This window comes from Scomber scombrus, chromosome 7, assembly GCF_963691925.1.
Source record: "Scomber scombrus chromosome 7, fScoSco1.1, whole genome shotgun sequence".
Taxonomy (NCBI): domain Eukaryota; kingdom Metazoa; phylum Chordata; class Actinopteri; order Scombriformes; family Scombridae; genus Scomber; species Scomber scombrus.
The window spans coordinates 7714566-7786654 of NC_084976.1; the positions used below are offsets into that span (position 1 = coordinate 7714566).

Consider the following 72089-nt stretch of genomic DNA (forward strand, 5'->3'; position numbering starts at 1 on the left):
TGCTTTAAGGGCCCAGAAATCAAAAAGCATGAGCAACACTGGGCTAAATTTTTATTTTTATGCTTTTTTTTTTTTTTTTTCTTCATGCTACACTGAGCAATTTTAATGGGAATGATGAGGCCTTCATCTTTCAGTCTGGTATCCAGTTCTCCTCAGTACATCCATAATGCTAACCTTTGGGGGAACAGAGTAAAAATTGTAGCAAGCCATGTAAAGTATAAAATAAATGTAGCAGCTTATAAACTGTGTTGCTCCATCTATTTTAAAATCTCTACACAAAATAAAGAACTGTTTCAAGAAAATATCCAGGGCAACTTTTAAACTTCAATACATCTACACATAGTTATGCTATGCTAATACTAGCCCAAAACATGAGAAAAACTTAGGCCTACTGGGCAGTTTACCTCAACTCAATATTATCGTGACACATTATCATGGATTGTGCAGTTGTTGACATAGCTTTTAACTGAACGGTGCTGAAAATGTCTTATTGTCTTCTTAGCTCAGACATTAATAGTAAGTTAGCAAGCTGATTAACTCAGTGAGCACTCCAGGGACCAAAATGGTTGAGAAGAGTTTAAATGGCACATTGCAGAATAAACAGAAAGGAGCTTGGGGATATTATGACTACTGTTAGCATGTTCACAGCTGGCTAGTATATTAGCAGTAGGCTCCCCAGCCACAGTAGTTCAACAACAAGCCTGGCAAGTCACCAAGCTATCTTTTTTTTTTTTTTAAAGTAGCATGACTATATTCATGACATGAATATGGCCATAATAATAACAACATGGTACTTGTAATGAATAATTAATGTAATCAGTTGTGATGCCTGCACCACTGATAATCCCAGATGCATGGGTGGCAACATATCATAATGCATTCATAAATAGACTAGCTCAATAGCTTTTCTTTTACTTGATATAATTACATGTAAGTAATTTATTTTAATGAGACATTGTTTTGTAAATAATTAAATCATGTAATGAGGTTATATGTAATTATGTGGACATTTAATCAGTGTGACTGGCCTGCTTACAAAGCAGAACTGCTCAGTTTCACCATCATTGAGGCTGAAAGCTACATTATAAAACAGTAAGCTATTTTGCTTCAGATGTGAATGATCAGGCTGAATATCTAATGAATTTACAGTGGTATTACGGAAGGAAACCTTATCTAGAAACCTTATCTAGAACGTTGCATATTAAGGCTTTTGAAGTGAGGAGCTTTGAAAGTCGGATCTCTGTTAATTGATTTTCTGTCTGCCATATCTACAAAGTCCTTGCTCTGCCTCTCACTCTCTCTACCTCTGTCCCTAATTTCTATCTCTCTTTTATTCCGTGTCTTTGCCTACTTATCCGTCCCTGCTCACCACCTCACTCAACCATCCAGCAGGCCTGTCCTCATTAATCAGGTGTGTAGGCAGCATGAAGAACAAGAGTATGTTAATGTTCTCTGTCAGGAGCCTGCTGTACCACACTCATGCTTGCTTGCGTGCTTACACGTCTTTCTACATTCTAGCCTCCCTGCTTGGCTGTCCGCCTCCCCTCCTGTCTCCTGGTCAGACTGTAGGTGGCCATGCACCAGCAGGGTTTAATGAGCCTTAAAGGACAGGGGTTTTGAGATGGAGCTTTGTCGTCAGTCCTGTGAACACAAATGCAGCCCTTCTCTGGGCTCCTGGCTTGGTTGCTCACACTGTCTGCACAAGATGAGTATGATCTTAACCTTGCTCTTGTTATTTTGCTAATCAGAAGTGACAGGCAAATCAAACTGCCAATCTATAATCTGTCACATGCAATCAATAGAATGATGAGGTGATGACTGCTGTTTATGAGATGCTTAAGCGCAGTAGGATGGAAACGGTTAAGCATCCTTCTGACGATCCATGTATACAATCAGACAACCAGTCTCACTCCTCTAATAAAAGCCTATATGAACCCAAAATAACTCACCTCACCCCTCAGGCACCTCTAGAGCCACTGAGGGGAACGGATGGGTGAGGTAAGTACAAGCTGCTCTGGGCATGAAGACTCAGGTGGAGCGCAGACAGGAAACCACAGACCTGAGAGTTTCCCCCCCCCCCCCCCCCAACTGGGTTGTCAAGACAGATCACACCTTTACATGTTGGTCTCCATAATAAAAGAGAATGGCATCAGCCCGGAGGTACATTTGTCTTGTGTTTGCCACAGAAAACAAAATGGTCGGAAAAACCTTGCATTTTCTGGTAACTAGCTGTTGATCGTACCTACACAGAATCTAAACCGAGGTACAATAACAACATTTTTGAAAATTTGTTGTTTTTTGGGGTTTTTTGACGCAACAGGAAATATTGAATCTAAGAGGTCTAAGCCACAGGTATCTGTTAAGTAAGTGGTTTTCATAAGGGATTTTTCAAGCTCTCATGCTGATACACAATATTAAGCATACAAGCCCAAAATGGGGTCTCTTAATGAGCAAGCTCCGGCTATCCTGCTATCCTATGAATATATATTAAAACTATAAGATAAAACTAAGTTGCAAGAAATAAATGGAGATTTTTTGCATATGCACATTTTGCGTAATTTGTATATCTATGACATCATGGTGTAATTACATACAAGATTTTTTAAATTTGAAGAACATTATGTTACATTACACTAAACTAAATAGCTATTTTCAGCTCCTCCATGAGCATCTAAATCTACCTCTAATAATAAAATTCATTCTGGCTGTTGTATCAACTCTAACTTTAGTATCATGTGTAGAAAGATGATCATGCCCTGGAATAAATTCACTTCATTGTCTATTTTAACAAAACGTTAAATTAGTTAAATTAAATTAAAGTTAAATATATCAAATATAAGAAATATCAATAACACAAAATCAAAAGATAGTTAAGTTAAATAATTTAGAATAAAAACAATCAACGATTGGCCAATGACTGGCTGGGGACTGTTCTCCCCCCCCCCCCCCCCCCCCCCCCCGAATAGTCAATCCAGAGAACCACAGGGCCCAGATAATTTAGGGTCTGAAAAGTCGTTAAATGTAGCAACACAGCTGCTAAATTGGCAACACTGGTTTCAATGAGTACTTGATTGTGTGTGTGTGTGTGTGTTGATGTTGATGATAATTACACTTATGTTACTGGAAGTCCAGTAAAAGCTTTGCAAGTGTAAAGTCAATAAGAGTAATGTATTTATCCACGCAAAAGAACACACCTGTAATTACTACTTATCGCCATATGGTGCCACCAAAGAGAACAAAACAGAGATATTTGAGGTTGCCAATTTAACCTATAGAGAAATGGCACACCGTGCTCTTATTTAAGATACTTCAGGTGACATAATTCTGAGAACTGCATATAGCACACGCAGCTTTTTGCATACTACTAGCCTTATCTTCAGGTCAGTATCTAGTATCTTGTTTACACAAATTCACGAGGCCCAGCTCTTAAGCAAGCTCAAGCACACGTTTTGCAATAAGATACATGACAGCAAAGAATATGAGAACACAATATCAATGATAAACCTACAACTGTACTCATGTTCATTTGCAATTTTACTTTCTCATTCCACCCTTTTTATCATTTTTGTCATCACAACTAAGATCTTTGTGAAATCAATAGCTTACTAGCCTGTGTCCTATGAGCTTTGCACAACCCAATCAAGCAGTCAGGTTCAAAAGCTCCATCACTAACAGGTGAGGACTCCTTGCAGAGCACTCTATCTATTTAGAATACATAAAATAAGATAAATCAATGTGAGTTATACAAATGTGAACATGATAACAATAGATCAAGTAAATAATATTGATCGAAACCTCACTTAACTATAATCAGTTTGGCCAATTAGTCACAGTACTGAATTTACAATCTTGTGGCCACAGCAGTGTCACACATTACAACAAAGGGACAATACCTGCTGATTAACAGACTTAGTATTGACATTCTACAGCACGTAGTCAACTAAGAAACACAAGATGAAAATAGCAAACTTCATCACAATCTCTGTCATAAGCATAATCCAGACAACCTCTTTGTTTTCTTCTAGTTGATTTTGTGGAGGTGAAACAAGGATGACAATGTTGATAGATGCTGTAAATCCAGATACTTCTAGACTTTTCCAGTCTGGCAGCAACAGGTCCAACTGCAGAAAAAATGTTCTTCCTCACTCAGTGGAGAAGAGCAGTGACTGCAGGAACACCAGCAGTTTATCTGAGGTAAACGTTCCTGTACATTGACGTCCTATTCCTGACGGTCCTATTATCCTTTATGTTCCTTTAGCTATGGACTGCACTTATCGACCACTTAAAGTGCTCTACAATACATGCCGACATTCACCCACTCACACACACATTCATACCTACTCATCAGGAGAGAGAAGTAGCAAAATGTTTCTATGCTCAGCCATTCACACACACACTTACACACCTGAGGACACAGCCATCTGGAGCAATTTGTGGTTCAATATCTTGATCCTGATGCACATCCACCACAGTTGCTCCTTTTGTTTTGAATATATATTGCCTGGTGAGAAGCTGGCAATTGGCTCTGGTACTCTTTTCCAACAGTGGGCATACTCTGCCACTGTCCCTGCTGTAGCTGTTATGAGGAGGTTCTAGTGTGGTCCCAAACATGTAGGTTTGTTACAACTCTTTTTCCTGAGGTCCTTCACCAGTATCCAGTCTCCTGGCATGACGTTGTGCAGGTTTCCTGGTTTCCCCCTTAGGCAGAGCTGTTGTGCCACCTGTGTGTATATGACTAAGGACTGGAGACATATTTGCACATTATGTCATTATATTATCACAGCACTCTTCTGTCTTTGGGAGTCTTTTTGTATATGTCAGTGAAACAAAATGTTCTCAGTTATTATTATTAGCATTTCTGATCTTTTGATCTTCATAGTATGAATAAAACAGTCTTTCCAACACAGTTAATTCACACACACACAAACAAATTGTTTTTTGACCCTCAGGTACTGTTCTGCATACTGTGAGGAAAAGTTAATGTTTAGATTAGCTTCTGCATCTCCCCTTGCTCTTGCCCTGTGGGGACTGGATCAATCATCAATCCGTGGTGTGTGACTGAATGCTCTCCTGCATGCTCTCCATCTGCTGCATTAGGTAGGGAAACACGCAATGTTGAGTTTTTGATGAACCAAATCCCTCGTTGCTATGATGGCTTTTTCTGCAGCTGCTTCTCTTGGACAGTTGGTTACACCTTTATCTACTGTATCCAGCACTGATGAAAGATATGCAACTGATCTTAATTAATCTATGCTCTTGTAGTAGCATGGAGGACATGTTCTTTTTTTCTTGTCAACAATCTGCGTGGTTTCGTCATGTCTGGTATACCTAATGTCAGTGTGTTTTGTAGAACATGCTTCTTGGGTCGATGAGGACTTGTTTTGCCTGCTCAGTCAATGTCACCTTTGTGCAGTCAGTCCTCTGGTTAGCACCTTGTGGTTCTGCATAATTTGGGATCTGCTGTCTACAGCATGACATCATTCCTAGAAATAACATATCTGGCTCGCTACAAATGACCCAAAAAGATCAATTGCTGTTTTAGCCTTCCCATTGTAATTTGCTTATACTAGCTTTTGTGACAAATGCCAAATGTTGTAACAGTTGTCTTCTTATATCTTTTTCACAGGCCTCTTTGGTTGGTGAACAGATTAAATTATCAACACTTTGTAGTGAGCACTCCCTCTGGTAGCAATAACCCTTCCAGGTTTTCATTTAGTGCTTTAGAAAACATCGCCAGACTTTCACAATACACTTGGGCCATATAGGTTTGTACAAATCTGTTAACTCCAGAGAATCAGCTGTTAGTTGCAAAATTACTGTTGTTTTTTCATGCATGCTTTTGAGTTGAAGGTGTACACCCGTTTTTTCCTAATGATGTCAAACTGCTCGCTGTTCTTAATATGTTTAGATGTTCATTGTACTACATCAAAGGCCTGTCTGTGTTTTCCCACTGCTGTATTTCAGTACTATGTCTCAACCGTTGTCCTGGTTTTTCCACTGCTTCGTTTCGCTCTCTCCTTTTCCCCCCCTTCTATAGATACATGTGTGGCGTTGAGTCATACATTTTGAAAAAATTCTGACAAAGTTCTTCTGACACTTCTGCTCCTTTTGCTCACTACTTATCAGTCCAACACAACCTTGTATGCAATTTGTCACTTTCTTTGTCTTTTCCTGAGTCACTCTTGCTCAAATGTCTCATCATCCACATAGGAAATGTGTGTAGTACAGTGTAGGCCTTCTTGCTTCATGCACTACACTTCTTGTTTCTGTATGTGTGTTTGAATTGGAATATCATTTTCAGAAGTACGTTTTAATTAGCGTATAATCACCTGAACAAAATAAGAAGAGCTGTGTTTTTGTTACCTTAGAATGAGCCATTTATATCTAAATAGGGAATGGGTCCTCTTCCATGGAGATGCCATGTTGCACCGCAATGTTTCTACAGTAGCCCAGAACGGACAAACCAAACACTGGCTCTAGAGAGGGCCTTTCACATTTTTTGTGAGTTTTTTGGAAAGGGATATTGGAAAGGGGTATTGACTTGGTTGCAATCTCCAAACTCACCGCTAGATGCCACTAAATACAACACACTGGTCCTTTACGTTTACTTTTTTTAAAAGTTAGGAAACAAATTACCTTGGGAAAGTTTAAGAACTGAACTGTGTCAAGTTGTGTGAAATGATTTTGTGTTTAGAAAAACATTATTTGAGTAAGCTATACTTTTTAATACTCTTCATACAAAAAGAACTCTCAATAAAAACAAACACGCTGTTAAGTGTGAATCTCGTTAGCTCAATTCACATTCCTTTAGGTTCAGTCTATAAAGGGACCACCAGGGTTGAAGAGTGTAACTGAACAATATGAACAATATATTCATGTAATTTGAATAATAGAACTTGACGATGTAGCAACTTTTTTTATTATTGCGATTCATTGTTCAGCCTTAGTCCAGACTGTTCTGTTAGCAGAGAACCAGGTATGGATGTGAGAAAACAAGGAGGGATACATGATGGTGACTAAAGCTGCAGTGGCTTTGAAAATGGCTCTGACCAGTTAGAGACTGATCCTTCCTTTGTAGTTTGCTGATTGGTTCAGATTCCTGCTGAGTTAGGCCTTTCTCCAAACTATTCTCTTGGCCCTTAATATTATGTGTGAGATTGAGTGTGTGTGCGTGTGTGAGAGAGAGCGAGAGAGAGTGACTAAGTGTTTGTCAGTAAGTGTATGAGTGGGAATCAGTGAGTATGAGTGAGAACTGAGTGTGTGTGACTGAGGCGTGCTGATTGGTCCAGGTGTAAGCTAACAGGAGACTCTGGATTCTCAGTGGAAACTTACCGGAATAACATCTAACAGCAACTAACGGACCTGCCAACATTTATTCTAGCTGTAAAAGTTTAAAACCTGATTGAAACTTGGGAAGATAGTCTAAATCATAATAGAACAGTACTTGTAACTAAACCCTCAAAGTAGCTAAATGTAAGTCAGCTCTTGTAATTTATCAGCTTTGATATAGACTCAACACAAACACATGCTATATACTAATACTAAACATCACATACTGTATATTCAAACTATACTGTTTTGCCAATTCGTTTTGGTAGTAATCCAGCATATACTACACTGGTTTTTATTAAATGGAAATTACTCAACACTTCCACTGATGGTGGTCTCATGTTTAGAAATAGACCACCAAGGGTCAAGACTGTGGCTGAGTGATATGGTGGAAACTATGAATAAAAATAAATACAATAAAAAGTGAGCTATTCCACTGTGCAGTATGTTTTCTTACATCTCTGTAGCACCACAATACACCACAGAGAACTGACGATTTCCTAAAATGTGATTATTACAGTATTACTTACTGTGAAGCTGAGAAATAACTCATGGGAAACATCTCCAAGATACACATATAAGTTTTTATAATTTGCATTAAACTGACATTTGCGACTGGCAAAGAAAATCAGATGAATTAAACAACCTCACAACGTCATGAATTCAAATATTGGCCTATTTATCAATGCTTTAAATGTATTTGAACTCTGCTAACTTCCCATGGCCATTTGCCATTACTTTAGACACTAAAGACTAAATAAATAATCAATTAATCATTACAACAATCTAATGAAACAACAGAGTAATTTACAATGAACATAATGATTACTTGTGGTTTGGTTCAATATAGTGCATACCTGACTTTCTGTGAACAGCGCAGGCCAGTGATCCATCACCCTTTTGAATGGAGGCTGTTGTTCCACGATCTATTTGCGTCACAAAGAAAATATCTGGTCCATCATTCTCTTCACATCAGCTGAGTCTGGAAGCTGTTTCTTTGCTTCATTTTCAAACCATCTTCTGTTTCAAGGGTATCTGCATTTTCATTATCAGGAAGAAGTAGCCGCTTTGATGAGAGATGAAACATCTTCAAGTATCTTTATCTGAGTCCAGTTGCCGTCAATTCAGTAAAATAAATTTAAAATAAATCTTCGTTTTAACAAATGAATTTGAATGAAGGAGCCAAAATGCAACGTACAAGGACCCTAAAAAACAAATGTTACTTTGGCCTCTTCACTTGTCTGTGGATATTTGTGTTTGCATGTGTCTGCATTATACTAATCTGTGAAAAGAGCATGCTTCAGTGTGTCAGAGAGGGCAAACATGAAAAGAATCTCAGCTCGCACTCATTTGCTATGAACAAATAGAACAGAGGCTGTAAAAACACAGTCAGTAATGAGGGAACACAGCTTACCCTTTACCTCTGTTTGAAAACACTAAAGTGCTTTTCTACCACATTGTAGTTCTACTAATCCAGACGAAGTCTGAGTCTTTTTATGCTTGCCTTTTTAATTTTATGAACAAATATGTTAATGGAGTACAATTTTAATGTGCATGTGTTTTTATGTAACTACAATTGTAGTATGACATTTCATCACCACCACAAACTGTTTTTTTTTTCCAAATGCGCAATGGCCAAAAACCATGTGTATTCATGATATGTGAAATGCTGTTTTACCTGTGTCAAACTACATGTTTTATCCCCTGTTACATATTCATTATATTTTGTATGTTTTTGTATCAATATGATGTCGATCATCTGAAAAATACATCTGCCTTAATAACATGATGAAATGGTTTTCCACATGTAGTTAACATTTGAAATGTGCTTTATGTGCTTTTTTTTACATTATGATAAGAAGAGAAAACTCAAAATGGGTTTACAGAAAAGCAGGTGAGGGGAAATAAAAGTTCATTTTGTTGCCCAACATTCAAGTTAATGATAAAGCAATAAGCAGACCAAGACTCATCCAGGGTTACTTCAATGTGGCCTTCATGATCTTCACAATACTTCTAAAAACCCTGATTAGAACGGCATCAAGTAACTGTCATGTTGTGAATGCCAATTAGCTTCAGTGCTGCCTCCCAGTACTCCGCCTGATGCTGAAAAAGAGGCAGTGCAGAGCAGTTGACAGGCAACTCCTTTGGGAAGCTGGATCGGGAGGGAGAGAAGCACTGATGCAGTGGCTGAACCCTTAAATTGAAAGGATTGCGTTTTGCTACCTTGAAAAGCTCTTAATCATTTTGAATGAAGTTTGGTTAAAAGGCTTTAATGCTCCATTTATCAGAAAACTTCCTGCAGTAAAACATTAACATGAAATCTTAGATGGTAAATCACAAACCAAGGACGATTACAAGACAAGGACATGAACTGACATCATCGTTCTTAGCCTTTATTTCATCTTAGAAGATCATTCAGGAAAAATCCATATTCCCAAAGATGCAAAGGAATAAAATATACAAGGAAATGATGGATAGACACAACATTGCAAAAACAATCACCTAGATTTTAAACATATATTCATTTTAAAAGCTGAAATAAACATATAACATGCATAAAAACAGTAAAAATCAATAGCAAGCTCTAAAAATCAAGCTGTTTAGCTGATTAAGACACAAAAGTTAAATTAAAATTTTAAGTTTGTAGTTTCTTCCATGTTTGGCCATGCTCTCAGTTCTTTTCTGGGTAGAATACTTCATAACATGTTCATTAAATTAAAGATGTTTAATATTTAAGTTTGCTATTTTTCACAAAGACATACTCAGTGGTGGTGAATTAAATGTGGTCCACACCAGGCGTTTCCTTGGTGATGAGTATCATTAAATAAATTACCTTTTGAATTAGCAGAATGATTAAAAAAAACACACAAAAGTTGCTTGCAGAAAAGCATTGTCACCAGGAAATCAACACCGAAGCCTCACACTCACATGCCCTTTCTCCTTCTGCAGGCTCCTCCTTTGGTAATTATCACTTTGATGTAACTGGAAAAAAGGTCATTTGCACAGAATGAAATGGTGGGAAGTGGGTTTTTATAAACCAATGCAGAACATGATGCTGTGCCCATCATGAATACATAAGACCATTCAAAGAATCAACTGCAATTACTTTAATGTCAAGAAGAAATGTTGCAAAAACATGTTATGATATTATTTAGCAAATTATCTGTAAAGCATCTTTCATCAGAATAGATGTTACCATGTTAGATATTATGTCTGCTGTTTACAACATTATTAGACCAGATGAAGCTGCCAACCCCAAGATTGTATGTACAAATCCTCCAATTTTATCACCAAATATTTATGATCTCATCCCCTCCCACACTAATTGAGATATCATTTAAAAACTTAGTTTCCCGAATAAAAGTTTGGATAAGTTAACTTACAGGAAGTGATCAATTTCAACAAACTGAAATACTTCCAAGGGAGATTCATCGCTTGAACTCTTCACCTCCACAACCAGGGCACAAAATTAGCACCAGCCACCAGCCAAACATTGATAAAATGTGCAAAAAGCTGGTCGACTTGCTTCATTCATTAGCCAAAAAAACAAACAAAAAAACATGGTAATCTATTGTGTGGTTGAATTTGAACATTGACTGGCCATTTGGTTGGTGGACAAAAAAGTTAATTTTGAACCCTGCCAAGAACACAAATAAGTTAAAAATTGCGCCACTCTCTTTTTTGGCTACTTGGTCAAAACTCCACCAGCTGCATCAGACAGTTGGCATATTATGACCTTACAAAGCTGGTATGGCTAACCTGTTACCAAACAGTTACCCATTTACACATCCAGCAGATATATAAAAAGCAACATCACCTGATGAATTTAAGTCGAAGATTCACTCTTCTTTTACTTTCGTTTTGTTTTTCACCAACTCCTGAAAACATTTAACACTGTTTTTAACAGCTGTTTGGTTCTGGGCTGGTGGCGTATCAAGTCTTTTACTGAAAACAGCTGCACATGAGGCTGACTTTAGAAATAAAAGTGAACTAAAACAGTAAAGTTGCACAACGTAAAAACCAAAATAATATGCTTAAAGATGCTAAAATACTCTGTGGAGTCATGGGGAACTGCATAGTCAGTTGGTAATGTTCCTTTAAGGTGAAAGAGGTCTCTTACACATAAATGTGTGTATTCGTTTAAATATATAATATAAATATTTATTACTGCAGCTTTTAAGATTCATGTCTGATATTTAAAACTTTAAAGAGCTCAAATAGTTATTGCTTGTTGTCGGTTGGAACAGCCAAACGTATAATGTTGAAGTTGCCTGGCAGAGATTACACAGCATATAGTAACATTATCTGCAATAACACAAAATACAAAATATACTTAGTGATTTATGAGCAAAGCCAGTTAGACAGGCCAGCTCTCCACTCAACTGTAATTACAATCCATGGCAATTACAGGAGCTGTTGGCTGAGTGTGGTGGGTTATCTGTAACATAGCTCACAAATCAACCACCATTTCATTTTAGTTCCACTTTTACTGCAGCCTAAGATGACGAGCGGGGAATCCCTCTACGGCCTACTGGACTGGCATTTTATAAGATAATCAATCTTAGTCAAGGCAAGAAGCCTGAAATGGCATTTTCTGAACAGACACTGCAATAAATTATTCAAAGATTAGAAGGTCATGTTGAGAAGAGTAGTTTCTGACTTCCCCTTAGTTTCAGTGAAGCTCACACTATGTCTAATATTAGTGTTTAATAAGTTTGGTCTTACTCAAGGCTCAGTGTGTGTTTTCCTTACATTAACTTTTATCAGTCTGCTCCTTAATCTTTCTTTGGTGAGATAACTACTATGATCACAACAGCAGTGTGATCTAGTCTGGCATATGTAATCTTATATACTTCACATACTATGATGAACACTGCAGGAACAAAGACTAGCAGTGCTGGCTCATGTGAACTGTATGGCAGTTCCTTGAGGTAATACAGTCAATGATTTGATTTCAAGTGGGCCAGACAAACAAATTTGTCAATAGTATTTCTTGTACTGTGGATGAGTTGCCCCCTGCCTGACTCCCACACATCCACGCAATTACCTGTCAATTCAGTGTATGATTGGAAAGTATCTCGAGGAATTCTGTCAGGTTTAGTCTTTGATGGAGAGGATTAATCATGTCTAGGCCTGAGCCTGGCTCTTCTCTCTGACCTTTTTGATTTGTCCTTTTGATAAAGATATGACTAACCTGCAGGCTAGAGGAGATTCCTGAGACAACGTGCCTTGTTTTTGTGCGGACAAAGTCATTTTGACAGATGAGTGTTAGGGTTAGTGTTGTGGTCATGTGGTCAAAGATGCTATAGTCTTGTGAAAGTACTGTTATACTCTAAACGATAACCATAAAGGTTGCTGCACTCTTAAACGTTTTTAGCCACACCAGTAACTGAACTAACCTGCACGCTAAAGTTTGCACTCAGTGCAATCCATCACAAAGTTTGGTACAGATTTACCTTTAAATTGTTATATTCCCAACTTGTACTTTACTAGTTTCATACTTGCTTGGATGGAAAATTAGATGCTTATAAGAAAGATGTTAATGGTTTAAAATGGTCATTGATTTTGCTTGTAGGAGCCAAGTCAATGAAGTCTTACACAATTGATTAGTACTTTAAATTTCTCTGTCTCTTTTTTTCTGTCAGAAACAATGTGCACATAATACACTTGACCAAGTTTTCACAAAAGAAATAAAAGAAGAAAACTAATAATGACACATATTCTAGATAGGTATCAGGACAACACACAGTGGCAGTGCTTGTCATATTGTCAATAGAAAGTTTTTGTGTACTTTGTTTAAATACTGTTTCATAGACCTTTGAAGCTTTTATTTTATTTTTTGTCAAAATTTCAAAGACACTGTCAGCCTTACTTGCTTTATTCCAACAATGACATCGGTATCTGCCTTCATAAAACTGTCAAGCGCTACTTTAAAACCTGAACCAGCAATGGCAGTTTGCTGATGAGCAAAAAAGTAGTAAAGTATTTACTTTTATGATAAGAAAATGAATGAAGGCCTACATGACACCATACCATTTCTAGGGAAAAAAATACCAATGCAAGGTCAGAAGTAAGTGTCATCTGTTTTTGAGCCTTAGCTTCATCCCCCATTGTGCCAGATGCTTTCCAAATAACCTCACTTTAGGCTGAGTTGTATTGATGCCCTGGAGTGAGTAAGTACATGACAAATGAAGCTTTTTCTCAGAGTCCTTGAATATTGTTGTCAGATGTTTTGGCAGCATGCACAAATGACGTTTATTGAACCTGCTACATGGCCTTGTATGTAATAGAGAGAGACTGCAGAGGTCTGACCAAGGTAACGTTCATCTAGCTGTTATTGGTTGACTAAATGAAAGAGGCTCTCCACTGCTCACATGCTCTTTTTTTTTTCATCAGCTGAGTGCTAATGTGTGAAACCCGCTCTTCTGTGAAGACGAGTCTTTAAATAGTAAATACTCTGCTGTTGGTACCTCTATTCAGACATCAACAATGAATTGCCCAACAACTACAATGATTTGTCATTTTAGGGTTTAATGAAGAGTGGGTGTTGTTTTTAACTGGCTTCATTAGATGAGTGATTATTAAAAAAAATGTTTATTACGTGGGTTATTTCATTGTGTCAGATCAACAGTTCCTGCTCCAGCTGCACCCCTGGTGTGCAAGCCTGGTGTTGTCAGTGTTTGTATACAACTGTGTACACTGATTGCAAGAGAAAAGGAGAGAGAGTGAGCCGGGGAGAGGAAAGGTTGGCAGAGATTTGATTGGGAGTGGATAGTTGGCTTGATCTTTGGTGAAACGCCTGAGGGGTCATCCGTCACTTACTGTTAGCTCCTAAATACGGTAAACTATTTTGAAAGAGAAATCGATTAACCTTTACAATAGGCGGACATTTCATAAAGAAATAAAACTAGATACATTTCTTGTTATTTTGTATAAAAACACCTGATGTGATCTATCAAAAGTTATTAAGCCAAATTCAAAATGAATGCCATTATGAATATGGGCTCAGGGACATAATTAAAAAGTTTAATAAATGCTCATTTATATCAGGAAATGAGCGGTTTGAAGCCAGATGTTCTAGCTGGAAGGGACAGGTAGCTGTTGTTGCTCAGCAACATTTCCTTCATCTGTCAGAGGAGAAAGGCAGGGCCAAGGTCAGTGAAGCTCCTGGCTGCTCAGCCCAGCAGCAGTATGATGGAAGCGTGAGCTGGAGATTAAATGTGCTGTACACACACACACACACACATGCACGCACACACCTGACACTGCTCCTATCAAGTCAATAGGACATGTACTGTATACAGCTACCCTCTCTCTTTTGTTAGAGCTGTTTTCTGTGTGTGCTTCTATTCTGCTGCAAATATTTGAATGATCTGATAGTGTCTCACTTGTGATTTTATGCTAGTGTGATTATGCTGCTTTATCATTTATAATAGTGGCTGCACTACTGTTAAATGACATTAATATGGAATGCTCATATGTTCCCGTAGTTTCTTCATATCTACAAGAGGATGAAAATGTTCAATCCAAAATGATTGACCCAGCTAATACACACAGCAAGCAACAGTGTCACGCAGATACCCACAAATCATTATGTTTCCAGGGCACAAGGCTGTAGTGTTTGAACTGTACAACCCCAGAGCATCTAGCAGATAGGGGTTAAATGACCTGAAGCTCTATATGCATCCATATGACACTTTTCACATGTAGGGAACGGAATCTAAAGCACCAGCTGAGGAAACACACAGGCCCCTTTCTTTGCTTTGAAATAACTCTTGTGTGAGAAAGAAAGCACTGTTAAAAACAGTCTGTTGCTGCTGCTGTGGTATTAAACTACTGTTTTTACACTTCACTCGGTGTCTTGACTAATGTGGTCGACTTGCTGTTTTTTTTTAGCACTCTGAATGATCGTAGTGGTGCGTAATTATCCTGTTGATAGTTGACTAATGTTCGCTAATTTGACTGCAGCACTTATTTGAAATTACTTGAGATAAAATTGCTACATTCCTAAATTGCAACGTCTCGCTGGTTTCAATCTTTAATTATTTTGTCTCACTGAAAAACTGCACGGTGATTTGTCTCGAGGGGAACTTAAGTCTACACTTTTAAATGTGCTGAATAACACAGAAGACTAATTCAATTTTCTTGCACAGAAAACAGTCAGTGAAGAAGGGGAGAATGGTTTTCTGCCATAGAAACCACTCTGATGCAGATGGGTGCATGCATTTGCTGCCTGATAGCTGTATCTAGAAACAATACTGATAAGAATAAACCATAACAGTAAAAGAGCAGATGGTACGACCAAAACCTGAAGGATGGTGAAACATTTTGTAGAGCTGAGGAGAACAGCAGAGTCAAGGGATGACAAAGAGTCATCTGATCCATTGTTTGTATAACAATATAGATTATAACAAATTGTTTTAGTTCCATGACTATTAAGGAATTGGTTGTTCTTAAATGATTGAATTCCCTGCACTCGCTTACCGATGTAGTACTTTGAGTTTATTCTATTCAATATTCCTTCCTTATTATGTTATTCTCTCATCTTAGAGAGGGGTTTAAATTAAATATCTGTCTTGAAAAATATTACAGAAGTATCCCAGACAATTTTCTAAGCTGTAATTGTGAAACCTCTAGATTTAATTTTCATTCATTAGTCGGTTTAAATGTATTGCAAATGATGGAGAAGTGAGCCTAAAATAACTGCAGAGGATGTTATTGGTTTAAAGTTTGACTCGGAAGAGAAAAATGTTGTGATGAGAGAAGCAGAAAGTGCATTACTGTAATGTGGTTAGTGGAGCTTCTACTCAAATGGAGAAGTTTTAAAGCTTTGATATTACTGCTGCGATGCAACTTTGCAAAACAAAAAAGTGATTACCAGACTTCTTAGACTGAATTATGAGCTGCTTCCACAATTGTTTTAATATGCTGTTTGGATTTAATATTAGTTAATTTGATGTTTGGCACAACTGATTGATCCTCACATGCCTGTAAAAGTGTAAATAATAAAAAGGATAATACATGTTAAAAAATGAGCATTCTCCCTCAAACTAGTCCTGTTAAAAATAGTTGCAATAGCTTCTCTCTGCGAAAATGATGAAAAAGTGATGTGTGCCCAGTTTGTAATATATGCCGCTGTCACATCGTCAATTTGTAATAATTTCAGATGCCTGTGTTTCAGTGCTAATTACACACATCGGTGCAAGGCTGTTCCATAAATGACACAATATCCTTTATCTGCAAAGCCTAACTCATAAGTGACTGTCTCATCTGCCACAAATTGTTTTCAGCCTCCTTCCCCTCCGGTCTTATCGACCACTGACATGTTCCATAAAGGCTGCACTCCTGTGAGAGATTTCCTGGGGCACCTGAGAAACAAGCTGTGATTAAATGGCTTTTTTTCCATGCTACGGTCTTTCTCTCTTTGTTCACAATTTGATTGGTGGAAGTGATGGAAACATTAGCCCACGTGGTCTTATTTCCCCCTCTTCAGTCAGAGTTATTCATGCTTCGATTGGTGCTTGTATGCTCCATCAGGGTTTTGTAGCTTTTTTTGTCTTAGAGCTGTTTTGCAAAAGCCGCTTTATTGATGCAGGATTGAGCCTTTTAACCACACGAGCAAGTTCTACAGGAACTCAAGTGTCACACAGCACAGAGAAAAGTTGCGGTGGTGATGAGGCTGACTGTATTCAGTTCTAAATTAAAAGCTTTTTCCTCTTCTTCGGTGCACAGAATAATGGCTCTCTGAAAACGTCTTCATCAGAGAAGTGTATGCCTTGATTTAAGTAACAGCACTTTAAAAGAAAGTGTGCATAAAGATAAAGGGACATGTAATTGAAGTCGCTGTCTCAAATCATCAGCCATTATGATTTATATTGTTTTGTCATTTTTGGAAAGGAGCGATAACCTTAGATTGTTTTTTAAGGTTTTATCATGCTTTTCTAGATATATGAAGTGAAGCAGCAACAGATTGGTGAGTAAGGTCATGTTCCAAGGCTGTATTTTTTTGTTCATTTTGGTTATAACAAATGTCACTGGGATGTTAAATGAAGTGTGCTTCCTTCTTGAACAGAACCCAGATGTTCAGGTGCCATTTTGGCTTTGTATGATATTTAAATATGCCCAATGTGATTTGGAAACTTGAAAATAGTTCACTTATTCATGAGTATTCCATCCATCCATCCATCTATCCATCCATCCATCCATTTTCTATACCATGTATCCTCTGGAGGGTCATAGGGGAGCTGGAGCCAATCTCAGCTGACATTGGCAGAGAGCTAATTTACACCCCATTCAGTGCGGGTTAGCAAATGATTGTATTTATAATTCTTGAAAAAAGGAAAGCTCATATTTCTGAAATGATTATGTCAGTGTATGACTGTAATTATCCCTCTTGATTAATACAGTGAGTTCCTGTAATGTTTTCCCGCGCGTCACTTAATCTTGCACTGACAAAGCAATCATTTAGACCTGTTTTCTATCAGTAATATTTGAAGCAAAAACTATACAATGCAAATACTGATTAGTGATTTCATTAAAGGAATAGTTCCACATTTTGGGAAATAATTTTTTGCTGCAAGATAGATTAAAAAGATCAATACCAGGCAAACAGTGGAGATATCAGGAAGTTACTTATCCCAAGAAATAATCCAGCCACTGTAAACTGTTCTTCTTGCACTTGGCACAAATGAGAAATAACGTGATCATTGGTGAGCTTTGACTTGTGAGTGAACCTTATAATTTGAAGTTTATTAGTAGGCTACACTAAGACCGAAGCACGCCTTAAGGGGCAGGGTGCAGGACAGAAGGGGAGATGATGAACAGGCAACATTTTCTTGAAAGCTGATCAATCACACTGCTGTTTCCTTTTTTTTTACACCTGCATTCAGGAGCTCAGTAGCTCATCCTAAAGTAATGATTGTGTGATCCGGGTGAAGTCGAGCGTGAATGGTTTTTCCTCAACCGGGGATCGTTGTTAGAGTGCACGATTGTTTCTTGCAGAGCTCGTCGGTCTCAGCAACGTTATTAAAACAACAAAGCAACATTTCCGCCTTAATTGGTTTTGGTTATGTCAATGAATGCCCTCAAGTATGAAACAATTATAACTTCGACAGACAGACGTTGAGGGAAATGTCAGATGTGAGCTCCCCACAGTTCCCCTCATATTTATGCACATGACGAACTGACCTTGTCGACATACAAACCAATTTGACAAGTTTCAAATGAAAAAAAAAGGAGCTTGAAAATTGTTAGATTCACTGTGCACTTCATGATAAAAGCTGCAGTTTGTCAGCTGTGAGGTCCCTACATCATCTACTTTCTAAAACAGAGATTTACAGGATGAAAAATACACTCAACGTGCATCACATGTTCTCAAGCCAAGACTAATTATATAGGGAATGGCTGAATAAATTGACAAACATGCAAATGGAGTGGAGAGAAGTAGGAAGGGCCGTGATTCACCGTCTATACTGGCAAACGACTTGAATCCCGAATGAGTGGAAAATCACAGCTGTATTCTTTGCTCATGCAAATTTGTTGGCGTACAGCTGATGGCAAAGCATCGTTTTCACTTCTTGTTCCTCATTGTCAAAATGAACATACAACACTCCAAGTGTAAAAGGGCTGGAGGGCAGATGCAGGCGAATAAATCAGGCTCGTGGAGCCGTGGTCATTTCACTGGCGCAGCTGCCCACTGCTGAGGCTTTTATTCTGATGTCTCATCCTCTTCCACTTCAACCATGCTCAGTGTCTCATTTTCAGCCATTTAGATCTCAGACTCTTTGTCAACTCAGCGTGGCTCTCCAAGCCTGTAAATTTTTGTCAGAATCACTGTTTTTCAAAGAATAACTGGATAAATTTGTCCAGCTTAGTGGGTGAATATGCATGTTTCAATAATTAAAAAGAAACACTTATATTAACTGGTAGCACAGTGTGGCTTTACACTGTTTAGTGAAGTCTTAATTAGTACAAATCCCCGCCTGCGTTTCTGCAGCCTTGAATGCAGTACTCACAAATAAATGAATGTTGTTAGTACTTCATGTACAAATTCTGACTGGCAGGTCTTGCTCAGCTGTTTCTCTAATGGGTCAATCATGTTTCAGTGCAGAGTGCAAGACAAAACACATCTGATGGATGTTTGACTAAAAGCAAAGTGGAGATTTTAATCACCTCTGAACTCTTTAAAGGTGAAGGCAGACATTTTTTGCAGCAAGGTTGGAGTTCAAATCTAACCTCAGTCAGTATATTGTCTTTGATTTTTTTGATGTGTGAGAGGAGAGAAAAGCTGTTCATTGTGTTGGTGATGGTTTAGGTGATCATTATGTATTTTGTGTTTCTCTCCCTGTTTCCTTCTGTCAGTGTTCAGTACAATATTGACACTCTATGATTTGACCAAGAGACATGGCAGACAACACATTGCACCTCCACTAAAAAGCTTGCTGTCTTTCAGTGTGATTTACAAACATGTCTTCATGGCTCCAACTGACAACACCAAGGACAAAATCTTTATTTATGTAATCACAGATTTATGAATGAAAGGGACCCCAGAGCCCTTCGTCGTCACTCGGCAGTGAAGGCAGGCTCTTTCTCTTTCCTTATAAGTCAGTAGAGAGAATATGAGGTTGTGCAGAGGTGTTCACAGGTTTGCTGAGACGTAATGAAACATCATTTTTCTTTCACTTCGCCTTGTTTACAGTTGTGCAAAATGATGCCAGTCTGTTTCTTGGTACATCATGAGGTCTCTCAGATGCAGATGTGTGTTTGTTGTTCATTCACAACAGCCACATCTGTTGAGTTAAGCTGATACTGAGTAGTCTCTGTGTTTCCACATGCACACACGTGTTGACATTTGAATGTGTGCATTAGAAAAAAAAATCCTTGCTGACCTTTTTTTAAAATGCCTTGCAGAAAAAATAGGATTGCCATTTCATATGAAACAGTAATCTTTGCACACATGAACTGAACAGCCAAAGCATCACATTTAAATTCAAGTCATTCATTCACCTTTAATAAAAGCCACCTTATAATGCAACTATGTATTCATTGGTGTGTTGAGTGTCCGTGGGCATGTGAATGCATACATAATGTAACGTGATTAAAGCAGTCATTAATAGAATGAACAGAATAAACTATGTGAGTAACATAAGTGCATATAAAGGTTCTGCTCTGAAACTGAAGTATGCATTAAAATTTACTGCTGGCGTTCACACAGCTGATGAAGTTTTACAGCACCAGCCAATTAGTGCTTCTGTTTTTCAAGGACACCGAGCACATTAAGCTCTTTTCAGCTCCAAAACACTGCATGGGTAATTACTGTAATATATCTGTTAGAATGATCACTTAACTAAGCTGAGGGAGGTTTGATGAGTCAGACATTTAGAGTGACATTACCTATAGCAGGTGAGCATAAATTGCACGGGGTGTCATATTGTTTGTGTTGAAGGTCCAGTTGGGCTCAGATTCAGCTTCAGCGAGATTAATTTGTGTCAAAGCAGGCCACCACATCCAATCGACCCCCCTGATTGATGCCCCCAATGCGGTCGTGGATCATACTGAAGCTATCTGAGTCTGATTCATGGCGGCGTCTCGGATGAGGCTGTTTCTTCAATGGCTGCTGGTAATAGATCAGAAGAAAAGAGCTTGTCTTAAGAGACATTAAGATGTAGCAATAATGCACCATCCACAAGCTACTGCAATTACCGTCTCTGTTTATTATAGACAAAGAACAATACAAAATACAAAACAATCCATCAAACAGCAAGAGCAGAAAACCTGGAGACAGAAAATGTGCACAAAGCGTCGCCTCAGATGGAAACACATGTACACAGGTATCAGATTGTGTTGTCTTTTCCGTCCACATCACGAAAGCTCATGTGCTCATGCTGCAGACCGGGCACCGTGCATTACAGAAAGCATCTCCACCACAACTGTTTGGTAGCCCCCCCCCCCCCCCAAAAAAAAAAAAAAAAATTAAACACACTTCAACTGAGAAAAGAGGAAGAAATTAATCAAAGTGCACGAATGAGAGGCATACTTCACACTAGCAAGCTACTACAGAATTCACACCTTTTTTGTGTTTTGTTTTTAGTCTCACCTTTTCCACTGTGGTGCTTGTTAGCTTCCACTAACTGGTTTGAAATGATGGAACAATGAATCAAAAACAGGCTATTATTTTTTTAAATGCACTCTGTGGCACACACTTGTAAAACACAATATTGAATTAATTTCACATTGCACTGCACAATCAATTCCAAGAAACTTTACAGTATAGACAAAAAACCAAAAACAAGCAGGTCACTTTCATTTAGAAACTTTCAGTATTCATTTCCACTTGAGTGCTCTTCAATTTACATATATGCGCATCTAAAAAAAAAAAAAGAAGAAGAAGATAGCAGAAATTTCTTCTTTTAATAGCAAGGTGAGCTATATACATACTATAGACTGCACCAACTCACTTAAGTATGGCACTTTGTTGCGATCTATTTACACATTCCATCATTGCTCTGTGGGTTTTGCAGAGCAGATAAATCACAGAAAAGAGCTGCACTCTGCAGTCTCAGCCAATATCAGTGAATTACTGCCACCACAGTTATCTGACCCTGTGACTAACAGACTCTCTGTCTGCACATCAGGGTTATACATTTCTCCCCCATTAATATACACTGACCACTGAACTTCACATGCTCCGCACAGGGAGTCCACAGTGATGCTCTTCACAGTGACCAAAGCAACATAGAGCTTTTTAATGTGTCTTATTCCATTAAAACTAAAGTCCCTGCAGAAAGCGTTAAGATTTAAGAGCTCAGGCAATTTTGAATCAACACAGCGGGTTCCAGTGAGTGTCATTTCTGTAATATCCGTCCCTTTCTTTACTTGGACCTTTCTACAAAATGTCATGTGCTATGCTAAAATCCCAAATATGTGCTTTCTCTCCAGTGACGAGATTAAAATGTCACGGTGTTGTGCATTTGGACATTTAGATTACATGCCTCCTGGTGGGAAGGTGCAGGAACGGCGAGGAAGGAATTTTGCTTCAAGTCATCTGTGAAAATTGGAAGATTGTATGATGACGTACACTACTGCACATTCCCACTGTTGAGGGTGATATATTGTGTTAGGTTTAACATAGTTGGCTTGAGATGAGAAGGTGGAGGATGTGAATGGAAGTAGTCTGCTTCAATTAAACGAATAATGCAACTTTAGGATTGCATCTTTTTCCTGTGGAAGTTTAAAGGATAGGTTCACAATTTTTTAAGTCTGTCTTAAAAAAACAATCAGGTGCCCAAGTGAATAGTGAAAGAGGTTTTCCTCACTGTAATCATTCCTCCTGTTCAGACATCTCCTTCAAATGTGCTTTCAATGTGAGTGATGGGGGACAAAATCCACAGTGTCAACACAGTGCAAAAACTGTATTTAAAAATCTGTCTGAAGCTTATATGATATGCAGATATGAGATATCTGCCACATTTGAAGTCTTTCTCAGTGGACTTCCCTCTTTGTGTTTCCTCAGACAGTGTTTCCCTGTTGAGCTGAGGTGGAAGTATAGTAACAAAAAGAGGGACCTTGGTACTAAAAAGACATTGAAATATATCTGATTGATTTGACTCATTTGGACGGCTGAAGCTTCATATTAGCTTGGGCACCTGCCTCTTGTTATAAGACAGACTTGAAAAATTGTGAAATCATCCATCAAGTTTATGTTAATACAAAAGAGTGTCTGCATTATATCATAAGAGTTAGCTAATTCACATTCTTAATAACATTTCCTATTTTTCTAGATACATTAGACACAAGCAGGATTTATTTAAAATAGAGACGACTGCTGCACAGATGTATCAACATACTGTATTTTCACAGCTCATGATGATTCACTTGTTTTCTGCAAAATGCTACTAGATCTTTCTGGCAGCTCCTCTCACCAAACTTTTCACAAAAAAAAAAAAGACAAACCTTGGAGAAATCATTTTGGAAGTGTTTGGTGTAAGTTTTAATTAAAATGTCTCTCTAAAATCTCCCAAGAGTGACTGAATCCATACTGAAGCTGCCAGTATCTCTGCTACCCTCTTTAGCTGTGAAGTTTGTATTAAGTCAGGCACTGACATCGCTCCCCAAAAGGGAAGGCTCCTCGAATGGCATCTTCTTGGCAGTCGGCATGAGGCTGGCGGGTAGAAACTGATTGGTCGGTGTGGTGAGCTCATCCATTTCTGTAGTGAAGTGGTCGGGACTTTCCCCGTTGGACGTCTCCTTGATCACGGTGTAGGTGAGCGCAACGCTGTACGAAGCAGGCTTCTCCATGCGCTGAGGGCCGCAGTGACACAGCTTTTTGAAAGCGGCGCGGAACTTCTGGGACATGGCGTTGTAGATGACCGGGTTGATGGCGCTGTTCAAGTAGATGCAGAGGCGGCAGAAGAGCAGGAACCAGGTGTCCAGGTAGGCCTTCTCCAGGAAGGAGTTGACCACCACCAAGGTCCGGTAGGGCATCCAAAGTAAGGCGAAGAGAATCACCACCACAGCCAGCATCTTGGTCACCTAATAAAATTCAATCAATGAGTTAAAAGTGCTATTACGTCAGTCTTTACAGCCACATTTTAAAAAGTTACTTTTCATTTAATTGAAGCTTTTTGTTATATTTCAGTACAGTTAAAGGGGTTCTTGACAATATCAGAGGGTGTGGGAATAATTTGTTTTTGCATCTTGTATGTGAACAGCTGTATCTCCATCTGAACATACTTGAGCCAACTTGAGTATGTTTAATGAGATCAACAGTGCTTCCACACTTGTGCTCAAATATTGATGGCGTGACTGGAATTTTTCATGGGGCCAAATTACCAGAGTAACAAGTTCTGAATTGGTGCGCTACTCCTGCACTACAATTCAGCAAGGTGATCTGCCTCAAAGCTACTTAGGTAAATAGTAGCACTAACATAACAATTTCACAACAACCTGATGGCATATTTCAGCATGAAGTCCTCATCACAGCCTCTGTGATTTTTCTTTTTAAAGAACACTTCACAGAGATCAGCTCACAGCAGGAAAGTGTCCTCACAGCAAGGTTCATTCAAGATCAACAGAGTGCTCAGATCAGGTCATAGAGATCCACCAAACCAAGACAATCTGATTAAAACACAAATACAGTATTAAATAACTAACTAACTAAAAATCAAGTTCCCCACTGTCACCTTTGGACATTTTTAAGAAAATTAAATGAAAATGAGATTGGATAGAAGCTAGTTAACCTTGATTAAAATGGACCTAACTTCATCCATCATAATTTGATCATTTACCAGTTGAGAATAGTCTTTATTCCACTTAAAGATCTTCGAAGATGAAAATAAGGTAAACAAATGATGCTTAATAAATGTAATTATCTACCTCAAGACCAACAAAATAAATAAATAAACTGTTCTATACTTTTGTTCTACAGTAACAAGACAAAGATGCTTGTTTATTTGGGTTATCCTTAACATTGTACTGACCTGGCATATTTGAGGTCAAGCAAAAACAAAAAAAGCTAATTAATCTCACATGTATTTTGGAGCACACTTTAGCCATTCCTCAAAAAAAGAAAATTAGAAGCACTGAACAGTCTATGGCTAAAAGGTATATAGAAACACACCATGAGTGACTCTATTTGTTACAGTTTGTTGCTCTTCACAGTTTCCTTTGGTGTGTCTCAAAGAGAACTGTTGAAGATGGAATACACAAGACTCATTTAACCTCTTTAGAGGCTTGTATTCATTTTATTGTTACATTACATTTCTCTCGGTTAGATTGACCTGAGTTGAGCACTTTGATGAACACATCATGTCCTCACAGGTGTAATCGTTCTCCTGCTGACTTGTGATTTGCCCTTTAAAGAAAACTCATCAGGTTTCCGATTAACGCTGGAACATGACCGCAGATCTGTTAAGTTCTTTGTTGCAGATGAAATTAGCACAACACAATCAAGACACTGATTGACTTTTAGTTAATGCTGAAATGTGCAGTCTGATTGGACAGTGCGTATTTATATGTCAAGTCTTTCCCTGTGCAATTCAGCAATGTTTCTCAACAGAGCTGCATTAAAACTGGACGATTAATATAAATACAAACACTTGTGAAAAAGACAAATGCAAGGGTTTCATAGGTCACATTTACCCAGCTTGTAAATCAGCTTGCCACCCAACAAAACTGACACCATCTGTGTGGGTCTGTAAACAAACCAAGCTGTTCCTTTGATAAAAAGAACCTTTGCAATGCAACTTTAAAACCATCCCTTTATAAGATCTCATAAGCCATTCATTATTTATTCAGATGCTGCTGATTAATTTCCATCTCAGAAGACTGATTGAAATCTGTATGCACAACTTAACCAAGCCTGGATTTGTTAATATAACTACCAGGTGATAATGTTGATTTGAAACTTGTATGTAATTAACTCTTATCCATATTTATGTTGTGTCATCTCAGCTGCAGCGAGATGAGTCTAATTGCATCAGATCGGGGCACTGCCAGCGTCATCCGTGAATGACTCACCCAACCCTAGATCCTCATTACTTCTTGACCTTTAGGTAATTCAGTAAGGTACATGGTAAGAATTGATTCTTGTGTCCACAACGGTCTGGTCATGCTGATCACCATCAATGTGGTGACGTGTGATTGTGTGTTCATGGGTGTGCATTTGTCAAAGATTAAAACGTAAACCACATTGATGGAGAAAAAAAAGCCTATTTGAGTTGGGGTTAACTGATAAAGACTGTTCAATAGAGCGTGGAGCCCCCACCCCCAGGGAACCACACCCCTGTCATTCCAAGAAGGCATCTTCCCTTGATCTGATAAACAAACATCTAGCTCTGCTATCCAGCTGCACATCTAGCGCAGTGCGCCTGTGGTTGTGCCTTTAGAGGTTTCTGTTTTATTTTTTACAAAGTTGTAGTAATTCTTTGGAGCAAAGAGGATGACTTCAGAGAAAGAGGGAACACAGATCTGGATAGTTTGAGATTACTACATGTTTGATGATGTCTTCACTCTCTTGAGCATGTACATGAGAAAAACAAATTTGATAAAAAAAAAAAAAAAGAAGCTTCACAGCTTTAAAGACGTGGATCAATACTGTTCCACAAAAGAAAGAAATGTGGTAAACTGAGTTTTTAGTGGGTTTGGGCTTCACTTGACTCAGTATAAAAGGAAATGAGGTCTGGCAGCACTTTGATGTACTGTGCATCAAAAAGTGAATAAGTACACTAGGGGAGTTCAGGCCAGTCGAAACTTCTGGACATATTCAAAATGTTGAAAATTCTAGAAGAAAAGTGCAAATTTTCTTTGAGCCCCTATTGAGACTTTAGCAGTTCAAAATAAGTTTCTACATACTGGGTTTTAATTAAGTCAGTAGAAAGGGTATTTAATTTGTTATATTTGCACATGGACCTACAGGAGTGTGGGTTTGTGAGACCCCAAAACATAGAGGAAGTAAAACCAATGTCATCAAAAAGCAAAGCTTAAAGCTGAATGTTCCGGCATGGGGTCAACTGTAGTAGGACCTGCTGTACGTTTCTTGATTATCACAATAATTGACACATTATCACATTTTGTAGTCAAATAATGTGTCTTTCACAGAAAAAACTAACACTTAAGCAAAGAATTTTGCCATGTTTCTTAAAAAATGTCAGACATTGCAGCTGACCCAGCTGAATGACATCACTCAAACTCAAGCACAAGCAGAGGTGGGGGGCTGAGGGTGCCTGAGCACCTGCCCCTTGTGGCCATTGCTGTCAAAGTGCCCTTCTGTCAAGTCATATTTTATGTTCAGCTGTACGCTGACTGTCCATCACTTTACAGCTGTTAGCTCAGACTGGCTTCCCACCACAGTTTCTGTTGCAGCTTGTGGAAGGGAGCTCATTGTGTTTGAACCCTGTTCCCGTATGATACAAGAAGACAGCTGTTACTGTTAACAAGGAGCGACCACCAAACACACCACCCACTCCTGCTACACGAGTGTTTAAAACAAATGCTAGCAGGTCAACTGGAGCCGCTTTCACAGCACAGACACATGAATCATAGTTCATACGATGACATGTCGCATTAACTGACATGTGCACCATCCAATAATAATCTGTTAGACAAAGACAACAAAGTAAGTAGCCGACAAAAACTCTTCAGAGAAGAAGTTTTGTTGTTGTTGTTTTTTTGTTAAACTGACATTAGCATTGTTGTAACCATCCAGTTTGTCTAACTTGGTGCTGCTGCTTGACTTTACATTAATGTTAATGTGGCTTAATAGTTTGACTGCTGATGCATTCCCACTGTGTGCTGTTTGTCATCAATTACTGTAATTAACACCAAACAAATTAAAGTTCCACTTCATGCTCTGTCAGATTTTTAAAAGGAGCTTTTTACATTTTCAGAGTCAATGAAGGAATTAGAACAGAGGAGACAGAAGCGAGGAAGATCTGCAGGATGTAACGTTAATGACATTGAAAGAAAAACAATGAGGAAGTAAAGAACTGATTCAAGATTGAAAGAGGGACTTTCAGGTGGAAAGAAAAAAAGATAGAGGCAGTCTGGTGCCAGGTGATGGGGAGACATGAACAAATTCAAAGCAGGAAACCTGGTAAGAAACTTACAGGTGTATCTTTAGGAATTACTGCTCTGGTTAATACATTAATGGCTGTTATCCAGACATAAAAGACATGCTACCAAACCAAATACACAAGCACAAGATTAAAATCTGCTCTAAAAGGATTTACTTTTAATACAGGCACACTACATAACAACCCCATTAACATGATTTCATCAGCTGTTAATGGTTGTTGAGCTTACTTATTGTACCATAATGAAATAGGTGAGACACCAGCAAAATCTCTGTGTCAATATTTAAATGCTTGGGAGACTATTTCTTCCATTCCTGACAAAAATATGTTTGGAAACAACTGAAAATGACACATCCCAGCTCAGTGGGTGTTTAATGTTTTAAACCTTGAATATGTGCTGACTAGAAGCAGAAGCAGCAGAAAAGTATCCTATATATATATAAATATATCAGAAACACTCGGTGGAAAAAATCATAATTCTTTTTGTTCTTATTTTGGTGGGGAAAATGTATACTAAAGAATCTTACAAAGCTGAGTCTTTATTCAAAGATATCTCCATTTTAGAACAATTCAAAATGCAACATCCCATAAGGTGTTTCAGTCAGAACATGTTCTGAATAGCTACAGCAGAGGGTGTCCACAGATTTATAAATATTTTCTCATTGTGTCGTTTGAAGCCATTAAATATAGATCTCATATCTCAGTTTTCTTACATTTGCAGAAACAAGGATCTAAATTAAAATAAATTATAAAACGGCAGCCATGTGTTGCTTGTGCCTAAGGTGTGTGGTTTCTTTGTAAACAAGACTGTATAGCTGTGTGGTTTAGTCTGACTGTGTCTTGCACGACTACTCTCTGCCTCTCCATTATTTATAGTTGTATTTTATAGTCTTTAGAGATTTTCTCCATTATTTTCCTGTTGTTTTATGCCTTGTAGTTTAAAATATATATATATATTTGGAATTGTGAGATTTGAAGAGCGACATGTTACACTCTGAATCGGAGAGATTGTCACCATATCAAAAGCCTAATCTTTGTTTAGAAACAATAAATGTATGGTAAATGTCTCTAAAGGAGCCGCTTTTTCACCATATTGACATTAATATTTATATTCAGACATTCAAACATTATGAACCGAGTCCTTCACACAAAAAAACTTGATGCCTTGGGCTAACCCTACCCGGCCTTACGATGACATAACTTGGTCTTCACAGTTTATGATACTGTGGTTATTATGGTTCTCAGCTCTCAGTGTGTGTCACCTGCCTGTAGCAGTTTGATATTTAATAGGCGCCAACAGAACACAAACACAGGTGGGGGACTGTGATATTGTTTGATATTCTGTTTGAATATGGGTTGCTATAATTCAACAGGTTATGCTGTAAATCATAAATCATAGGTCTCTGCATGGCCCTGCTCAAACCTGTTTCTAAATTAAGGTAATTTAGGCTGACCTGTGGTGAACCTGGACCCATCAATCTCCCCTATGTACACACACGCACACGCACGCACACACACACACACACACACACACAGAGAGAGAGAGAGAGAGAGAGAGAGAGAGAGAGAGAGAGAGAGAGAGAGAGAGAGAGAGAGAGAGAGAGAGAGAGAGAGAGAGAGATCATTACACAGTGATAATGTTAATGATCAGACATGTCTCCCACCTGTCTGCGGGAGGCAGCCGTGGTGCTGCTGGAGGAGTTGGTGCTGATCATCTTCCCTAACTGCCTCATCTCCTTCTTCCACTTCTTGGTGCTCTCCTTCGGGTCTGAAGGCAGCGGGTTTAGGAAAAGTATCCTGGCGATCAGTCCGTACAGAACCGTTGCCAGCATGAGGGGCAGCACGTAAAACACCGCGAAATCTGTGAAGTAAATGGGCAGGTAGTGACTCCTGGACACTTTGTAGGCGCAGCTGAGCAGCACCACGTTGTCATACACCAACTTTTTAGTGTCTGACAGAAAGAGCCACATAACGGAGTAGACAGAGGTGAGCGCCCAGACCAGCATGATGATTTTCTTTGCCCTGGATAAAGTGCACAGGAATTGCGCTTTAATGGGGTGGCAGATGGCGATGTAGCGCTCCACAGTAAAGGCGGTGATGGAGCAGGAGGATGCGTTTATCCCCAGGTACTGGAAATAAGTGATACCCAGGCAGCCCGCGTAACCGTACACCCACTGTCCGTGCAGGGCGTCGGTGATGTTGGGCAGCCCGGCGGCAGTAAGGACCATCAGGTCAGCCGCGGCCAGACTCACCAGGTAACAGTTAGTTGGAGTCCGCATGTGTTTGGTGGTCAGGACCACTAGGATGACCATCATATTCCCCACGATGCCCAACCCGCATATGAGGGACACTAAAAACACACTGACCACTTTGTACTCTATAGTATAGTCAGTCCACACACCCAGGGTCTGATTGTTCTGCACCGACGTGTCGTTCTCCATAGTCATGTTATCCATGGTGAGGTTTTCCATGACAGGAGGAAGCTGGAGCTCTGTGCGCTTTTAAGAAAATCACATCAGGCAAAAATTACAAAAAAATCATTGCAATAAACTGCAAGGGCCCAGCCATCAAAAGTCCAACAAAGAGCCCGACTATAAATCCTCCAAAAACTTCATTTCTTCCAGATATAGGCTAATCCAGTCAAACTGCAGTTTCCTCTCCATGAAATCCAATTTCTGATGAGTGCAATACCCTCAAATGAAACTCCAATACATTTTCCATATAAACACGATAAATAAAAGTGGACTCAACCTCGGTTCTTGGTTGAAGTTTGCAGAGAGGAGGTGTTGGCAGCTCTGCTCCTGTCTCACTGCTCACACAGTCATGACTGAGAGCCTCCTGCAGAGCCCCTCTGCTCCTCAGAGCCTCACGGTGAAGTCACATGCGGACACTGGAACCACAAACTTTTCTTACAATATGCCCTGGATTACCATACAGATCAAACTATGCACTCGTTTGATAGATGAGGTAATGTTTTGAGAGGGGTTTTGTTTCTGGTACATAAACTTGATTTTACACACGCCTATTAAGCATTTATAAGCGGCACATGAACAATAAATGGTTTATAACACACTATAATGTAATTGTAAGAAAATGCGAGGATATATTTGAGGTTGGATTATTTTCTTGCATATATTTTCAAGTGTTGATGAATGCATTAAAAACTGTTATTGCATAAACACTTGAATGCTGAGTTGTATGATGACACTCATAAACAAATCATAAAGTGTTATAAAGCAATTATTCACAAGGGTGTTTAAAGATGTTCATACATGGCTTCCAACCTCATGAAGACTACTATTTTATATATAATTTCAACTGCTACATATGAAATTAATTAACTGTTTATACACCAGTTATTAATGCTTTAGAGGAGTTAGACAACATTAGATTGCTGGTGTCCTTATATCTGTTTACTGCTACATTTTTACAGTGTTATATTTGTATAATAAACCTGCTAAATAGGTGCAAATGTTCCCAATTAAACTGTTAGAACAGTTTAAAGAGCTAGGTGACAGCATTGGGAGAGAGAAACAAGCCATCAACAGCCATTCATGTTATTAATCTCTTGACATCCAGTTTTTCCACGTATCCATCTTTCTATAGCTTTACCGTTTTTTTTTTTTTATTTATTTATTTTATTCCAAACTGTATAGGCAGTAATACTCTTGCCACTTTATTCCACCTCTTCTGGGAAGCTGTGTGATTTTTGCACTCAATGAAATATTCAATCCCCACACTCTGTTTTGTATGGCTGCACAGTTCCATCAAAAGGAAATATGCTCGATGTCTGGTGCATCTTTCATACACGTCACTATAAATCAGCGAGACAAATTTGGCATATTTTGAAACTCAGGGACCTACGCTAGAATTTCAAATAAAGTGCTCTGGGTTTGTGCAATGTTTAGCCACACAGCATGAGTTTGTACTGACTGACCCATAGATAATTATAAATTCTGAGAACCAGATGCACACTAATGAAATTATATTATGAAAACAGGCGATGACTATGATATACTTAAAATAGTGTACATTTTAAATTATGCAAATAGGAAAAATCCCTGTTAACTCACACATACACACACACAAACGTAATACACACTGTAAGTACTTATGGAAGTATTAAATATAATATTAATACACTGAGAGATAAAACACCATATAGTAAGCTTTTCAAAGTCTCCATAGTTCAGTTACCAAGGACCACGGGAAGTTAGGGATACAATAAATTAAAAAATACAGGATCCCTTAAAGACACAATAAGATCATTCTTAACTTCTTATTGAGTCCTACAGGCACACTGTTAGCCCATTGTAGGACTATTATAGTGATGGAAGGACATATAAATCTCATAAAGAAGAACAAGGTCGCAGTAATATAACTTTTGTTGTGCATCATTGTGATGATGTATCATTTCATGTGGTTGTAATGTCTGTTGAAAAAAATACAACCGAATCAGGGAAATGCTCACAGCATGACTTGGACCACTAAGCTATATGACAGCAGTGTATTTGTGCTTCTTTTTGTCTGTTTATTGGCTCATCGCCTCTGCAATTCAGTACTGCAGTACAGTTTATCATATTTTCAGCTGGCTGACTTATATATGAACCTCTATTTTAAATGTACCTGGGAAATTGTGTGTCTCTTTCTTTGCACATGTATGTTTTGCCTGTCAGGATTTATATGTCTTTCCTGTTGTGTTCCTGCATTCACATCTTACGCCTCATCGAGAAGAAAAAGAAAATGAAGGCTCACACTGTTTAGTTAGATTACAGCATTGCTATGTAGAAACAAAGGGGTGTGAGTTCCCAGGAGCTATCACAACACTCATGGGTGGTGTATAGCAGCAATCCCCCCCCCCTCCCCTCCCCTTGGGGTAAACACGTGTAACATTAGATAGAGGGGCTGAGGGAGATGTGTGCATCTGTGTTGGCTGACAGAGCTGCTTCTTGATGAGAGAGGGAGGAAAAAGTCCAATGCTGTCTGCACTCATCTCCATCCGCGGGATATCTGCTGTGGAACGACAAAGTGAGACGTAAGCGCTCATGATTTAACTGTTCATAATTAGCATTCTTCCCCCAACACTTGTGTTTTAGATCCCTTAGCCAGAAAGATAAACAAACTGGGTGAGGTTTCAGGCAGTCACTCAACACTAGTCCAGATTAGTGTGATTGTTATTCCCAGGGAAGCTGCACAGCCTCGAGTGAACAAGGGAAGCAGAGGATGAAAATTACTCAGATCTCAGCACAGTAGGCAGTGCAGCTGTTTATATTACTGTCTATATAACCTCCCCAGGAGGCTGGTTCAGCAATGAGAGCTCTGCAGTCTGTTGGAAAACTGCCTGGAAGGAAGCATGGCTGTTTCAGCTACTTTAGGGACTGTAGACAGATTATCCACAGACGGTGTGGATAAAGAAGTTATAACGTAAGATTAACTGACTATTAATGGCAGTGTTTTTAAAAGCCAGCATTGGATTATCATGGTTTAAAGTGCTCCTCAGTCTCCTATAATCTCTGACCTTTTAATTCTCTTTGGTTAACCCTATGATCCATCCAACGTCCACATAACTTACCTTGACTGTGTATGTGGTATAAATTCATTGTCACCTCCGTATTGATCCTCTCCGTGCTATTACACCATATCAAAGGATGGCTAAATGAAGTGTTCGGTTCAGGTGGGAGACGATGGCAGGTCATCATTCCTCACAACTGCAGGGGGGGGATTTTGTAATTCCAGCTGGTAAAAGACATCCAGCTGAGGTGTCATAGACAGCAAGTAATTCCCAAGTAATTTTAAATGGATATTGATTCTATTAATGTAAATGGTTATGTTTGGTATGATTTATTACTAATGCAATTGTATTCCATGGAAGTGATTAAATGGAGTGCTATATGTTTGATCCAGGGAGGTAATGCATCTTTATTTATTCTGAAAATGATGTATTTTAAGATCATAACTGCAGGATCATTGACACAGACGGACAAACAACCTTATTTCATGTGTTTCCATCTCAAATAAGGCCAACTGACATCAGTGCCAGTGATGGGAGAATTGTTCAAATATAATGGACAGGCTAACCATTTTTCAAGTCTTGTCTTAAAACAACAGTCAGGATCCCAAATGAACAATGAAATAGTTTTTTCTTGTTATTTTTCTTGTGGATTTTGTCCCCCATCACATTGAAAGCACAGCCAGGCAAACTTATTTCACTGTTGATACGGACGCCTGACTAACTGTGAATATATCCTTAAAGTAAAAGTAGCAATAACCTGCAAACTCCACAGGGATTTGCCGACAAAGAAAAAGTCATGTCGTGGGGCAGGAAGTTTAGTCTTTCCTTGTTATTATGGAGGGAGATATTTGTAATAATTTCTAAAACCCCTCATTTGTATGTCCCTTGCATCCAAGGTTACAGATGCAAACTAAAACAGCCATGTGCTGCTTGGTGCAAAGTCACATAAATTGCTGGAAAAGCTCTTAGGTTGTTGTACATAAAATTTGCAAACAAGCTTGCGAGTTTTGCCACGCCCACAGCGACAAGTGAGAAGTTGCGGAAGCAATGATGCATGATGTGTTCGCTTCCAGTGATGACACCATTTTTATGCATGAATGCTAAATATATGGCTATAGCCAAAAGCCAGTTAAATTAGCTTAGCATAAAGATTTTTTCCGGGGTAGTGTATCAGACTATTTCTTGGCTGGGACCAGTTGTCAAGCAACACTTTGGTTTTTATGCAGATTAAACATACACATTGTTAATGCATCCATTAATGAGTTTTAGAGGCAGTGGTAGGTGGATTTTGATACATTTGAACAGAGCTAGACTAGCTGTCTCCAGACTTCGCCAGCTGCTGGTGGTAGCTTTATACTGAATGGACAAGAGTGGTACTCTTGTCCATTCTTCTTATCTAGCTCACCAAGAATGCAAAGCCGAAATATTTAGAACATTTCCAGGCAGTATTTCAAAGCCCTGGTACACCCAAATTTTTTCATCACAATGAACAGACAGAAAAGAAAAACTAAAACTAAATAGCAGTTAATTTTATATGGCGAACTATTAGGAAAGTCACAAAGAGACAATTGCTATATAAAAGTGAAAAAGATGGATGCCTTGGGTCTATAGACCTGGGTTTAAAAAGACAGCCATTTGTAAAAATGTTGCACTGGGCATCAAAAAAGACAACACAGATTGGTTTAGCTCTGAGCTGGAACAAACAAAAGCTACGAGCGTCATGCTTTCTTTGGGGAAATGGCTCGTAACAATACATGCATTAAACTGAGTAATAACCTGTACGGTAGCATTTTCCCGTGCACAAATTTAGATGAATGTGACTCTCTGGTATCATTAAAAAATATATTTAGTAAAAACTCATCAGAAAGTAAATGAGACATTATGTGGCTCATTTCAGAGACCAGGAGTTTGAGCAGTTGTCAAGTGGAATTGTTTTGTTAAAACTGAAAAGTGTCCTATTGACATCTGTGATGAGGATAACAGTATTGAACATCCACTCTTAAAATATCAGAGGTCTAAATATGTGTGGAGGAAAATGAGTTGGATTTAATGTACATGTGAATCATAATGCAGTGATGTATGGTGTCTTCCAAGAAAAAATGCCAAGGTTACACCAGACATTCTATTGGACTATGATAAGGACTGTAGTAGCACAAATATGGAGGACGACATGTGCAGTGGTTATTCACAAAGCTACTATTACAAGTGATGTGGTCTTTAAACAAAAAATAACTGAGCTGAAAAGACAAAGACCACTGGATATCAAAAGACTTACACCTTGGGATTTTTTTACATTGTAGATTTATATTCTGTATTAATGTTGTCAAGATTATTTAATAATGTATTATTTTTTAGGTATATTATTTTATAGAAATTATTGCTTTTACTTTTGTATGTATGAATTCTCCCTGTGCAAAAATGTAATAAAGTATATTAAAAACCTCAAAGTACACTGTGTACTTCTTTGTGCCCCTGGTACTCCATACTACTTGAATCCACCAGGGTTTGATAAAACAGAAATGTCGCTTAAGTGCAAGTCACCAGCTGATAGCATAGGAAAAATGAGCGACATCACTGTACCGCCAGTTCCATATTCACCTCAAGTTCAAAACTCAAAAGAAAAATATTTATTGTCCCCTTTCACATTCATTTTTAGTACTGAGAATCAAGATCAACAAAGTACATTTTTGTCTTCTGATCCACGGGAGGATTCTGTCCCCCCTGAGTTCACTTGAAATACTTACTTGATTAAGCGTTTGAGAGGTGTACTGCCCCAGCCCAAATCCGCCGAGGACCCGGAGCATGGCAAGGGGCATCCCATGTGTTATGGTTCTGACAAGTGCAAACACCATAATTGCAGACCAACCAATTTTGCTTCTCACGGGGATCAATCAGGTAGCCCTCAGTCACCAGTTGGAATGGGAACACCCGTCCAACCTGCACCTTGGGAGAGACAGTAGAATAGCAGACCCCTGCTGCAACCACCGGGTCCTTGGAGTGGGTGGTTGGCCAGCCAAAACTCTGTGTTTTCAGGAAGCCGTGCCGCATGCCCCGGCCAGGGTCCCTAAGTACCTCACCATAGGCTCCTTTTACTACTAGGACTACTAGGACAGAAGGGGCATCTTGATCTTGCTACAAACCGGGCAGCCCGGGGAGAAACGGGGAGAAAGGAAGGAATCTCCTCCCCGCATGGCTCCCCCCAGCCATTTGTCCTGTTTCTGCTGAGGAAGTTCCTGGTAAAATTTAGGAGGCAGGACCTTTACAGGAGCGTCCTCTCATTCTGTCCTCTAGGCCATTGTGTCTCCATAGCAGAGTAGGACCCAGATAGGACCCACCGGACTCTGACCATGACGTCACCAAGGTAACGCACCGAAAATATAACAAAGAAAACAACGAGCAGGTAAACGTGGAAGGAGCTGGGGTGGTTGCCCCGTTTTTGGTTTGTGTGTTTGTGAACATGGCGGTGGACGCTATGAACTTTTTTCCGATGGTGTAGACGCTTTCTACTACTGTTTCTGTTGACGCCACATCCCGCTTTGAGTATACCCAATCAGCACAGAGTAAACCTCAAGCCCCACCCAGGAGTTTTTCGGGCCGTACTGAGTACCTACCTGGAGGCAGGGACTCACTTAGCCCCCGTAAAAGTTCCAGACGATTATCCTTCGGGCGAGGTTCCTGCTATGTAGACACGCACTAACGGCCCTGGCCCCGTAAAATTACCCCGAAGTTCCTGCAGTGGAAACGGGGCTATAGAGGCGAACCTGCAGGCCACCAAACTTAGGCAACCCAGAGAGCACCCCGTCCGGTGAGTTGTCGGGGCCCCTCTTTGGAGGCCTATGTTTTCGAAAACTGGGTTTCTGAAATTATGCAGATGGTGGCTTGGGATACGCTTGAGGCCAAGGGGTCTGGCCTCGTCAGTCCAGCTGAAACACTTTCAGGCAGTAGTCAGCCTTTAAGTAAAAGTACATACAGTAAGTACTATCAGTGAATGTACTAAAATTATCAAAAGTACAAGTGCTCATTATCCTGCTGAATGCCAACTGTGAGTGATATTATTTGATTATTATATCTGAATTCTTAATATATAAGCAAAATGTATTGTTGTATCTTAACTACTCTGTTGACTGTTTTGTAGTTTATTCAGTGAATTGTATTTGATAAGATGAACATAATTGAATCTGCATAGAAAATAGTACTATCAAGTAAAAAGCACATATCAGTCTGAATGTAGTGGAATAGAAGTATAAAATAGTATAAATGGAAATAGAGTAAAGAGTAAATAAATTATATTTATGTGTTATGTACTTGTGTGCTACATAAGAAAATGCATTACTCTCCAAAACTGGTGCATCTGCCCTGATCCTGCTTCTGCTTCTTCTTTCCTACAGCACTCATAATGGGGCTTTACTGCCACCTTGTGGTCAAATCCTGTTACTAGAATATTTAATAAGAGTGAGAGGCCAAATTTACTGTATATAATATTGCACCAAGGTACTTTTTATGAAGGTAGCATTTATCTGTTTGATCTCAAGGTCTACATGACATGCTTTAAATGCTTAAAGTGAGCATGAATGGCTACTCAAGTGGCTTCCACATTTGAGCATTTATACTTTAACAACTTTTAATTTAAATGTTAAGTGTAGTCCATCCATTACGTACTGGACATATTCCAAATAAATCCTTTGGCCTGTAAATTGTTACACAGTTTTGAAAAGCAAAAGTTGGAATAGATATACTTGGTTACTTTTTTTGTACTGTTAAATGTTTTAACATTTCGCTCCAGGTTTGTGGGAAAGGTCTCTCTTTGTCTCCAGATTCATTTATATTTATGAAATGCATTCCTTCAGACTTTCTTTGGGCTGATATTTCACCTCCAGTGAGTGTCTTACATTTCAGGACAATTATTTGAGGACATGAAACAGACACTGATGGAGGGCCAGCCATCTAAAACTGTGAGGGGAATATTCCTTTTTGTAAAATATTCCTTTGAAAATAGAGAATGGAAAAAGTGTGAGTGGAATGAATATCCTAACCAATGGACATATTCACAAATTCCCAACAGTGACTTCTGCATTAATATAATGTATAATTCATCTATAACAAAACAAACACTATTTCAGACAAAATAAACATGTATTGAAAGCATAACTCATGGCGAATGCAGTCAGAGGCTATAAAGGTGTTGCGGATGACAATATCCCCAATTCTCTTTGCTAAAGCCATGAGTGCACATTTCAGTGGCTAACAGGTCATACATCAAAATTTGTCAGATGTCCAGGAGGAATAGGAGAACAATGATGTAGAAGAGGAGGAGGTATTTGAAAGAAGGTGAGGAAGAATACAATCCACAGCATGATGCATCATTTTTAGATGAAGAAGAAATCCCCCAAACTGAAAAGGAGATATTTTTGTCAAAAAACAGCAAAATAACACGGTCCTTGTCACCATATTACAACTAGGGCAGGATGGCAGCACAAAACTGCATAATGATGACCCCCGCTGCCCATACCCTGCACATCGCCTCAACATCCTACATGTTCATCAGCCACCGAAAACATCATCCTGATGGTGACAAAATTGGAAGTTTTCTGTAAATATGGAGACAACAGGAAAAGGATGGATGACACTGACCTACATAGAGCTGCTAATCTAAGTGGGCGTGTATAGGTCCCGAGGCGAGGCTGCATCTAGTCACTGGGATGCAGAGTGGAAGGGTGATTTTCCGTGCCACAATGCCACTTAAAGTCTTTCATGCTTTCTCAAGAATGCTAGATTTGATTACTGTGAGTCAATCCCAGCAAGACATGTGAGAGAAAACTGGTGGCTATAAGAAAGGTCTGGAAGAAGTGGGTGGAGAGTCTACCATACTTCTATGACTCTGAGCCTGAATTAAGAGTGGATGAGCAACTGGTTCCAGTCAGAGGTCAATTTTTATATTTATATCTGTATGTAAGTGATTTTCACTGTTAATTATATTATGTATTGCTGCATTATCATTGATTTATGTGTTTGTTTTCTGATACACTGATACTAATTACTGATAGTAATCTCATTTGTCAAAAGGTCGCTGTTCTTTCTGGCATTACTTGCCCAGTAAGCCAGCAAAGTATTGCATCAAGATATGGGTGTCCTGAGACGCTCGATCCAGCTACACTTGGAAGATGCAAGTCTACACTGGGAAGTCCATCAGTGGAGGCCTGGAGAAAAAGGATGCGGGTTGTGGTGGGGTGTCAGAGATGTGCTGGATGGACTGAGGGGACACCGTGTCATATGTGACAGTTTCTTTACCTCTTGTGAGCTCAGTCAGCGGCTTCCGAAGAGGACGATCACAATGGTTGCAACAGTTAGAAGGAACAAGCCTGAGCTCCCCCTGCACTCCTCGCGGCAAGGGGGACAAAGGCCTTCATCCCCAACACTACTCTACTACTGATATCGTACCTCCAAAAGAGGAACAATAATGTGGTCTTCCTGAGCACACTGTAAAACAAATACTGTGAAAAACACATGTGCAAAGTCCATGCACACACACTTGCATACTGTGCTACATGTGCTGATTAGAGCTGATTGATTTATGTTCTTCAATCTGTTTTGTCTTGAATCTATTCTATTTGTGTCTGTGTATTAATCTATCTAACATTTATTTTTGCTGTTTTTGCCCCTTGTGTGTGGAGAGAATAATATTATTACTAGTATTTTGTAATATTTCGTGTTCCTCATAGTACAGTATATAAGAATGTATCACTGTTACCAAAAAAAGTTCAAGACCGTTATTGTTTCCCATTCAAAATACTTTCTGCACATTTCTGCTTCTATCATAGAATAAATATAAAATAAATAATAATAATAAATCTATACTATAGTAAAGAACACAATGTGTTTTGTAATAACAATTAGTTGTGTTCACTCATTAAATGCAGTCTTTCTGCACTGTGAAGAGGAAAAACCCAGATATTCACAACGTTTATGATGAATGGCAGATTGTTCCTTCATGCAAAAATAGATTTGGGGTTTAAAATTCAATTAAGCTGCTTTATTTTAAGGGTTCAGTAAAGGCAGGTCATTTCTCACCCTTAGGACAAGGGGAGTATACAGAATATTAAGGCTACAGTGGTCCATTTGTTCTTAATTGAAAGTCCAAGGTAAACATCCGAACAGAATTTCAGAAGCAAAATTTTACCAAAGGCAGCGGTGCCAGCAGACTACTCAGTGCTTGGCTCACTGTTTCACCAAATATAAATGATGTCCCTGGCCTGAAGTCAAAGATTTCTCATTTACCTAATGACTAAAACTCATCCCATCCAGCCTAGAATGTGTGCCTTGTCCATACAAAACAGCTACTCTGACTTTGCTTCCCATTCAGAGCACACAAGGACGCCACCGCTCAGCTAAACCTTAACTATGTATCTGTCAAAGCGGATGTGATCCAACAGCTAAAATAAAATGTTTGTTGTGTTATAATTAGGGCACCATTATGATTGAGCGCATCAGAATAGCTGTAAGAGATAATCAGAGCTACAGATGGAGACGGAGAGGCAGAAGACAGGACAGATAATTATCAACAAGAGCCATAGAGAGCATTATAATGCAAAAGCAGCTGTGGCGTGGGGGGATAACATCACATTAATTATGATAAAGAGACGATAAAGAGAAGAAGGGTCGATGGAATAGCGGAATTAATTATCCGAGTTGGCTTGCTTAATCACCAAAATACTTTTTTTCCCCCTTTTTTTTGTGAAGTCTTATCTTTTCATGAAGCTTACATCTTTGACTACCCACACACACACGCCTACACACACACACATATGCACGCACACATACAAACTAGGCAAGCGTTATTATCCTTCCATTACCCCACAGTGTCTGCATTGAGGTCAGCCACACCGCTTCAATTATCAAAGTCACTGTAAATTAACTTTACGGTCCAAGTGCTAAATATTTCATAACAATGTCTGCCACCACCACCGTCTCTTAAAAGAAAAATCCCACTGAACCTCAGTCTGCCTTTTTCTTAATTCCCTTGTCATCCCGCTGTCGGCCTGCACTCTCATCTCTGGAAGGCTTTTTAAGAGCAGCTGGAGGGCTTGCGTGCCAGACCTACCCAAACAAACCCAGAGGATTGTGTACACCTGCTTATTAATAATCTACAGTACCCTGCTGCTGTGGCACACTTCCCTGTCGGAGACCTCTGGATGCTCTCTGGCTGCCAGTGGTGAAGAAAATGCTGTGATGGTTTACTTTGACCTACTGCATGTTCAGCTTTTTTCAAAGCGTGATACTATAAAGCTGCTACATTTAAGGTTTAAGGTTTTCCTTTTTTCACATGTAGATTTTTATTAATTCATTTGTCTTTCAAATTCTGTTGCAACAGCTACTCCTTAATTCATTCATACATTTGTGAGTAAATTCCTTCCTAAAAGTCTGTAACTACTAGCTAGTTTCAAACTAGTTTTGTAATACATTGCACCATTAAAATGTGCACAGTCCAATCAACAGCACACAGCTGTGTTAAATGAAGTCACTGCAGCACCACAAGCGTTAGCATAACTTAGAAAAATCTGTTTTAGGGAGGTGTGATAAAGTATATTAATCTAATCCTAGTCTAAAAAAATGCCCTTGGTAGAAATTGAAAAAAAATGGTCATGTATAATCATCTTGTGCTTTTGTCACCACAGAATAAAACCTTTATATCTATAAAAGGAGCGACTCCTCTTCCATGGAGGTCACCATGTTGCACTGCCATGTTTCTACAGTAGCCCAGAATGGACAAAGTAAACGCAGGCACCAGAGAAGGACTTTCACATTTTTTGTGAGTGTCACAGCCACTATAGGTTCTCATGCTTTGAAGGGGAGGGATATACATTTTGGTTGCTATCTTCAACCTCACCACTAGATGCCACTTAATCTTACACACTGGTCCTTTAACTCTTTAATGCATGGGTGTTACGATCAACAGGGGGAAACCCAAACACTGGACACAAACTCAGAGTTGAAATGCATGAGAAAAGGTTTATTGATTGTACTTTCAGAGGGTGAAGGTGGATAGAGGTGAGGGAGTTGGCAGGCAAAGGCGGAGAGGCAGATGGAAGCTGTTGGCTTGCAGAGCAGGGATGAAGACAGAGATGTGAGTGTAGCCAGATGAAGCTAGCAGACGGGTCGACCGAATGACTACTCGTGCAGGCAGAGAGATGAGCAGGAAAACAGGCAGGCATGCAGTGATCCTGGGGCACAGGAAGACAAGGTTAGCTCAGCGAACAAAACAACATGAAAGACTAAGCTTTGAATGCACTATTATTCAATGCGGCCCGAGATGTTATCTAACATAATGGCTAAAAGAACGATCTGGCAAGTGGATGAAGAACCGAGGTTGATATACAGCTGAGTAGATGAGTTGATGGATTGCTGGTATGTGGATTCAAGCAGGTGTGTAGACTGACACACACACACATACACACACACACACACACACACACACACACACACAGAAAGAAAGAGAGAAAGCCAGGGAGGCATAGGAGAGACAGGGGAAAAAGAAACATTTGGAAAACTTTTGAGAACACAGTATAAACAGTAAGACTCTATAAATAACAGTAGTTCATAACTCATGATGATTTAATGTACAAATGAATGCACGATGTTTAATATGTATAATATATTGATGTTGCTCACCATTAAAAAATCGTCAAGTCATTACAGGTTTATATGAAAAGCTTAATGGATCATCAAATTAAAGATGGTAATGTTAACTCACAGTTATTTACATACACTCGTTTAAATTAAACCTTACATAGAAAAGGGTATTTGAGGACAAGTGACACAAAATAAGGCCAAGCAGGGAAACACAACATTAACTTCTGTCTGATTCAGAAGGAACTTGAGGGTTTAATTGAAGAGAATAACTGAATTAGGCAGGATGTAATATGGCCACAAGCTGATTAAAATCAGAGGTATGCATGTAAAGGTTAAACTGTCAATCCTTTGCAAATGTAGGTGATACTTTGTATTATTTATATGCATACATAGAGCAACGTGTTCCAGAGTTAGTACTTGTGTAGTTTAGAATGAGTCAGAAATATCCAAAGCTAACCTAACCAATGCTATTTAGTTTTTTAATCTGATGTTATTGGCATGATGGTTTTTTTAGGGTTTTTTTTTTTAGGACTATTGTGTTATTATTATGTAAAGTAAAATCTTTCCAGTTTTCTGTATTATTAAAAAGAATTTGGGTCAGTGTCATGTCAGATATGTTGACCACATTTCATATGAACTCCTTCACTTTCCGCTCCATAGAGTCTTACATTAGCAAGCTAATATTAACTGTGTCAGTTAGCTAAATTATGGAGCATTCACAATATATGGAAAGTTGACTTGGGAGCGTTCACATGAATCAGACAACTCAAGACGGTTGTGTGGTTGTAGAGTCGGTTGTGTGCAGTAACACTATAACTATTTAATTTGACTTTAATTACTTTGAACTTTCAGACGTCTGTTCGTCTTTCAGGAACTTCCATATAATTGACCACCAACATGGATGTATCTGCGCTTTCAGAAAACTCTTAAGTTTCCCAGACGTAATTGTGACTCGGATGTTGACGTGAACTCTATTTATAAGTTGGAAATTCATATTTACGATAACTCTGATGTGACACACTGGGCAGTGGTTGTGTGTAAATATTTAGTCACAACCAATCTCTATATATAGACTTGCTTGCGTAAATCTCCACATGGTAAACAAATAATTTATAACTACAGCTAGCTGGGCGCAGCCTGTTTCACTTTCATACAGTCCCACTCATTCATATTCAGCCATGTGCTACACAGTCTGCTGGTGTCACACACTGACCAGCTCCTGCAGCTCCTGGAGCAGTTGAAGGTGAAATGAACTCAGTCACTCCCTTATTCATTACTCCACTTCATAATTCACACTCCCACATATGCACTGTCTCGCTTTCCTTCTTCTTCCTCCTGCTGCTGTATTTGAAGGAACACCACCACTCCCCACCCCTCTCTCTTTCATCACCTCCTGATATCTGCTACTGTCTAAAGCAAAAGCAGTTCCACATCCATGTTTCATAATCTTTATTCTGTGTGTGTGGGTACACGCCCGTGGGGGGAGACAAACTATGAGGATTTATAGCTGTTAGAAGCACCGACTCCCCTCGTCGCCCCTCCTTTATTGAAGACTGGTGTCCTTGCCAGCAGGAAAAGTGGTGCACTGTTGCAGACAGATTGCATCTAATAGTTGGCTGTTGTTACCCCTCAGACAGGCACACAGTCAGATTCCGGCTTCCTCTCTATCTGTCTCCATGCATGAGACGACTGAAGTTGACTACAGTCTGACCAAACGCGCCATAAAGCATTATGATCTATAGGTCAGTGATCTGGGAGTGTCTCTGCTTCCCCACTCTGCAAACTCATTTCTGAAACAAAAATGGTGGAGTAAATCTTTGTCTGTCTTTGACCCTCTTTGTTCCCCTCCACTTCTCCCTCACTCTCCCTCTCTCTTAACTCCCTCCCTGGCTGCATCCATCTCTCTTTACTCATCTGTTAAATGGAGTCTTGTTGGGAAATGAGCCAAAGCAGTTCACCCAGCCACCAGGACTCCAGGAAAAGTGGCGACTATATTTATAGCTGCTGCCTGGTTGTGTTAAATAAGGTGGAACAGTCAGCAAATGAATTTTCAGTTTAAAGTGGGATAAGCCCTAAATGGTTGACGGTGGCTTGCACTAGTCTGCTTTACAAAGTGTTACTTCCTTAGAATAAAAAAAGCGTGTCATTAACATGTCATTTAAGTTTGAAGATGCTGTCAAGACGAGGACTCTGAAGAGATGCGGGATGAATGAGATGAAACTCCCAAAGATTTGCATGGGGGTCACAGATCAGATAACCTCTCAGATCTCTAGATTAAACATGGATTAGGATGGCTTTGACATAGTGACCAGTAATCTTCTGAGAGCACACAGGGGAACAGATGGTGCATGATACGCACAGTTTAACAATGTTGTTTGCATAACACCACCGGATATATATTTCTGATATGATGTTAGCATTACCTGACAATAAGCAGTGCAGATTGTTGTATTGTATCACCACCTTTGAGTTGGCTATGAAGTGTGTATGCGTTGTGTTTGATCATGCATCACTAAAATAGTCTATTGAAGGGTTTTAAATATTGATTTTGTTGTGACTAACTGTGTATTATGTGTGTGTATCCCCTCTGGCATATATATAACATTCCTGTATGATGCCTATAGAAACTTCAGATGTGTCTGTGGTTTTCAGTACTGACTTTATTGCAACTTGTATAGCACATGAGCTCCTGTTAAGTCTCAGACACTTATATCATATAGCCTGGTTGCGAGTTTAAATCATTTTTGATGGTATTTTTATCTCTTATGACCTACTAACCTGTTCTCATCCTCTATAAGAGCTTTATAGTTGTACATTGACATCAAATTATCCTAAAATCTTTCCTAGTGAACGGCATTGCCAGTCAAACATGTTCATCAAGTCCCTAAGGTTCCCCCTCAGCCTTTTCAAATCTCCATCCTACTTGTGTTGACTGGCTGGTAGTGATCTCAATCGGCTCACAGATAGCGGCTCTCCTTTCAGCGCCACAGCGCGGGCAGCCGAGGCTCTGTGTGGGAGGGACTAACGGAGAGCTCCCCTCAGAGCAGCCTGCCGCCACAGCATCGAGTAAGGAGAGGCATATTCAAGGCATATTCCCTGATAAGGCTTTTAAAAAAAATCTGTCTCCGTGATGTGGTGTCAGCTGCCGTAGTCTATGAGGAAAAGGAGGCGGAAAGGATGCTGAAGTAGCGCGGTGAGTTGATTTCTTTTAGGTTTGAGCAGTCTGAGGAGGGTTTTGTTTGGCATTACAAAAAATAGAAAGCGGATTGTGCATGACCGGTCCACCCATATGCAGAAGAGCATACATCTTCAGCTGAATTCAAATAAAGTGTGCAGGAGTATTCCGATGGATATTTAAAATAAATACATTAGAAATGCTGGAATTATTTCCTAATGATTTTCTCGGAGGTAGAGCAAGTATGGTTATGTATATTCTGTATTTATTTAGTTTTAGATCAGTTTTACGAATGTGTGTATTGTATTAGTGTTTCTTGTGTAAGAATATAGTTTAATCTAGGTTTACACGTGGATTGTTTTCCTAATTGGATACAGAGGCATTCGGCTAATCACAGCCTCTATAAGCGCCTTTCAAGATGGGCCCACGGATTTCTCCTAAACGATCTAATAAACTTTTAAGTGGTTTTGATTTCAGTATCACTATAGAGGTGTGTGCATTTTGCGCACTGTTCCAAATTACGCACACGTTTTTTTGCGCATTAGTGGATACAATGTTTCAAGCTTTGCAGTCAGAGTAATCTAATTGAGATGCACCATTTAACTTAGAACTGGTACGTGTCTTCTTATTAGGGATGCGGTGGAGTGAAAACGTCGTGGGTGGAAGGCTAAGAGAGAACCAGCAGGTGGTGAAAACGAATGGCTTCTCCAGAGCTACTCTCTGCAGATGAAGGAGGCAAACAGCCCGATCCTCCCGACGTCCTTGACCGTGTTTCCAGCACGCTGCATGTCCGTAAGCCGGCCGGATCAACAGGAGGAGCGCTCCCGGGGGAGGGCTGCTGTAACCTGGCCCGGGGCTGCCATGGCCGGTGTCATTCATCACCAAGGACGGCGCCACGCAAGGGAGGCGCGGAGGTTAAACTAAGTCACCTCGGCGAGGAGAAAGTCCGAATTTGCTGCGACGAGGAATTAGAGACATCATTCACCTATATTGATGAGAATGTTAACCTTCGACTGGCCAGCCCGGAAAGTAGTTGTAAAAGTACTCATAGACCCGTGCGCAATGGTGAGCCTTGCTCCGAGACGTTTCCAGAATTCTCCTTTATGTCCGAGGATGATCTCTCCTTCGGGGAGGGCTCTGGGACTTCTATAGACTACGGGTTTATCAGTGCAGTCACGTTTTTGGTGACCGGGATCTCCTTGGTGATCATCTCCTACGTCGTGCCACGGGATGTGGTGGTGGACCGTGACAGCGTGTCGGCGAGAGAGATGGAAAGGTTGGAGATGGAGAGCGCCCGGATAGGTGCCCACTTGGATCGGTGCGTCATAGCTGGACTCTGCCTGCTCACGCTGGGCGGTGTGGTGCTCTCCACGCTGCTGATGATCTCCATGTGGAAGGGGGAGATGTACAGGAGAAAGATTATCGCCTACTCAAAGCGCTCTGCCAAACTGTACGGCTCGATCAGCCTGAAAACGAGATCCAGTCCCAGTCACTCATCTGCGCACTTGTCCCTACAGGAGGAAATGGAGGAAACTTTGACTTAAACTGCTGCTTTGCATAGGAAACTATTTTTGTTTTTAACTGAGGAATTAATGCCATTCACACACATTCTCTAACCTAGAAATGTATTCATGTATTCAAAGTGCAAACTTGCAACATTTTTGCTTATACTGTAGAAATAGATCCAATTCTGTATTGTATATCCACATTACTAATAGAACAGACAAGAAGAGCACTCTGATATAAAGTGAGCAGTAGCCAGAAAAACACTTTGTGGTAGCAATCAAATTGCTCCCAAATGACACAAAATGGCACCAAACCGTAAAAGTGAGCAGAGAGAATATTAAGAGCTTTTTGTCACAAACACTGAATCACTTTTTTTTTGTGTGCCTGGGATGCAAACTCCAAGAGCTTCCATTTATTATTAAGGCTATTCATATTTAATGTAAATGTTTTCAATAGCGAAATCATGCACAGACACATTTCAGGAAGTAGGGAAGTGTGTCCCCAGGGATGTAGAGTGGTAAGGGGGGGTTGTATAAAGCTGTCACTGTCCACTCTGATGCGGGAGAATCAGCTCAGTAGCCCACAAGGTAATATTCAGTGACAGTCCCTCTCTGGTGCAGTGCTGAGGTAAGCCAGTGAGCCCAGCTTTTTGCATCTGATCCAAAGCTCCACGTCGGTTTGATTGTAGTGAACAATTTGACTGTGTTTGACAGAGCTGGCATGCACCGCGCACCCTCCTCTGCTCTTCTTCTCCTCTTTCCTTCACCTCCTCTTAACCATCAGCTATTTCTCCTTCCTGCAGAACTTCTGTGCTCTTTTCAACCTATGAACGTTGTAAAGTTACACTACAGCACTTACATAATGAGTGTGTGGGAAGGGTCCTGGACGATCACAGCCAAGTGCCTGTGACATTTCAAGGTTGACGAGCCTTTTCCTTTACTGGACTACTTTCCTTTTTCTGTCTCTGTCTACGTGAGAATGGACTTAAGAACACCTAATCACACATGAAAGAGTTGCCCTACTTCGAAAAACCTTAAGCCATCACAACTTCAAAGACCTAATTACCTTTCCAAAAGTGAGGTATCATTCTTTTTAAAAGGTTATATTTGATGTTATCTCAGTGATTTGCTGAATAAAAAATGCAGGTGACACAAAGAGCTTAGGAAAAGAGGTTTTTCATGTGCAGACATGCTCAAATATATATATGTTAATGTGCTAGTGACCAGCCAAGTCTTGGACCAAGTTGAGGAAGAATTTAGCTTGTCTGTGTGAAAGCAGCCTTCTCTTTCTCCCTGATGGTTATTAATGCTGTCTGAGGAGGACTGCATTTATGCAGGCCTGCAGAGGAGAATACAGAATGCCACGCACTTCTCTTCCAACAAAGAAAAGAAGTCATTTTTCATGTAGGCTACCCTGTAAGGCTCATAAATCATGCATGAACACTGAGATTCATTCATATTTGCATATATTCATATACAAAGTGAAGCACTGCATTCCACAAGACAAGTGCTAATGATTATACAGTGTCACTGTGTTACCTTGGCTCCTGTCCTTTCATTTTGTGAGCTGTGTGGCCCTATTCCGAGGCTAACATTCAAAACCACATGAGTCAGCCTCTATTAATGAATGCGTAGGCTGATTACACTATGATAAACAGCTCGGGGCTAGACCAATGCTGTGCTTCCATTCAGTAGCATTGCTTCTCTGTGTACTGTCACAACATATATCGTAAGCGCCAGTCAGTGTGCCGGCTGTTCAAGTGGAAGGAGAAAGTGTGACGAAGAGAATGAGGTTTTCAGTCAGCGTTATCGTTCAAAACTCATTTGGGTATATTAGGCATGTTTATTGCAGCAGCGAACTAATCCAAGTTTGTGTTACGACAGCGTCTCATTTTCTCTGTCAGGGCTGACAAAGTGTGTGTGCATCTCTGAAAAACAACCATCACATTTGAAATGGTAATAAAATGCCAAATGAAGAGATTTCCAGGAAAGGTAATAAAAATTAATGATCCAAATGATGCAATGTTGTCCTGTTCTCTTCACAGATGCTGTAAATTCACAGCCAGTATTACAAATATTACAGCAATATTTAATTCGAAATCAGCAGGCTGTCTGGCCATTATTGGCTTTGGAAACAACGTGTGACATCCAAGTGCTGGACACTCATTTCCTCCCGCTTCCTCTTTTTCTCCACTTTTCCCAAAATTTACACTTAGAATAAAACTTGTCAGACACTTAAAAGGCGGCCAGCAACAATTCTACTGGTGCCCAAATGCATGCATGATAATATTGAGCAATTAATTCAATCTCCAGCAATATAATGACTTCATTACACCTGAGGTATGTCAGTGCTTTCCTTTCAGTGCCACAGTCATATTCAGAGGTGGCATCATCTGTGAGAATGTCACTCTTTTAGCACACATAAAGGAGGATAATAAATGCCTGAGGCAAGCCGTTAACATTGCAGACTTCAAACAGACTCATCTGCAGCATGTAATGCACTACACTGTAGGTTTTCAGACATGTACTATTCCTCCCCCTCTCTCTTTCCTCTACCTTCTTTATCCACCCCCTCCCGTCTTGCTGTCCTCCTCCATGGTTGGCACAGTGCCTAAGAGCCAACACCAGGCCTCCCCTCATACAGCCAACTAAACATGTTTGGGGGATTTAATCAGGGATTTTCTTGAAGCGACAGCATTTTACACACCAAGCTGAAGTGTATTTCCAGAGGTTTCATGCATAAGCTCTTTATCCGTGAGCAGTGCACAGCTAAATCACCCTTATTGATATTTGGTTGGCTCCTCTGTAAGTCGATCCCTTCAGGTAAGGCCGAGCAGCAGCTGAGCTGCTGCCATCAGCTAATTTCCCGAAGGTGTTATTACACTCCTCCATCTTGTCATTGTTAATACCCTTTGTGTGTGCAGGAGTATTTATCTATGTATGTGTGTGTATGTATATGTATATATGTGTACTGTACTTATTTGAGTGTGCAAAGGACTGTGTGTCACCTCACCTTTAAAAACTGCTGACCTAAATGAATCATTTCAGTAGGTCTCTGTGGAGCCATTTAGTGTCCACTTTTCCACAGTAAGAAAAAAGTCTCTGGAAAATGCAGACGGGCAGAGTGAGAAGAAACTACATGACACTGAGATACTGTATATGGAGTAAGACTTTTTACAAATATGCTCATTGGCATTCTTGCCAAGAAAAGACTGATAACACTCATGTGTATGTGCACTAAATCTGAACAGCAACCAGTTATCTTAGCTTAGCATAAAGACTGGAAACACTGAGAATCAGATAGCCTGGCTCTGACCACAAGTAACAAAACCTGATTACCAGCACCTCTAAAATGAAGAAAACAAAATATCAAAACAAGAGGAAGGGGGATGCATGCAGGACTATTTCTTGGCCAGATACAGTGACTTCCCGTAGTCTCAGCTGGCTGCCTGGCAATCTCATAGTAACAACAAGCCTTCATGAGATCACTGCGCCTAGCCAAGAAATAGTTCCACACATAACCCCTCCTGTAAAACCGCAATTTGTTGAGATATAATGTGTTAAAGGTACCCTGTGGAGTTTCAGCCCTCTAGTAACACTATAGAACTTTTTTTTTCAGAGTGGGTCCCTGTTGTGTTTGTCTAGTGCACACATGAGGACGCACATGTGTGCACGATGCAATAAACAGTCCCGCCAATGTTTTCGCACTATTCCAATGAACTACAGGTGGCTGTAATGCACAAAGAAGCACTGAAACAGGCAGGGTAGAAGACTGCAAGTTAATAATTATGGATGTAAACGGTGCAGAAATGAAATACTTAAAAAAATTGGTTTCATGTTTTAAGAGGAAGCTCCATTCAACATAGTAGACCTCAAGGATGCACATAATGCATTTTGATGAGTTACTCAATTTAAATATAACTTTTATTTGTTCATCACACTCCACAGGGCACCTTTTATATAGTGAAGATCAATAAGCAGATTTTATTGAATTTGGGCAGAGCCAGGCTAGCTGTTTTCCCCTGTTTCTAGTCTTCATGCTAAGCTAACCGGCTGCTGACTTAAGTTTCACCTGGACCATGTAGGCACGAGAGTTATTGATCTTCTGTCAGCAAGAAAGCAACACAGTTCGATGTCAATGTCGAACTATTTCTTTAATATGTCCTCAGTGCACAAGCATCTATGTGCCCTCAGGCTGCAAGCTGTAAGTAAAACAATCTAGAGGAAACGTTTCTTTTGCCGTCCTTATTAGATATATTAATGTGTGGTGAGCTTGCCCTCCGTCTATCAGTGGATTGTGAGGTCAAAAGTAAGTTTCCACTTCAATTGATTGCTTTGGAGGGAAAGACTAAAGCCATACTCCGCAGGGACATGACTTCATTCTTGGTTGCTCCCTCCTGCCTTATTCAGACAGGGTATTTTTAGTCAGTGTGCATATTGGATCTTTGGAAAGCTCATTGTATTGTAAATGTAGTCTACAAAGCTCATTTCTCAGGATGCACTTAGCCAGGCTGTTTTACATTTAGTCTGCAAGAGCATCATTGTTCAACCCCGTCCAAGCCTTTTCCCAGCGTTTCATTTTTACATGACATTAAAGCTCCTGAAAAACATGTTTATACTGTCTGTCTGCATGTTTTTTTATTCAATTTGGTTTATTATTAGATGCCCTCGCCTCATCAGTCTTTTCCAGTTTCCTCGATGGTTCAGCAGTTTCTTATGCTGTGCAGTTAGATTGAACAAAACCCTATTCTTACTAGGAAGAACCACAACTGCTTCTCCGTGTCAAATCGATTTACGTCTCTGGTCAGCCGTGTTCTGCATGGCTGACACTGAAACAGTCCTCAGAAGCGCTTTGTCACTCACTCCCTGGTCAACCTCACTGATGCCTCTTAGCTGCCTCATCCCGCAGCCGGCAATTGGGCCTACCATAACCAGACAGGAGAACGTCTGCTGAGCCATTTCCTGTGTTGTACTTGGCACCTTAAAATCACTCTCTCAGACGGATAAACTATCAGCGCTCTGGCTGCAGTGGTAGATGAGAGAGGAAATGAGGTGATCAGTTGGATCAATCTTACAGTAAAACCACTCAACCGCTACAGGGAGGCAATACAGGTTACATCTCTCTGAGCCGCTCTGATCATCCACCACAGTGAATATTTAATGGGCTGTTTGCAAAAAGGCAGAGGCCATGGCCTTGCCATTGATGTGGTTACACAGTGGCTGCTCATACAATAACATTACCGTCATACTTTCAGTGAGGTGGACGCCTCTTCAGCTTAGCAGATACGGGTAATGTAGACATATTGCACAAACAAATTACGAGCTCGGTTCACCTCTTGATCACCTCGCTGTTCAGCCCCTTCTATCACACAATCACACAGTCTTGCTGGGCTCCATTGATTTAATTTGTATCAAATTGCTAATGCAGTTATTCGTCATGCATGGCCTTCCTTGCATGCTTGTTTCCCCCATTATGCCTATGCATTTATCTCTAATTACAGTAAATAATGATTGCTTGCTAGTTTGCTGCAGTAAATAAGTGGGCTAGAGTGTAGCCTTTAGAAAGCCATCAGTGAGCCAAGAAAACAGCTTGTTTATCTCCTCCTACAACATCTGAACAACAGAGCTACAAAGTGAAGAGGCATCTGGAGCCATCTGGCACATTCATACATTATAAGAACATTATGTGCATCTGTATGTTTTACTTTTCTACAGACATTTCTTCACAGGCAGTTGCCTCATTGGTTGAGATAACACTCAGTGGAGACAAAGACATAAACCAAATAAACAAGATTAAGAATTTACCGCCATGCTGGTTAGACACAGTGGTGCTTTGGGCTAATTGTTAATGGTAGCATGCTAACATCCTCTCTGTGACAATGCTGATGTTTGGGAGTTATAATGTTTACCTGTTCACCATCTTAGTTAAGCTTTTTTACATGAACATTTTTCTAAAGACAAATTCAAATCTTGACCTGATGATGGAGCTAGATGGCAAAAAAGAGAATCACCAAAGTTAATGCGATTGACTCTATGGGGATCATTCAGTTCTTTTAACAATTTTCTTCCCTTTAAAACCACATACAATGGTTTGTTGGTGGTCACAGATTTCATTAGAATATGTCGCCTGGGAACTGTGAATATTTGCACTAAATCTTTGTACCTATCCATGCAGTAAATGTTTCAATATTTAACCGAATAGTTGGAAACTTTGATCATAAGCCGTCCTCTGGACCTTATCAACAAATGTTAACCTCATTTTGATGCCAGAGGAAGAGTCAGGGGATCACTAAAGTTATTAGGATTCATGTTTTATGCACCATGAACATCTGTGCAGAATTTTATGGAAATCCATCCAGTAGTGGACTGACAGACTGATCTTGCCATCCTTAGAGCCACGCTGCTAGCAAGGCTGAGAACAGCAAGAACCTGACCTTCAAAGTTCAAATTAGCCATATGGGCCTAGCTTGAGATGACCTTTACAAGATCATGAATGCCATCATGAAGGAATGAGAAAATGCCACTGTCATCATAATTTAATTTATATTTCAATCAGAGTTCTTTGCTATATTCAGCTTGTGCTTGGATAAAATGTTTGCTCCACCCACAGAGGTCTAACTGAACCAATGAGATCATTTTTGCCAGCAAGAGTTTTTTTGTTTTTTTTTGGTAGAACTGCATGTCCAATCTACATGTGTTCACGTGTATGTTTGTGGTTTCCAGTACTAGCTCTCAGCTCGAAGCGGTGGAATCAGCTCTGGACAATCAGTTCTGTTTAGACAAGAAGCCGGGCAGCAGTTAGAGGATAGGCTCTGGACGGAGTCAACTGCGGTGTCGAGTCTGAGGCCGAATCCAAAAGCAGGCACTGCAGAGCTGATTGTCTGTGCTGCATTTCATTTGCCTCCAGTGTAGTGTTACCAGCGAGCATCTGACTGTGAGAGATGATACTGGCTGGTGGAGAGAGCCAGCAGGATGTGGATATAGAGGATGCTGACAGGGTGAACGCACACAGGGGAACATACACACTCTTACTGGGGGTCATTGCAGCAGCAAATGGATGGAAAAAGAAATCAAGTACAAAAGCAGCATGCCAGTGGTAGATAATGTATTGACGCCCTTTAAGTAAAGGAGCAGTGCCACAATGTAAAAGCAGTCTGTTATGAGTAAGAGTAATTCATCCTGAGTGTTATATTATTATATTATATACTCATGCATACATGTAATACATCAACATTGTGGCTTAATAATTAAGTAAATGTACTTTCCTTTATTTATATTAGGTTTTGGCAGTTTTGCCTTTATTTGAGAGTCAATGAGAGTGGGGTGTAAGATGTAACAAAGGTCCCCTGGCCAGGAATCGAACCGTGGTATTTAGATGGTATGCAGCCTAACCACCAGGCCAGGGCACCTAAATAGCTCCTTTCCATCACTAAAATATACAATAGAAACAATGAATATAAAATGAAGAAAAGTGAGGTTGCACAGTATAAATGGCAATCTTAATGAATGATAAGATTTACATTTACATTGCACCGTTCATACAGAAAATGCAGCTCAAAGATCAGAAAAAAAGAAAACAGCTGACAATTGAACTTTTAATTAACAATTTAAAAGTTAAGATATTAAAATGCAAAATGCCAGTTAAAGAAAAAAATAAGTAGAGTAAAATAGAAAATAGTAAACACATGACTTCATTACGATAACATTACATTACCAACATTATCTTAATAACTGTAATCTTCTAAGACTCAGCAATAGTATGCTTATAGGGAAATAATAATAACATAGGCAAGATAAAAAGGTGAGTTTTAAACAATTGCTGAAAAGCCTCAACTCATGTTGTTGTTATCAGATTCAGACAGACAGACAGACATTCTGTGGATATAAGGGCTCTACCAAAGAAAAATATTTGCAATAAATCACCTAAGTAGTCAGAGGGCAAGTCCTGAAACACATTCTTAGACAATCTTACTTATCCTAAAACTAAGTGGAAGCCAGTGCAGGGAGTTTAGAAAGGAGTTCTGTGAGGTATTTTTTTGTGCCAAGTAAACCTCTGGCAGTTGCATTCTGTGTGAGCTGTAATTGTCTTTTTGGAGAGACTTAGGGTAAAAAAGTTGCAAAACCTAAGGGAATCAGAAGTTGGAGGTGAAATACAATATTTTATTATGTTATGTGCTGGTGTACTTACGTTGAGTGGGTATATTTATCATTGAAGGGCAATAAGCAGAAGACATAGTCCACTAGAGTTTCCTTTATTCAAAGGACAAGAAGGTTGAGACAGCTAAAATAAATTCCACTAATAATAAACAATGGAAAAAAATTGCTTAAGGATCCTAACAACATAATTCAATTACCAATAATCCTTATTGTGTCTGACACAGATTCTAATGAGAGAAAGCAGGGACCAGCCATGGTAGACTTTCATCTTTATAAATGATCACTTTCATTCATTTAAACCAATATGATTTATACAAAATATATTATTTTGTTTTAATTGCAGAGGTCAACCTGAAGATGGCAGCATTGGATCTCAAAATGAGACCTGCAGCCTGAACCCAAAGCATCGCGCTTCTTGCCTTGTCAGCATCGAGAGTCTGATGCACTGAGAATAGGCTGTGTGAAATCCCTGGATTACAGCGCTGAGCTCTGTAAATCACTGTGGTTCTCTAAAAATGCACATGGGTTGAAAAAAAAGATGACATGAAAGTTTCATGCGAGCCATTCTACCCCCCTCTCAGCAATGCATTCGCTCCCCTGCAATCTATTGGCTTGCCCAGGAGTACATTTATAAATGCAAGAACACAACTTCCTCTGGAGGCTTCCTTTTAGAAACCTTGCTTCCCCCAGTGTGGTATTGTGCAACATCTGGCTCCGGCTGTGTATTGATCTTGGCTGAGGTCAGGATGAGGGGGCGAGTGTGTGAGTGGGGGGGCGTGTAGTGTGAGTTAAGTGCACAGGTCTTTTTTGAGGACTTCTTGTTTGTCCCAGCGAGCATTTACCGTCAAGTGGTGCTCTAACGTTCAAGGAGAGCGAGTGTCGGTCCCGAAGGAGATCAACCGGCCAGAAAATGAATAATTTATCCAGGCCTATGCCTCCTCAGAGCACCAGGAGTCTGGGGTGATGAGAGGTTATAAAGCACTCCTCCACCTCCTAAGATCTTTCGCTCTCTCCTTGACTTTTCTTCTAACCTCTGTCTTCTTCACATTCATCTTACTGTTGCTTTCCAATCATTTACACCCCTTTTCCTCCTGCACTTCCTCAGCCTTATCCACATCTTTCCCTCTATCATCCTTCAAATAGTTTTTTCTAACTTGGCACCAAAAGTGTTATGCAACTGATACACAGATGATGATGCCCTGGCTCTGATATCTTAACACAATAATACCTCTACCCTGCTAACCTCCCTACCCCCGCCTCCCTCGATGATCTGCCGTGAAGGGGGCTCTTTGCGGGAAACTCTAGCATACAATCGTATCTGCTCACATCTCAAGTTTCCCAGTGGCACAGCGCACCGATGTGAGGCAGTGCATTCTCATCATCCTAACCTTCAAATTTGCTTTTCTCCTCCACCACCACCATCAGCCTCTCCCCCCTCTTTCTGGAACTCTTCTCTTCTCTCCCTTCCTCTCATATTTCCCGTTCCTATATTCACTACCTCATGCTCTACCTTGCAGTGATGCAGAGCAAAATTAGGAGGGAAAAATGACAAGAAGGGATTGATATCATACATGTGCAGGTATTTACTTGACCTAATATCCACATCCCATGTAGCCAATAAATCTGTCAAACAGGGCTGTAATTGTAGGGGGTGTCTCTGTACAGCTAATGGAATTTCTCTTTGATAAAGCTTTCCTCCTCTGCTAATTGACACTGCATCCTCTCTTTACCTTTGACAATGAAAAACATGTGGGTTTGCTCAAGAGCAGCTGTTAGTCTTCCTTTACAGAAAGGAAAATGTCTCACTGGTGAAGTTTCAAGTCAAGTATCTCAACAGCCAAAGTTATTGTTGTTAAAACCATCTTAGATGCAAATACAGGGGATGGTGGTAAGAAACAATGCTATTCTGTCTTCAGTTTATGAACAGTAGGAAACTGTATGATGTGAGCCAAAATGTAATTTTATTGATGAGCATGATGATGACTTCCTGTCAGTAAAAGTTGCTAGCTTATCAGATAGGAAGACAAAACATGCAAGTAAAACAACTTTGGAGTTGTTGTCTCCAGCCAATGTGCGGGGTTGGGGTATGCATTAAATAAATTAGTTCATACAAAGTTTGGTCTATCCACAAGGCAAAAGTGTTCAAAGTTGTTCCAAATACCCACTGAAAGCTAGGGCAAAAGGCCTGCTGACATAGACCCAATGAATTGTGAAAATGGTGCACACTTTTGGACAGTTCCTCAATGGCACTCATGGTATTGCACTCATTCGTACACACAAACAGAGACAGAAGAAGCTGTGTGAAGAAGAAAAAATGGCTAATTACTGCATGAATTGGGTGTGAATGTTGGGTTGTTGATTGTGGGTTTCATACATTTAAGAAATTGCCACAAAGATCCCCTCCGATGCCAATAGTCAGAAAGGTAGAGGGTGAGTAGGTTTCAGATTCTATTCACACTGACAAGCAATTCACTTGAAGCACACTGAAAACCCAAAGACAATATTGACGTCAATACTCCCAAAACCTCAAAATACCAAAAAATAAAGTTGTTTACCAATGTTGTTCGACCATCACATAAGAACTTTGTTTGAGGGCGTTATTCAGTAATATATGGATCACCTTACATTAAAGTGGACGTCAATCCCCAATTGAGCTATCTAAGACTGCTGTCAGTCCTTCTCCAGACGAAAGTTTTTCTTTTATCACTGTTCTGTAGATGATGTAATGAAGTCTTTAGAGTCAACAATGCAACGAGGCCAGTATGGATTAAAAGTCTACATTCAGTGGCTCAACATTCTGCCGATACATTACGTCACCCCTTGTGTGCTGTTATTCATTTCTAGCAGCATAATTGAAGCAGCCACAGATGATGTCATCTAAACACAGGACTTCCATTCAGAAGTTGTTTTGTTGCTCCCGTACACGACCGGGTGGACCAGCCCCATCACTATAACTCTAATAAATGGACTGGATATGGCGAGCTGAGAGCGAACTTGGCCTCTGCTGAGGAGATTGGCAGGTGTTTGATATTCAAGGAAGGCTACACCTCCCCCCACCCATCTCTGTCCCCAAGTCCCCCACCTCCCCAAAAGCCACGTCCGACTCTAAATTATAGACTATGAGACTTGGAACCTGTAAGGAACAACGGATGAGTCATCTTGGACAGGCAGTGACGGAGGTGACTACCTCTAACCCATCTGCTCATGAGATTAATGACCTATCAGCCTGTTTATTGACACAAACAAAATGACTCGTCTTTAGTGATGCCAAGGGTCTCTCTCTCACTTTCTTTTCATTCCTCTGTAATATCTCTCGCTCTGTCACTCTGTCCCCCTCTCTCTCTGTTGTGGTGGCCAAGGTTAGAGAGTCGCAACGAGAAAGGGCGGGGAGTCGGACAAGAGAGGGAGAGGGGGGTCTAAACAAATCTCTGTCCTGCCAGGACGTCCTCCTGCCAAGGTTTGTCTAGGGCTGGAACGGATGAATGAAGGCGGGGCTCATGGGCGGGGAGGGTGGTACGGAGGTGGGGGTGATGGGGAATGACGTGATCCCCTTTCTCCCGGCCAATAAAACAGAGTGGCCGGTGAGATCCGGATCCGTACGTGCCGTCAAATTCAATAAGGTAGTGCTTTAATGTTTTCTTTTAATCAACCAAATTGCATTACACACTGCCTCCTCCGTGAGGCTCCAGCATAGAGGAAGGGGGGACAGGAGACTTCAAAGCTGCAGGGTTGGCATTGGGGGGGAGACGGAAGCACCAAGAGGGGCATTCCCAATATCTTGAGAAATTGTCAAGAGAACCTTATGTCACACGTATGTTGGAGAATTTCTACTGTACTCCACTCAAATCTACTGCTCTGGTTCCCCTTCAATGAGAGGAGGCAGGGGCCAGTGTGATTTCAGGGTCAGACTGGGGACAGACAAGGTGTACAGACAGACTACGTCATCCTGGTAATGAATGCCAGCTCAACTTTGAGAGCATCGGTCGCTTTAGAGGCGGAGCACTCTCCCTCCTGGATGTGGGTGTCTCTTATCATGAGCAATGCCCTCAGCAGTGCCTTCTTTCTTTTCCTCCCCCTCCTCCTCTTTCTACCTCCCTTCTTTAAGCAACTTCCTCCCCATCATTCTCTCCCCCTCACCCTCATTGACCTCACTCCTCCTTCCTCCTCTCCCCCTGCCCAATATGACTCACCCTTTAGTGAAGGTACATCAGGAATGCTCTTCTAAACACTTCATCATCAAAACCCCCATTTTCTTCTCCAAGGCTGGAGGAAATAACGCAGCAATCAGCTGGATGTAAAGGGATTGAATATCTGCGTCATGTACCGTACACTGTAAAAATATCTATGAAATCTACAGTAATTTACAGTTTAGTATCATGTATTAGGCCTAAAACCACAGAAACAATTATGCTACTGTAGTAGATCACAGATTCATACTACTGCAGAAACCATTATTACTCTGCAAAATACTCGGGGTAAGCAACCTGTTTTCAAGGTAATTATGTTAGTGATAAAGTTAGCTTGTCAGGTGAAGGGGCATGAGCACCACGCATTGATCATTTCCCCTGGGCCATCACCATTTTGCACCCCTGGAAATCACTTTGCTTCTGACTTGCAGGTATCCAAAAGCCTGCAGGGCCCAGCAGACCTGTGTTGCAAAATGCACAGAGGTAGGCTTTTGGAGTCTTTGCAGACAAATATGCATACACAAACTTCATTATGAAGACTCTATGGACACTTGCCTGCCTGGTGACTTAACATCTCCCACAGTTGAATATCCGTGTTGACATTGCCCAAGAGTGTTTTCTTTCAAGAAAATTACAGTATCTGGAATATTGTCAAGTTCAGTAATTAGATTTTTTTTTCTTGGCTTAAGAAATGATGACTACAGCTTTAAACAAGCTTTTTACATATTGGATTTTTAATGTTTTTGTAAAATTTGATAATGTTTTTAATATGTAGATTTAAAAAATCGTTGCGGTTACAGAATAATTTACAAGACAGAAAATTGTACATGGTCATTGCTACTTTTATGGCTAGAGGGGACATGATAAAATGTTTTTAGGGATTATAAGAACTGGAAAATAAAACATTCTTCTTGATATTGATGTCAACGCAGTCCAAACATTTCCTGCTGTACTTACTTCACATTAAAAGATAAATATTGGTCTATACATCAAAATGTTTTGTGCTGTTTGGCCAGCAGATCAGTTTTAAATTTTACAAAGGAGGATTGGTTAAAAAAAAAAGGAAACAGCTACAGTGAGGTGGTAGCAGAGGAGCTACAGACTAAGGGTAAACTTATTTTGTTTTGCTGTCCTGGTGGAGGGTAATAAAGCAGTAAAGCAGGGAATGTTGGGTTTGCATCAGCGGTAACTTAAGCAGCTCTGATAGATAAACCTGGCCAGTTAGAACAGAGTGGGCTTATCAGGAGGGAGGTCTTAAAATGATAAGAGCCCAAACGGATTGTAAAGAGACAGAGGCTTAACTGAGGGGCTACACAAAGGGCCAATATAAGACAAATAAGTCTTTTGAAATGTGAATCATGCAAAGCTACTCTAGTGGATTCCAAAAATAAAAAGGAATAAGCTGTAAATGAGCATAATAGATCTTCTTTAAAGTACTGTGTTTCTTTTTACAATTCCTTACTGTAATTTTTAGTATAGTATCACTAAATTACTTTTTAGTACATTATTATTCAATTACTGTTTCATTTTAAATTTACAATATTGTTACTGTAAATATAAACACAGTAAACTTACTGTAATTTACTTTTACATTTTACTTGTCAATGCTGCCAGATAGTGTAAAATTCACAGTAAGTGTCTTACAGTGCCCCAGCCACCAGATCAGCTTGCTGCCCCAGTCCACTAGAGTTACTAGGATTTTAATTCTGATTGGGGTTTTACAGTTGGATGTTTCATTCCACCTTGGATCAGGCACTGCTGTTGTGGCCCGAAGGACTACAGCCTGCTTGCCGCTGCCGGCCGTTCATCCGTAGACAGATGAAACTTCACAAAGAGTAGTAATCCACCCAAGAAGGGTGGCTTTGCTGCTCAGCTGCCTCGGCCACAACTTTAAAGCCAGCTGACATTTAACATAATGATCAGTCAGAGTGGCCGACCATTTACACACGGGAAAGGTTTCCCGGACACAATTAGACCACAGTCTTTGCATGGGCTATAAATGTATCACAATACACAATACCATAGTGTAGTCCTTCCATCCATCTAATGGTAAACTGTGAGTGGAGTGACTGGAAGAAAAGCCTCAGCCTCAGCTGTGATATTACGGTGGTTTATCCACAAAGCTTGAAAAGATGACCACAGTTACAATCTACTGTACAGTGTATAGTCTAGGATACAGGCTGCATTTTGGTTATAGCAATCCATCCTGGTATGAGTCATTTACGGTATGCTATTAGACAGAGGGGTTACCCAAGTTTTCCAGTGCTAAAACAGCACTGCAATTGTTAGAATAGAATTCCTCACTCCATCCTATCAACATTAATAAAACAGTTTGGGCAGTTTGGACTTCTGTCACTCAAACTACTCATGCTGTACAACATAAACCACTAATATTCTTAATATGCCACGAACATGTCTTTTTGGTAAGATATTGGTGAATTATCTGCCTCCTAAAACTCCAGCTGCTTCATGTCATGGTAGTCAATGAGGAAGATCCCACTGTGCAGCCTGATACCAGACAGAATGATCAGCTAGTTACACCACTAAAGTGTGATGTACTGTAAATTGGCCTGTGCTTGGTTTTGGCTTGTCTATTTTTAACATGACAGCCAAATCACAAACTTTCTCATATTACAGCTAAACAGTACACAAAAATATGTTTCTGAAAATATTTGAGGGAATGCAGTATTTAATCATATTTGATGAGCACTGCCTAGCTTTACTCCTTCATGGGTCTGGCGCACAGTTTGACAACTGTGGACCCATGATTGTGAACCCAGATTGGCTAATCGCTAGTCCCCCTGTCAATCATTGGATTGATCGCTTTTTCAACCAAGAAACTTCTGTTTCATGTCATGATGCCAGACAAATCAGTCAACTTGGTGGAGTGGACAGATTCAAAGATCTGGACTCTGGAAAACTGAGCAGAACTCCTGGCCAACAAATAATCATATAAGCAATCAGAGGAATATGAGTAAGTATTTTAGCAAGTCTCAGTGCTACCAATACAATAAATCAATCAGAAAGAACTCCTTTCATTTGCATGCATACCCTTTAACATAAATACTTGACATAAATCCACTGTGCACTTCTGGTTGCCCAGCTTCTTCTGGTGCATGTGGTTCGGTCACTTGAATCATTCAGTCCCACAAATAATAATTACAGGCTTTGTCAAGCAATATCAGACAGCCAGTGTGCCATCTCTTTTTGGTATGCAGCAGTCATCCAAGGTCCAGCACGCCTCTGCATTTAAAGGGAGAGTATAATTAGTCAACAAGCACTAACTGTGCCAATCAACTCACCTGGCACGGCTCTCATGAACTATCTCCACACACAGTGAAATGGGAAAGATTCCCATTTTTATGATTTATGAACATTGATGTCACTGGACTATTCAAGAGGGTTAACAATACTGTGCACTGACAAGATATGTTTATATTCCTGAAAGTTGTGTTTTAATTACTTACTTACTGAATGATGGACTCTGGCTCACATTAGCCCTCCTTGTTTGTTTGGTTTTTTAAACACTTTTGTAATATTGAATTGGATGCACTGGCATCCAAGTTTTCTTCATTTCCATAATTACAACATGATGTTGAAATGAATGTTGTTGAATGAATGCCACATAATGTCCAACGTCCTTGGTTTGATATCCCTGGTTTCCTGGTTTGGCTAGGGACCCTTGCTGCATGTCATGTCCTCCTCTCTCGCACAAAAACATCACATCCTTTGGATTTTCATGGAAAATCTGGCCTGCGCTCTTCACCTAGAAATCAGTCCATAGGCTGCTACAGACAACGGAGAAAGTCAGGGAAGGTCTCATGTTTTAAGTTACACTACAACCCAGTCACTCTTTTGCATTAAAAAACAATTAATACATGTAAACTGCTTAACAAATAATTAGAATTATATTATTTATAATTATATTATTATTTTACTTAGTATATGTGTGTATATTTCATTCATCCTAAGCCCTAACAACATCCTTCAAGCCAAATGACTTTCATCATGATTGCATGCAATTGCAGAGACTGACAGATATGCATGTTAGGATGCTACTCCACACTGAGAAGAGCACAATAATACAAACTAAAACAACAACAGAAACAACAACAACAACATGCTGCATGTTTCATGTTAAACTCAGGTTCCTGACGGGTGGATGACTTCAGCTGCAAAGTCACTTTGACTCAGTGAATCAGGAATCAGGTAACGGGATCAGGCTTCAACATTAGGTGACTTCAGCCGAGCTGGCAGGCAGCCAGGTGAGCTGGACGCATAAATGGACATTGATTTTTCAATAAGGGCCCTGAAGCTGTCAGCCAACCAGGCTATGGTGATATCTTCTCTCATGGGGATGGTCTTCTCCCGATGATGGCCTGACTGGCACCCGACCACAGGCCACCACCAACAGCGTGGATGTCCACTCCAGCTCCACATCACCCCCCCATACCATGCCCCATGTACTGGTGATAATGGTTATATTAAAATAATCATGAGTAAAGACTTGGGACATGCTGAAAATATGTCTGTATGATGTTATCCAAAACAATGAGGTGGGAAATAGAAAAAGTTGATATTTGTATTTTGCCTTTACTTTGGTGTTGTGCTTGTCTTGTCTACACTCCGTTTACAAAATGCTCCGAGGTCTCAGTGGGGTTATTGAGGTTACAATCATGTTTTCCTGTCAGGTCATCCATATTTATCTAGTCTTGCTCCCTGTTGGTCCTCTTTGACCCAAGCCTGAAGGGGCCCTACACCCATAATGGTTTCCATCCATCAAGCCTCCCCCTGGCCTGCCCTATCAGTACTTCTAAGACTGCAGGCATCATAAGGTTGCCCTCACCCTGAACCCCACAGTCAGCAGGGCATCCTGCAATGAAGGAGGCAAAGAAGTCAACCTACTGTATGACTCCCCAAAAATGCAAGACAAATGCAAGACACAACACAGCATTGATACAAGGAGGACAGCAGGAATGAATGGGAGACTGAGAAGAAAATGAGAGAGCCACAGTCAGCAATAAAGATAGAGAGAGAACCTTATTATAACCGTAATTCTTCTGTTGGAGAACTGCCCTAAAAGTTAGAGATTATACACAATGACATGAGATGGTTTCTTTACCCAGAAAAGGCTTGAGTCATCAAACTATCAAAAGCTTCTCTTTGTGCAAAGCATGACACTGGGGAACAAAGTCAGTGTTGGTCAGACTCAACGTCACCCTGCTGAAGTGTCTTTTAGCTACACATTAAATCCTGAAGAAAATATTGAACTGCTTGAACTTTGCGAATTATTCAGAAATGTTTGCAACTAACCACAGGTCACGATAATGTCTCTGTTAAATGCATTATATCACACAGCCGTAAAAGGTGCTCCATATACGACCATCAGTCCAGCTTGTTGGGACCAATTTTCTTCAAATTATCTGTGATTTTAACAAAGAATAAGGGCTTCTAATTAAATATCCAGAAGTTTATACACAGTAATGCTAAACCAGAAGATTATAAATCTTTCCCCTTGACAGGCACATCCAGGTGAGCAGCACTTAATTTAGGAAATGAGCGTCCCTGTATCAACAACCGTCCGCTAATAAAACCTCCAGTTTGAATTGGATATCGGGCTGTAAAAGAATCACCTGCAGACTTTTGGAACTACTCTACCCAACCCGCATCAATCAAGTCACAGTTTAGTGCTCGCACTGGCCAGTTTTTAATTTTTCTTTGAGCTTTATTGGAATTTGATTTGCCAAGATAAAGTTTAAGCCATTAATCTTGTTCTCCCCACGCATCCCTTCCAATAAACTCACTGAAATGGGCGGTAATGTCTCTTTGCTCCGAACCTCTCAGAGCTGAATGAGTTTGTAGGTATTTGATGACACAATTTTGTGTTTTATTCAAATATTTTCTGTCAAAGTCGAAAGTGAATGAAACTGCTTCAGAGGTTTGAAATGCAGACAAAAACCACAGCGGTAATCACTTTCACAGCTCTCAGCGTAAGCCCAAAGCAGTGGGGCTGGAGTTGCTTTCTGAACTTATTCCACAGTAACAGCTACCGTAAAAATTATAATTCCAGGTTACTTGCCGAAAAAAGAAAAAAATCAATAATATCCCAAATACTTTAGAATGATTCAAAAGTCCTTTCAAATTACGTCAAGTACTAAACATGATATCTGAATAAATGAATAAAACTTCTGAGAGTAATTAGGCTGTGGCGTATTGACTTAATGTCTGTGAGAACTTGCTCTGCTAAATCATATTACACATTAATTCATCGTTTCCCTTCTCAAGTTGAGATCCTTTCTTCATCTGTCAACTTCAGTTACCCATGGCTTTCCTCTGCATCTACATAACCGCCACCATTCATGTCGCTGTGACAAACACACCCAAACTTTCAAATTTGCTCTCAATTCTTTGCCATTGTCCCAATGTGGCCCAGGCAGGAGTGTCTGCCACACAAGTCGCAAGTGGAAGTGCAGCAAATTCGAGTCCGCTGGATCACACCGCCGCTTTTCGCCTCGCCTCTGTCTTATTACCCGCACATTTCTCAAACAAATTTTCCCAAACTGTCTAGATTCTTGCAGCAATTAAAGCATTTCTCCCATTCCCTTTCTTCTCTGTCCTTTGGCAAGAGGAACAACCATGTTGGTCAGGTCGTCTCAGTGTTCCTGGGCCAAAGCTGACACAACCAATTGGAGGAAGCAACCATGATCTGACAAATAAAAGGAACCGAGGATTACAGCAAGGAGGACGTCTGGGGTTCGAGGAGCAGTGAGAATCACACAGGGCGTGCCATTGTTTCTCAACCACCGATCGTTTTTGGCAGCTGCGGGGCCTTTTCTTTCCTAAACCCAAAGAGCCGTCCTGCTCTGGCAAAACCCTCATAAAAGAGACATGGAGAGGCTGCAGTGAAAATAAGAAGCATTTATGTGGCTTGAGGGCTGTTGGCGTATTGCACTGAACTGGAATATAAACCCTCTTCTGGGGTGAAAGGGTGATGGTGAGGGGAGGAGAGTTCTGACGTGTGCTGGGGATACTCTCTGTGAATATGATGAGTCACTCAAGCTAACTGCAAATGTACTTGATAAAGAGAATGTGTAACATTATATGAAGATGATAGGTTGGTCGGTTTCAGTGTTGGCCTGTTTTATTTCGAAAAGTGCAGTAATATTGGGATATCTGGGAGTCCACAGCGGCACTTGTTTCCATTGGCCTCGTATTCATAAAACTGTCCAGACAGGATTCAGAAAATGATACTAAATGACAGCACATTTTCCACAGCGCTTCCACTTTGTTTCTTTGTGTGTTGTGCTAAAGTGGTCCTCAGAAATATCTCTCTTATCTATTTTTTTATACATAAATTATTGTTGTTTCCTCACTCCACTTTCAAGTGATTATCTGTCAGTGGATCATCTCAGACATGCACCTTGTTACATAAATTTGATGGCAATTTAACATCTCGTATTCTTCTGAATACGTCATAACTGTCTATAACTCCTGCAACGTCAGACCTAGTAATATTTCTACAAAACACACGTATGGCGTTGAATTATTCTCAATCCCATATATAAGTACCCAGTTGTATGGTGTATAAGAGATGGAGAGGAGGGGGAGTACAGGACACTGATAGACAACTTTGTAGAGTGGTCTGAACAGAATCACCTGAGGTTGAACGTCAAAAAGACCAGGGAGATGGAAATTGACTTCAGGAGGAAGAAGACGCCTTCACAGCCACTATGGATCAGAGGGGAGGAGGTGGAGGACTATAAATACCTTGGAGTGGTGATTGACAACAGACTGGACTGGAAATCTAACAGCGAGGCTGTGTACAAGAAGGGGATGAGCAGACTCTACTTCCTGAGGAAGCTGAGATCCTTCAACGTGTGCAGCAAGATGTTGGAGATCTTCTACCAGTCTGTTGTTGCCAGTGCCATTTTCTTTGCTATTGTGTATTGGGGCAGCAGCATCAGAGCCAGCGACACCAACAGACTTGATAAGATCATCAAGAAGGCTGGCTCTGTACTGGGTCTCAGGCAGGAGTCTTTTGAGACTTTTGTGAGAGGAGGACACTGAATAAACTGTTCTCCATCATGGACAATGACCAGCACCCTCTCCATCACACAGTGGACAGACAGCAGAGCACCTTCTCACACAGGCTGCTTCAGCTCCGCTTCTGTTGAAGGGACAGATACAGGAAATCTTTCCTGCCTTATGCCATCACACTGCATAATAACAGCTAAAAAACTCTGGTCATAACTTACAGTCACTGCGCACTTTATTTCCTACACACATCGCACATTTACTTTGCACTAAAATAACACTGCCAATCTGTTGTATATACTTTTGTACATTACACATTACATTTTACACATTATTTCATTTACTATTGCTATTTTTCTATTTCACTATGTATAGCCTATTCTTTATATTTATATTTGGCTATTTTAGTATGAATAGTTACCGTATTTAGTATATCGTAGTATATGTATCGCCACTATGTGTCCGTGTAATGCTGCTGCTACACTGTAATTTCCCAGCTTGGGATCAATAAAGTATATCTATCTATCTATCTATCTATCTATCTATCTATCTATCTATCTATCTATCTATAAACCTTGCACATGCACATGATATGAGAACACAGATCAGTATCTGTTATAAAAATTAGGATTATGATGTAATTCAGATGTCTTGAAACATGCAGTGTGTGTTCCTATTTTTACATGACTGTTCTTTACATTTGATACTTCTTGTTTTACCTAATAACTGAAATTACTGTAGCAAAAAGGAGAAGGTGCGAAAAGGTCAAGAGGCAGGGGGATTTTTGCCTGTCTACTGATTACGGGAACTGAGAAACCGTTACGTGTTACCTATGTATGCCAGTTGTGAGAGGGGGCTGGGACCGTCCAGCATAAAGCCTCTCTGATCACGCTCCATGAGGAGCCTTTTCTATTGTAACTCTGTCTGTTGCATCGGTAAACGCTCCGCTTGTACAAGCTAAATAAATTCAACTTAAACTTTGTTATTTCGAATCCAGTCTCCTTCATTTAGGGTAAACCATTTAATTCTTATGACATTTTGGCGCCCAACGTGGGGCCCCAATATCTGTTCTCCTTGGTACGCAACTGGACTGAAAAAAACCTGCAGGTGTAAAAAATTAAAAGACCTCCGCCACGAGGTTCTTAAAACCCCGTTTTGGCGAGAGGCCAGAACCAGCTGAAAGAGGAGACAGTGACGGGGCCAACAAAAGAGAGAGACGAACCAAGAGATTCGAAGAGCAGGGGATAGGGTGAATTTCGATTACGGGCCAGAGGAACCTAAGCCAAGGGTTTAGAAGTGAAACGGACCTAAGTTGAGAACTTAGAAGCTAATGTCTTTGGAAGGACAATTGGAAAAACTAATCCCTCAGGCCTGAGTAAACAAAAAGACGTCTGGAGAAGTCAGGGAATTCTTAAGTATAGTGTTATTTTGTAAAGTCCGGGACTTAACAAGTGATATTGGGAGTCCAGGACTCCGATAAAAAGCATGCTTAGTGTTTGTCTATATGTATAAGTATCTAAGATTGATGTAATTTGTACTCATATTAAGTATACCGTAAATATTGTAACTAAAAGGGTTTTACTACATTTGAAAACTATCAACAGTGTCTCAGTGACCTCTAAAAATGGGTAGTGGTCGTAAAAAAGATAAGAAACAGTATAGTGGCGTTGCCAAGCGTATGGAAACATTAGATCCTAATAAAAGAGATCGACTGAATGATGACAACTACATGCCATATGGGCTCCGTCCGGATCCTCCGCCTTATCCCGCACCTCAACTATAAACAGCTATGAACAGCTGAAATTTTACTATCACAGGAGGGGACTAAACCTTGGGTAGTGTTGAAGGTACAGGGGAAATCAATAACTTTTAGCGTATAACCCATAGCGTATTATTCGTCTAAACTAGACCCGATTGCCAGAGCGATGCCACAATGTTTGCAAGCTGTGCAGGCCGCAAGCCTAGCAATTCAGAGCTCAGCCACAATTGTCTTATTCCATCCATTAACACTGAAAGTGTCACATGCTGTCGACGCGTTACTGACACAGTCAAAAATAGCCTTCATGTCACCAACTCGACATCTCAATTGTATGACTGTCCTACTCTCTCAGCCTCATCTAACTATTGAAAGGTGCACAATACTAAATCCAGCAACACTGCTACCAAATGAAGAAAAAGGCACTAAACATGATTGTGTGGCTGAAGCGACGAAAAAGGTATTACCTAGGACAGATTTAACTGACGTCGCGTTACAAAACCCAGACGTAGTGATGTTTGTAGATGGATCATGTAAAAAGAATCCAGACGGGACTAACAGTAGTGGATATGCAGTAGTAACCATAGACAAAGTATTAAAATCCAAACCACTCGCACCACACTTCTCAGCTCAAGCAGCAGAACTGATTGCACTAACTGAAGCATGCAAGTTAGGAGCAGGGAAAAGAATAACTGTCTATTCTGATAGCGCATATGCTTTTAATACCTTACATGTTTTCGCACAACAGTGGAAAAATAGAGGTATGATTACATCCACTGGAAAGTCAATTTCCTTAAGGTAATGATGTTGTCTATAGGAATCATGATTGCTGTCCTAGTCACTTGTGGATGTTGTTGCATTCCATGTATGAGAGAATTGATACAAAGATTGATTGTCGCTGCACTAACAAAAAAACAAAAGTTGTATCAGTCTGTCCCCACAGAGGAGGAATATTAGGTGATGAGGGGACATGTCGTGATTGGACACAGAAACGAGGACGAGTATGGAGAATTTATTCAACTCGAACAAATGGAGGATGTCGTTCACTTAGAGGCACCTGCTGGAGATGACACACCTGTTTAGTCTTTATTCCATAGCACAATGACGAACCTATAGAAAATCTGAGAGGAAGTTATAGGGTTTATATGTAATGTATGCTTAAGAGAAAAAGACTGACAGCAAATTGTATATACATTTAAAGGTTTTCTTTTCTTTTTACGATTTAGGGATAGTGTCCCGTAGGCAGGGAAAGGTTCCCGGGATCGGGTCCGCTGAATCGATCAGCCCGCCTTGGAACAAGTTCTTCTTGTTTTTTAAATTCATAAATGTACTTATACAATTGCTATTGTCAAAATCAATATTTTTACATTGTAACCTGTGATTAAGCGTAGTAATGTGATTGTAACAATTATTAACCTTGTTTATTGGTCGCCGGGGCAGCGGGGACGTGTGGAGAATGTTCCCGTCTAGAAGGTAACAGAATGAAATTATAAGAATGATAGGTAGCTGCCAGACGGGTTTTTCGCTCCCACATCATTTTTGTTATTTGAATCAATTATCTAACACTGATTAGTTTTGTATCTACGATTACATTTTTATAATTATATTTTTTGTATCTTTTGAAAAGTACAAACGGGGGAAATGTTATAAAAATTAGGATTATGATGTAATTCAGATGTCTTGAAACATGCAGTGTGTGTTCCTATTTTTACATGACTGTTCTTGACATTTGATACTTCTTGTTTTACCTAATAACTGAAATTACTGTAGCAAAAAGGAGAAGGTGCAAAAAGGTCAAGAGGCAGGGGGATTTTTGCCTGTCTACTGATTACGGGAACTGAGAAACCGTTATGTTCTACCTATGTATGCCAGTTGTGAGAGGGGGCTGGGACCGTCCAGCATAAAGCCTCTCTGATCACGCTCCATGAGGAGCCTTTTCTATTGTAACTCTGTCTGTTGCATTGGTAAACACTCCGCTTGTACAAGCTAAATAAATTCAACTTAAACTTTGTTATTTCGAATCCAGTCTCCTTTATTTAGGGTAAACCATTTAATTCTTATGACAGTATCCACGAGCGGAAAAGCATCCATACAAGGGAGTATCACTGCTCCACATGCTTGTCAAGTTGACTGTTGACACTATGGAGGCAGGGATGGATCAGACAGTCCGTTCCTGTGATGTCACTTTGAATACTGACCATGACCATTGATTGGCTGTTTGGTTTGATCACCGGCAC

General features: G+C 40.1%; 2 protein-coding genes across 2 annotated transcripts; one reads left to right on the forward strand and one right to left on the reverse strand.

Annotated features, from left to right (window-relative positions):
- Positions 1-23418: 23418 nt before the first annotated feature.
- On the reverse strand, positions 23419-30370 carry trhra (thyrotropin-releasing hormone receptor a). The gene is made up of 2 exons (XM_062422788.1): positions 29564-30370; positions 23419-23859 (listed from the first exon to the last, which is right to left on the reverse strand). Exons 1-2 carry the CDS (start codon positions 30368-30370, stop codon positions 23419-23421), a joined length of 1248 nt encoding a protein of 415 aa, XP_062278772.1.
- Positions 30371-46911: 16541 nt separating this feature from the next.
- LOC133984031 (transmembrane protein 74) lies at positions 46912-47757 on the forward strand. The gene has a single exon (XM_062423248.1). The coding sequence runs from the start codon at positions 46912-46914 to the stop codon at positions 47755-47757; it is 846 nt and encodes a 281-aa protein (XP_062279232.1).
- Positions 47758-72089: the final 24332 nt, after the last annotated feature.

Bases quoted from the DNA above. Each gene is read 5' to 3' on its own strand.
- trhra (XM_062422788.1), bottom strand. From the start codon at position 30,370: ATGGAAAACCTCACCATGGATAACATGACTATGGAGAACGACACGTCG. The intron at 23,860-29,563 runs GTGGGAGACATG...GAATTTTATTAG, and splicing joins CGGCTGCCTCCCGCAGACAG to GTGACCAAGATGCTGGCTGT.
- LOC133984031 (XM_062423248.1), top strand. From the start codon at position 46,912: ATGGCTTCTCCAGAGCTACTCTCTGCAGATGAAGGAGGCAAACAGCCC.